This window comes from Bombina bombina, chromosome 1 (genome assembly GCF_027579735.1).
Source record: "Bombina bombina isolate aBomBom1 chromosome 1, aBomBom1.pri, whole genome shotgun sequence".
In the NCBI taxonomy this organism is placed as follows: Eukaryota; Metazoa; Chordata; class Amphibia; order Anura; family Bombinatoridae; genus Bombina; species Bombina bombina.
In genome coordinates this window covers 794107342-794179430 of record NC_069499.1, presented here as the reverse complement: position 1 = coordinate 794179430, position 72089 = coordinate 794107342, and positions in this window count along the sequence as shown.

Here is a 72089-nt window from a genome sequence, read left to right as displayed (position 1 = left end):
TACGTGTACAGTGTGGGTGCAGTTATATATGTGTGTATGTGTGTACATATGTATATGTGTACAGTGTGTGTGCCGCTATATATGTGTGTATGTATAAATGTGTATGTGTGTGTACATATGTATACATGTACAGTGTGTGTGCAGTTATATATGTGTGTATGTATAAATGTGTATGTGTGTGTACATATGTATACATGTACAGTGTGTGTGCAGCTATATATGTGTGTATGTATAAATGTGTATGTGTGTGTACATATGTATACGTTTACAGTGTGTTTGTAGCTATATATGTGTGTATGTATAAATGTCTATGTGTGTGTACATATGTATACATGTACAGTGTGTGTGCAGTTATATATGTGTGTATTTATAAATGTGTATGTGTGTACATATGTATACGTGTACAGTGTGTGTGCAGCTATATATGTGTGTATGTATAAATGTGTATGTGTGTATATATGTATACGTTTACAGTGTGTGTGTAGCTATATATGTGTGTATGTATAAATGTGTATGTGTGTACATATGTATACGTGTACAGTGTGTGTGCAGCTATATATGTGTGTATGTATAAATGTGTATGTGTGTACAAATGTATATGTTTACAGTGTGTGTGTAGCTATATATGTGTGTATGTATAAATGTGTATGTGTGTACATATGTATACGTGTACAGTGTGTGTGCAGCTATATATGTGTGTATGTATAAATGTGTATGTGTGTATATATGTATACGTTTACAGTGTGTGTGTAGCTATATATGTGTGTATGTATAAATGTGTATGTGTGTACATATGTATACGTGTACAGTGTGTGTGCAGCTATATATGTGTGTATGTATAAATGTGTATGTGTGTACATATGTATACTTGTACAGTGTATGCAGCTATATATCTGTGTATGTATAAATGTGTATGTGTGTACATATGTATAAGTGTACAGTGTGCGTGCAGCTATATATGTGTGTATGTATAAATGTGTATGTGTGTACATATGTATACGTGTACAGTGTGTGTGCAGCTATATATGTGTGTATGTATAAATGTGTATGTGTGTGTACATATGTATACGTGTACAGTGTATGCAGCTATATATGTGTGTATGTATAAATGTGTATGTGTGTACATATGTATAAGTGTACAGTGTGTTTGCAGCTATATATGTGTGTATTTATAAATATGTGTGTGTACATATATATATATATATATACGTGTACAGTGTGTGCAGCTATATATTTGTGTATGTATAAATGTGTATGTGTGTACATATGTATACGTGTACAGTGCGTGCAGCTATGTATGTGTGTATGTATAAATGTGTATGTGTGTGTACATATGTATATGTGTACAGTGTGTGTGTGCAGCTATATATGTGTGTATGCATAAATGTGTATGTGTGTGTACATATGTATGCGTGTACAGTGTGTGCAGCTATATATGTGTGTATGTATAAATGTGTATGTGTGTACATATGTATACGTTTACAGTGTGTGTGCAGCTATATATATGTGCATGTATAAATGTGTATGTGTGTGTACATATGTATACGTGTACAGTGTGGGTGCAGTTATATATGTGTGTATATGTGTACAGTGTGTGTGCCGCTATATATGTGTGTATGTATAAATGTGTATGTGTGTGTACATATGTATACATGTACAGTGTGTGTGCAGTTATATATGTGTGTATGTATAAATGTGTATGTGTGTGTACATATGTATACATGTACAGTGTGTGTGCAGCTATATATGTGTGTATGTATAAATGTGTATGTGTGTGTACATATGTATACGTTTACAGTGTGTTTGTAGCTATATATGTGTGTATGTATAAATGTCTATGTGTGTACATATGTATACGTGTACAGTGTGTGTGCAGCTATATATGTGTGTATGTATAAATGTGTATGTGTGTGTACATATGTATACGTTTACAGTGTGTTTGTAGCTATATATGTGTGTATTTATAAATGTGTATGTGTGTACATATGTATACGTGTACAGTGTGTGTGCAGCTATATATGTGTGTATGTATAAATGTGTATGTGTGTACATATGTATACGTGTACAGTGTTTGTGCATTTATATATGTGTGTATGTATAACTGTGTATGTGTGTACATATGTATATGTTTACAGTGTTTGTGCATTTATATATGTGTGTATGTATAACTGTGTATGTGTGTACATATGTATACGTTTACAGTGTTTGTGCATTTATATATGTGTGTATGTATAACTGTGTATGTGTGTACATATGTATACGTGTACAGTCTGTGCAGCTATATATGTGTGTATGTATAAATGTGTATGTGTGTGTACATATGTATACATGTACAGTGTGTGTGCAGTTATATATGTGTGTATTTATAAATGTGTATGTGTGTATACATGTACAGTGTGGGTGCAGTTATATATGTGTGTATGTATAAATGTGTATGTGTGTACATATGTATACGTGTACAGTGTATGCAGCTATATATGTGTGTATGTATAAATGTGTATGTGTGTACATATGTATAAGTGTACAGTGTGCGTGCAGCTATATATGTGTGTATGTATAAATGTGTATGTGTGTACATATGTATACGTGTACAGTGTGTGAGGAAATGTAAGGCAAATTGCCTGGAATGCACATAAGGGTTAAGGCCAAGACGGAGGAGGGGAGTGTTGTGTTGTGTGTGTGAAACAATGTTGCAGAAAGAGAGGAGGGGTTCCAGCTTACCTTTTTAAGCCCAGTACAGGAAGCACATGTCCTCTTTCTGCTGTTTTTCTCAAAGTTTTCCCCACCCTTTCCCTCCCTTTGTTTATTATTTTGCAATCAGTAGGGGGATCCGTCCTTATGGTGGTCCCCAGGGATTAGGGCTATCCGAAGGCATGATGAGGGCTAACCAGCCTATTTCTGTAAGCCCAAGGACGTTAAGTTTCAGCTCCCCAGGTATTTCAATTTGGTTTACGCACCTTTTTGATCCTGGCCCCTTACTGGTACGGAGTGGTGGTTTGCACCCTGGGCTGGCGGGTGGACAGTGTCCGGGGGCAGGATGTGATCGAGGTAGAGTGACGGCACTTCCGGCCAGGGGTGAAGTCCCCAGACGCGCGTCTGGGGTGTTCCCTGCCCGTGTGATTCCGATGCCGAGAATTCCCTGTTTTTCAGTATTGAGCTACGCTCTGCTTCTTCTCCTGCGCCCTGGTACTGCCCATCTTGTTAGCATGGGTTACTACGTTTAGCTAGTACCTGATTGCCGCCCCCCTGGTCCATGTTTATTCAGACGGTCGTTAGTTCTTGTGTTGCCACAATAAACGTGACCTGCGGGTTTTCTCTAAACATAAAAAGTTGTGTCGTTATTTATTTGTTGTCGTTATTTATTTCTACGTTTAGAAACTTGGGCCTAGATTTGGAGTTTGGCGTTAGCCGTGAAAACCAGCGTTAGAGGCTCCTAACGCTGGTTTTAGGCTACCGCCGGTATTTGGAGTCAGTGATTAAAGGGTCTAACGCTCACTTTTCAGCCGCAACTTTTCCATACCGCAGATCCCCTTACGTCAATTGCGTATCCTATCTTTTCAATGGGATCTTTCTAACGCCGGTATTTAGAGTCGTTTCTGAAGTGAGCGTTAGAGCTCTAACGACAAAACTCCAGCCGCCGGAAAAAAGCAGGAGTTAAGAGCTTTCTGGGCTAACGCCGGTTCATAAAGCTCTTAACTACTGTACCCTAAAGTACACTAACACCCATAAACTACCTATGTACCCCTAAACCGAGGTCCCCCCACATCGCCGCCACTCGCTTAAATTTTTTAACCCCTAATCTGCCGACCGCCACCTACGTTATACTTATGTACCCCTAATCTGCTGCCCCTAACACCGCCGACCCCTATATTATATTTATTAACCCCTAATCTGCCCCCCTCAACGTCGCCGACACCTGCCTACACTTATTAACCCCTAATCTGCCGAGCGGACCTGAGCGCTACTATAATAAAGTTATTAACCCCTAATCTGCCTCACTAACCCTATCATAAATAGTATTAACCCCTAATCTGCCCTCCCTAACATCGCCGACACCTAACTTCAATTATTAACCCCTAATCTGACGACCGGAGCTCACCGCTACTATAATAAATGGATTAACCCCTAAAGCTAAGTCTAACCCTAACACTAACACCCCCCTAACTTAAATATAATTTACATCTAACGAAATTAATTAACTCTTATTAAATAAATTATTCCTATTTAAAGCTAAATACTTACCTGTAAAATAAATCCTAATATAGCTACAATATAAATTATAATTACATTGTAGCTATTTTAGGATTAATATTTATTTTACAGGCAACTTTGTAATTATTTTAACCAGGTACAATAGCTATTAAATAGTTAAGAACTATTTAATAGTTACCTAGTTAAAATAATTACAAAATTACCTGTAAAATAAGTCCTAACCTAAGTTATAATTAAACCTAACACTACCCTATCAATAAATTAATTAAATAAAATACCTACAATTACCTACAATAAAACCTAACACTACACTATCAATAAATAAATTAAATACAATTTCTACAAATAACTACAATTACATAAACTAACTAAAGTACAAAAAATAAAAAAGAACTAAGTTACAAAAAATAAAAAAATATTTACAAACATAAGAAAAATATTACAACAATTTTAAACTAATTACACCTACTCTAAGCCCCCTAATAAAATAACAAAGACCCCCAAAATAAAAAATGCCCTACCCTATTCTAAATTAATAAATGTAAAAGCTCTTTTACCTTACCAGCCCTGAACAGGGCCCTTTGCGGGGCATGCCCCAAGAAAATCAGCTCTTTTGCCTGGAAAAAAAAACATACAATACCCCCCCCAACATTACAACCCACCACCCACATACCCCTAATCTAACCCAAACCCCCCTTAAATAAACCTAACACTAAGCCCCTGAAGATCTTCCTACCTTGTCTTCACCATCCAGGTATCACCGATCCGTCCTGGCATCCAGTGCTGAAGAGGTCCAGAAGAGGCTCCAAAGTCTTCCTCCTATCCGGCAAGAAGAGGACATCCGGACCGGCAAACATCTTCTCCAAGCGGCATCTTCGATCTTCTTCCATCCGGTGCGGAGCGGGTCCATCTTGAAGCAGCCGACGCGGATCCATCCTCTTCTTCCGGCGTCTCCCGACGACTGACGGTTCCTTTAAGGGACGTTATCCAAGATGGCGTCCCTCGAATTCCGATTGGCTGATAGGATTCTATCAGCCAATCGGAATTAAGGTAGGAATATTCTGATTGGCTGATGGAATCAGCCAATCAGAATCAAGTTCAATCCTATTGGCTGATCCAATCAGCCAATCAGATTGAACTTGCATTCTATTGGCTGTTCCGATCAGCCAATAGAATGCGAGCTCAATCTGATTGGCTGATTGGATCAGCCAATAGGATTGAACTTGATTCTGATTGGCTGATTCCATCAGCCAATCAGAATATTCCTACCTTAATTCCGATTGGCTGATAGAATCCTATCAGCCAATCGGAATTCAAGGGACGCCATCTTGGATGACGTCCCTTAAAGGAACCGTCATTCGTCGGGAGACGCCGGAAGAAGAGGATGGATCCGCGTCGGCTGCTTCAAGATGGACCCGCTCCGCACCGGATGGAAGAAGATCGAAGATGCCGCTTGGAGAAGATGTTTGCCGGTCCGGATGTCCTCTTCTTGCCGGATAGGAGGAAGACTTTGGAGCCTCTTCTGGACCTCTTCAGCACTGGATGCCAGGACGGATCGGTGATACCTGGATGGTGAAGACAAGGTAGGAAGATCTTCAGGGGCTTAGTGTTAGGTTTATTTAAGGGGGGTTTGGGTTAGATTAGGGGTATGTGGGTGGTGGGTTGTAATGTTGGGGGGGTATTGTATGTTTTTTTTACAGGCAAAAGAGCTGATTTTCTTGGGGCATGCCCCGCAAAGGGCCCTGTTCAGGGCTGGTAAGGTAAAAGAGCTTTTACATTTATTAATTTAGAATAGGGTAGGGAATTTTTTATTTTGGGGGTCTTTGTTATTTTATTAGGGGGCTTAGAGTAGGTGTAATTAGTTTAAAATTGTTGTAATATTTTTCTTATGTTTGTAAATATTTTTTTATTTTTTGTACTTTAGTTAGTTTATGTAATTGTAGTTATTTGTAGAAATTGTATTTAATTTATTTATTGATAGTGTAGTGTTAGGTTAATTGTAGGTAATTGTAGGTATTTTATTTAATTAATTTATTGATAGGGTAGTGTTAGGTTTAATTATAACTTAGGTTAGGATTTATTTTACAGGTAATTTTGTTATTATTTTAACTAGGTAACTATTAAATAGTTCTTAACTATTTAATAGCTATTGTACCTGGTTAAAATAATTACCAAGTTGCCTGTAAAATAAATATTAATCCTAAAATAGCTACAATATAATTATAATTTATATTGTAGCTATATTAGGGTTTATTTTACAGGTAAGTATTTAGCTTTAAATAGGAATAATTTATTTAATAAGAGTTAATTAATTTCGTTAGATTTAAATTATATTTAAGTTAGGGGGGGTGTTAGTGTTAGGGTTAGACTTAGCTTTAGGGGTTAATCCATTTATTATAGTAGCGATGAGCTCCGGTCGTCAGATTAGGGGTTAATTATTGTAAGTAGCTGGCGGCGACGTTGTGGGGGGCAGGTTAGGGGTTAATAAATATTATATAGGGGTCGGCGGTGTTAGGGGCAGCAGATTAGGGGTACATAGGGATAATGTAAGTTGCGGCGGTTTACGGAGCGGAAGATTAGGGGTTAATAATATAATGCAGGGGTCAGCGATAGCGGGGGCGGCAGATTAGGGGTTAATAAGTGTAAGGGTAGGGGTGTTTAGACTCGGGGTACATGTTAGAGTGTTAGGTGCAGACGTAGGAAGTGTTTCCCCATAGGAAACAATGGGGCTGCGTTAGGAGCTGAACGCTGCTTTTTTGCAGGTGTTAGTTTTTTTTTCAGCTCAAACAGCCCCATTGTTTCCTATGGGAGAATCGTGCATGAGCACATTTTTGAGGCTGGCCGCGTCCGTAAGCAACTCTGGTATCGAGAGTTGCATTTGCGGTAAAAATGCTCTACGCTCCTTTTTTGGAGCCTAACGCAGCATTTTTTTTGAACTCTCGATACCAGAGTTAATTTTATGGTGCGGCAGAAAAAAGCCTGCGGAGCGTTAACAGCCCATCTACCGCCAAACTCCAAATCTAGGCCTAAGTTGAGTTTATGTTAAACCAAGAATGTATATAGTTATTAAGTTATTCTTTCCACAGAGGAGGATATGGCATTTAATCCTTATGTAGCTATATATGTGTGTATGTATCAATGTGTATGTGTGTAACAATGTATATGATTTACAGTGTGTGTGGTAGCTATCTATGTGTGAATGTATAAATGTGTAGTGTGTACATATGTATATGTTTACAGTGTTTGTGTAGCTATATATGTGTGTATGTATAAATGTGTATGTGTGTACATATGTATATGTTTACAGTGTGTGAGGAAATGTAAGGCAAATTGCCTGGAATGCACATAAGGGTTAAGGCCAAGACGGAGGAGGGGAGTGTTGTGTTGTGTGTGTGAAACAATGTTGCAGAAAGAGAGGAGGGGTTCCAGCTTACCTTTTTAAGCCCAGTACAGGAAGCACATGTCCTCTTTCTGCTGTTTTTCTCAAAGTTTTCCCCACCCTTTCCCTCCCTTTGTTTATTATTTTGCAATCAGTAGGGGGATCCGTCCTTATGGTGGTCCCCCAGGGATTAGGGCTATCCGAAGGCATGATGAGGGCTAACCAGCCTATTTCTGTAAGCCCAAGGACGTTAAGTTTCAGCTCCCCAGGTATTTCAATTTGGTTTACGCACCTTTTTGATCCTGGCCCCTTACTGGTACGGAGTGGTGGTTTGCACCCTGGGCTGGCGGGTGGACAGTGTCCGGGGGCAGGATGTGATCGAGGTAGAGTGACGGCACTTCCGGCCAGGGGTGAAGTCCCCAGACGCGCGTCTGGGGTGTTCCCTGCCCGTGTGATTCCGATGCCGAGAATTCCCTGTTTTTCAGTATTGAGCTACGCTCTGCTTCTTCTCCTGCGCCCTGGTACTGCCCATCTTGTTAGCATGGGTTACTACGTTTAGCTAGTACCTGATTGCCGCCCCCCTGGTCCATGTTTATTCAGACGGTCGTTAGTTCTTGTGTTGCCACAATAAACGTGACCTGCGGGTTTTCTCTAAACATAAAAAGTTGTGTCGTTATTTATTTGTTGTCGTTATTTATTTCTACGTTTAGAAACTTGGGCCTAGATTTGGAGTTTGGCGTTAGCCGTGAAAACCAGCGTTAGAGGCTCCTAACGCTGGTTTTAGGCTACCGCCGGTATTTGGAGTCAGTGATTAAAGGGTCTAACGCTCACTTTTCAGCCGCAACTTTTCCATACCGCAGATCCCCTTACGTCAATTGCGTATCCTATCTTTTCAATGGGATCTTTCTAACGCCGGTATTTAGAGTCGTTTCTGAAGTGAGCGTTAGAGCTCTAACGACAAAACTCCAGCCGCCGGAAAAAAGCAGGAGTTAAGAGCTTTCTGGGCTAACGCCGGTTCATAAAGCTCTTAACTACTGTACCCTAAAGTACACTAACACCCATAAACTACCTATGTACCCCTAAACCGAGGTCCCCCCACATCGCCGCCACTCGCTTAAATTTTTTAACCCCTAATCTGCCGACCGCCACCTACGTTATACTTATGTACCCCTAATCTGCTGCCCCTAACACCGCCGACCCCTATATTATATTTATTAACCCCTAATCTGCCCCCCTCAACGTCGCCGACACCTGCCTACACTTATTAACCCCTAATCTGCCGAGCGGACCTGAGCGCTACTATAATAAAGTTATTAACCCCTAATCTGCCTCACTAACCCTATCATAAATAGTATTAACCCCTAATCTGCCCTCCCTAACATCGCCGACACCTAACTTCAATTATTAACCCCTAATCTGACGACCGGAGCTCACCGCTACTATAATAAATGGATTAACCCCTAAAGCTAAGTCTAACCCTAACACTAACACCCCCCTAACTTAAATATAATTTACATCTAACGAAATTAATTAACTCTTATTAAATAAATTATTCCTATTTAAAGCTAAATACTTACCTGTAAAATAAATCCTAATATAGCTACAATATAAATTATAATTACATTGTAGCTATTTTAGGATTAATATTTATTTTACAGGCAACTTTGTAATTATTTTAACCAGGTACAATAGCTATTAAATAGTTAAGAACTATTTAATAGTTACCTAGTTAAAATAATTACAAAATTACCTGTAAAATAAGTCCTAACCTAAGTTATAATTAAACCTAACACTACCCTATCAATAAATTAATTAAATAAAATACCTACAATTACCTACAATAAAACCTAACACTACACTATCAATAAATAAATTAAATACAATTTCTACAAATAACTACAATTACATAAACTAACTAAAGTACAAAAAATAAAAAAAGAACTAAGTTACAAAAAATAAAAAAATATTTACAAACATAAGAAAAATATTACAACAATTTTAAACTAATTACACCTACTCTAAGCCCCCTAATAAAATAACAAAGACCCCCAAAATAAAAAATGCCCTACCCTATTCTAAATTAATAAATGTAAAAGCTCTTTTACCTTACCAGCCCTGAACAGGGCCCTTTGCGGGGCATGCCCCAAGAAAATCAGCTCTTTTGCCTGGAAAAAAAAACATACAATACCCCCCCCAACATTACAACCCACCACCCACATACCCCTAATCTAACCCAAACCCCCCTTAAATAAACCTAACACTAAGCCCCTGAAGATCTTCCTACCTTGTCTTCACCATCCAGGTATCACCGATCCGTCCTGGCATCCAGTGCTGAAGAGGTCCAGAAGAGGCTCCAAAGTCTTCCTCCTATCCGGCAAGAAGAGGACATCCGGACCGGCAAACATCTTCTCCAAGCGGCATCTTCGATCTTCTTCCATCCGGTGCGGAGCGGGTCCATCTTGAAGCAGCCGACGCGGATCCATCCTCTTCTTCCGGCGTCTCCCGACGAATGACGGTTCCTTTAAGGGACGTTATCCAAGATGGCGTCCCTCGAATTCCGATTGGCTGATAGGATTCTATCAGCCAATCGGAATTAAGGTAGGAATATTCTGATTGGCTGATAGAATCAGCCAATCAGAATCAAGTTCAATCCTATTGGCTGATCCAATCAGCCAATCAGATTGAACTTGCATTCTATTGGCTGTTCCGATCAGCCAATAGAATGCGAGCTCAATCTGATTGGCTGATTGGATCAGCCAATAGGATTGAACTTGATTCTGATTGGCTGATTCCATCAGCCAATCAGAATATTCCTACCTTAATTCCGATTGGCTGATAGAATCCTATCAGCCAATCGGAATTCAAGGGACGCCATCTTGGATGACGTCCCTTAAAGGAACCGTCATTCGTCGGGAGACGCCGGAAGAAGAGGATGGATCCGCGTCGGCTGCTTCAAGATGGACCCGCTCCGCACCGGATGGAAGAAGATCGAAGATGCCGCTTGGAGAAGATGTTTGCCGGTCCGGATGTCCTCTTCTTGCCGGATAGGAGGAAGACTTTGGAGCCTCTTCTGGACCTCTTCAGCACTGGATGCCAGGACGGATCGGTGATACCTGGATGGTGAAGACAAGGTAGGAAGATCTTCAGGGGCTTAGTGTTAGGTTTATTTAAGGGGGGTTTGGGTTAGATTAGGGGTATGTGGGTGGTGGGTTGTAATGTTGGGGGGGTATTGTATGTTTTTTTTACAGGCAAAAGAGCTGATTTTCTTGGGGCATGCCCCGCAAAGGGCCCTGTTCAGGGCTGGTAAGGTAAAAGAGCTTTTACATTTATTAATTTAGAATAGGGTAGGGCATTTTTTATTTTGGGGGTCTTTGTTATTTTATTAGGGGGCTTAGAGTAGGTGTAATTAGTTTAAAATTGTTGTAATATTTTTCTTATGTTTGTAAATATTTTTTTATTTTTTGTACTTTAGTTAGTTTATGTAATTGTAGTTATTTGTAGAAATTGTATTTAATTTATTTATTGATAGTGTAGTGTTAGGTTAATTGTAGGTAATTGTAGGTATTTTATTTAATTAATTTATTGATAGGGTAGTGTTAGGTTTAATTATAACTTAGGTTAGGATTTATTTTACAGGTAATTTTGTTATTATTTTAACTAGGTAACTATTAAATAGTTCTTAACTATTTAATAGCTATTGTACCTGGTTAAAATAATTACCAAGTTGCCTGTAAAATAAATATTAATCCTAAAATAGCTACAATATAATTATAATTTATATTGTAGCTATATTAGGGTTTATTTTACAGGTAAGTATTTAGCTTTAAATAGGAATAATTTATTTAATAAGAGTTAATTAATTTCGTTAGATTTAAATTATATTTAAGTTAGGGGGGGTGTTAGTGTTAGGGTTAGACTTAGCTTTAGGGGTTAATCCATTTATTATAGTAGCGATGAGCTCCGGTCGTCAGATTAGGGGTTAATTATTGTAAGTAGCTGGCGGCGACGTTGTGGGGGGCAGGTTAGGGGTTAATAAATATTATATAGGGGTCGGCGGTGTTAGGGGCAGCAGATTAGGGGTACATAGGGATAATGTAAGTTGCGGCGGTTTACGGAGCGGAAGATTAGGGGTTAATAATATAATGCAGGGGTCAGCGATAGCGGGGGCGGCAGATTAGGGGTTAATAAGTGTAAGGGTAGGGGTGTTTAGACTCGGGGTACATGTTAGAGTGTTAGGTGCAGACGTAGGAAGTGTTTCCCCATAGGAAACAATGGGGCTGCGTTAGGAGCTGAACGCTGCTTTTTTGCAGGTGTTAGTTTTTTTTTCAGCTCAAACAGCCCCATTGTTTCCTATGGGAGAATCGTGCATGAGCACATTTTTGAGGCTGGCCGCGTCCGTAAGCAACTCTGGTATCGAGAGTTGCATTTGCGGTAAAAATGCTCTACGCTCCTTTTTTGGAGCCTAACGCAGCATTTTTTTGAACTCTCGATACCAGAGTTAATTTTATGGTGCGGCCAGAAAAAAGCCTGCGGAGCGTTAACAGCCCATCTACCGCCAAACTCCAAATCTAGGCCTAAGTTGAGTTTATGTTAAACCAAGAATGTATATAGTTATTAAGTTATTCTTTCCACAGAGGAGGATATGGCATTTAATCCCTTATGTAGCTATATATGTGTGTATGTATAAATGTGTATGTGTGTACATATGTATATGTTTACAGTGTGTGTGTAGCTATATATGTGTGAATGTATAAATGTGTATGTGTGTACATATGTATATGTTTACAGTGTTTGTGTAGCTATATATGTGTGTATGTATAAATGTGTATGTGTGTACATATGTATATGTTTACAGTGTGTGTGCAGTTATATATGTGTGTATTTACAAATGTGTATGTGTGTACATATATATATGTGTACAGTGTGTGTGCAGCTATACATGTGTGTATGTATAAATGTGTATGTGTGTACATATGTATATGTTTACAGTGTGTGTGTAGCTATATATGTGTGTATGTATAAATGTGTATGTGTGTACATATGTATACGTTTACAGTGTGTGTAGCTATATATGTGTGTATGTATAAATGTGTATGTGTGTACATATGTATACGTTTACAGTGTGTGTAGCTATATATGTGTGCATGTATAAATGTGTATGTGTGTTTACATATGTATACGTGTACAGTGTTTGTGCAGTTATATATGTGTGTATGTATAAATGTGTATGTGTGTACATATGTATACGTGTACAGTCTGTGCAGCTATATATGTGTGTATGTATAAATGTGTATGTGTGTGTACATATGTATACATGTACAGTGTGTGTGCAGTTATATATGTGTGTATTTATAAATGTGTATTTGTGTACATATGTATACGTTTACAGTGTGTGTGTAGCTATATATGTGTGTATGTATAAATGTGTATGTGTGTACATATGTATACGTTTACAGTGTGTGTGTAGCTATATATGTGTGTATGTATAAATGTGTATGTGTGTGTACATATGTATACGTTTACAGTGTGTGTGTAGGTATATATGTGTGTATGTATAAATGTGTATGTGTGTGTACATATGTATACGTGTACAGTGTGTGTGTAGCTATATATGTGTGTATGTATAAATGTGTATGTGTGTGTACATATGTATACGTTTACAGTGTGTGTGTAGCTATATATGTGTGTATGTATAAATGTGTATGTGTGTACATATGTATACATGTACAGTGTGTGTGTAGCTATATATGTGTGTATGTATAAATGTGTATGCGTGTACATATGTATACGTGTACAGTGTGTGTGTAGCTATATATGTGTGTATGTATAAATGTGTATGTGTGTGTACATATGTATACGTTTACAGTGTGTGTGTGTAGCTATATATGTGTGTATGTATAAATGTGTATGTGTGTGTACATATGTATACGTTTACAGTGTGTGTGTAGCTATATATGTGTGTATGTATAAATGTGTATGTGTGTGTACATATGTATACATGTACAGTGTGTGTGCAGTTATATATGTGTGTATGTATAAATGTGTATGTGTGTGTACATATGTATACATGTACAGTGTGTGTGTAGCTATATATGTGTGTATGTATAAATGTGTATGCGTGTACATATGTATACGTGTACAGTGTGTGTGTAGCTATATATGTGTGTATGTATAAATGTGTATGTGTGTGTACATATGTATACGTGTACAGTGTGTGTGTAGCTATATATGTGTTTATGTATAAATGTGTATGTGTGTGTACATATGTATACGTTTACAGTGTGTGTGTAGCTATATATGTGTGTATGTATAAATGTGTATGTGTGTGTACATATGTATACGTGTACAGTGTGTGTGCAGTGTTTTAAACATATTTCAATAGATAAATCATAGTTTAAGAATAAGTGAAGAACTCCATTATTCATCCTTCTGCTTAGTCCACCTTTGGCTTATCGCATCTATTTTTGTTGATGTTATACAATAGGAGGAATTTTCATATTTTGAGATATCTGCTTTAACTACATTCAGCAATTTCCCTACATTAGGGCTAGTTTGCGATTAAGCTACTTTTTTGATTGCTACTTCTAATTTATCTCCATTTGTGTATATTTTCTAATCACAAACAGCACATGAAGCAAAATCATATATTACAATAAATATATAATAAGTATACCATATCACAGTCACCTGGCAATTAAAGTATTATTTAACTATGTCTTAAGGCTGTTGAAATGAATACTAGAAATATTTATTTATTTCCACTGACAATAGTTACTTTTATAATTATATCTTGCTTTATTATTTCAGAACCTAAATGTTGTGGCCTTGATATATTTGAGTATGACAATACTTTTATTGATAAATAGGATTATATATATATATATATATATATATATTGTTTTTTCAGACTATAGAACTGTTTGACAACAGAGATCAATAGGTACACAGCATATTGATTATATAGGCTTACAGAAACATACGCCTAGATTTAGAGTTTTGTCGGTAAAGACCCGCTGTGCTAACGCTGCTTTTTTTTCCAGCGCACCCTTAAGACAACGCTGGTATTTAGAGTTGTCTGAGTAGCTGCGTTAGGCTCAGAAAAGGGAGCGTAGAGCATAATTTAGCTCCACTTCAACCCTCAATACCAGCGTTGCCTACGGTAGCGGTAAGCTGGAAAAACGTGCACGATATCCCCATAGGAAACAATGGGGCTGAGCTGGCTGAAAAAAACCTAACACCTGCAAAAAAGCAGCGTTCAGCTCCTAGCGCAGCCCCATTGTTTCCTATGGGAAAACACTCTCTAAGTCTACACCTAACACCCTAACATGAACCCCGAGTCTAAACACCCCTAACCTTACACTTATTAACCCCTAATCTGCCACCCCCGCTATCACTGACACCTGCATTATACTATTACCCCTAATCTGCCGCTCCGGACACCGCTGCCACCTACATTATAGCTATGAACCCCTAATCTACTGCCCCTAACATCGCCGACACCTATATTATATTTATTACTCCCTAATCTGCCCCCCCCAACATCGCCGCCACCTACCTACACTTATTAACCCCTAATCTGCCGACCGGACCTCGCCGCAACTATAATAAATTTATTAACCCCTAAACCGCCTAACTCCCGCCTCGCAAACACTATAATAAATTGTATTAACCCCTAATCTGCCCTCCCTAACATCGCCGCCACCTACCTACAATTATTAACCTCTAATCTCCCGCCCGCAACGTCGCTGCTACTATAATAAAGTTATTAACCCCTAAACCTAAGTCTAACCCTAACACCCCCCTAACATAAATATAATTTAAATAAAACAAAATAATATTCCTATAATTAAATAAATTAATCCTATTTAAAACTAAATACTTACCTAGAAAATAAACCCTAATATAGCTACAATATCTATTGGTTGATTGGAACAGCCAATAGAATGCGAGCTCAATATGATTGGCTGATTGGATCAGCCAATCGTATTGAACTTCAATCTGATTGGCTGATTGAATCAGCCAATCAGATTTTTCCTACCTTAATTCCGATTGGCTGATAGAATCCTATCAGCCAATCGGAATTGAAGGGACGCCATCTTGGATGACGTCACTTAAAGGTACCGTCATTGTGTTAGAAGACTCCGGATGAAGAGGATGGCTCCACATCGGCTCCTTGGAAGATGGCTCTGCTCCGCTCCGGATGGATGAAGATTGAAGACGCCCCCTGGATGAAGACTTCTACCGGATGAAGGACCTCCTCTGCGCACCTTGGATGAAGATTTCGGCCCGGTTGGGTGAAGACGACTCAAGGTAGGGAGATCTTCAGGGGGTTAGCGTTAGGTTTTTTTATGGGGGGTTTGGGTGGGTTAGAGTAGGGGTATGTGGGTGGTGGGTTTTAATGTTGGGGGGGTTGTATTTTTTGCAGGTAAAAGAGCTGATTACTTTGGGGCAATGCCCCACAAAAAGCCCTTTTAAGGGCTGGTAAAAGAGCTGATTACTTTTGTAATTTAGAATAGGGTAGGGCATTTTATTATTTTGGGGGGCTTTTTTATTTTATTAGGGGGCTTAGATTAGGTGTGATTAGTTTAAACTTCTTGTAATATTTTTTTATTTTCTGTAATTTAGTGGGGGTTTTTTTGTATTATAGATTAGTTTATTTAATTGTATTTTAGTTTAGCTAATTGTAGGTAATTTATTTAATTAATTTAATGATAGTGTAGTGTTAGGTGTATTTGTAACTTAGGTTAGGATTTATTTTACAGGTAATTTTGTACTTATTTTAACTAGGTAGCTATTAAATAGTTATTAACTATTTAATAGATATTGTACCTAGTTAAAATAAATACAAAGTTGCCTGTAAAATAAATATAAATCCTAAAATAGCTACAATGTAATTATTAGTTATATTGTAGCTATATTAGGGTTTATTTTCTAGGTAAGTATTTAGTTTTAAATAGTATTAATTTATTTAATTATAGGAATATTATTTCGTTTTATTTAAATTATATTTATGTTAGGGGGGTGTTAGGGTTAGACTTAGATTTAGGGGTTAATAACTTTATTATAGTAGCGGCGACATTGCGGGCGGGAGATTAGGGGTTAATAATTGTAGGTAGGTGGCGGCGATGTTAGGGAGGGCAGATTAGGGGTTAATACAATTTATTCTAGTGTTTGTGAGGCGGGAGTGCGGCAGTTATGGGGTTAATACATTTATTATAGTGGCGGCGAGGTCTGGTCGGCAGATTAGGGGTTAATAAGTGTAGGTAGGTGGCAGCGACGTTGGGGGGGGGGGCAGATTAGGGGTTAATAAATATAAAGTAGGTGTCTGCGATGTTAGGGGCAGCAGATTAGAGGTTCATAGCTATAATGTAGGTGGCGGCTGTGTCCAGTCGGCAGATTAGGGGTTAAAACATTTTATTAGAGGGTTTGCGATGTGGGGGGGCCTTGGTTTAGGGGTACATAGGTAGTTTATGGGTGTTAGTGTACTTTGTAGCACTGTAGTTAAGAGCTTTATGTTCCGGCTTTAGCCCATAAAACTCTTAACTACTGACTTTTTTTGGCGGTAGGAGTCTTGTCGGTAGAGGCTCTACCACTCATTTCTTTCAAGACTCCAAATACCAGCGTTAGGCAAATCCCATTGAAAAGATAGGATACGTAATTGACGTAAGGGGATCTGCGGTAGCCTGGAGTCGCAGAAAGAAAGTGAGCGGTAGACCCTTTCCTGTCTGACTCTAAATACCAGCGGACGTTAAAAAGCAGCGTTAGGACCCCTTAACACTGCTTTTGACGGCTAACACCAAACTCTAAATCTAGGCCATAGTTATTATTATTATCATCATCATCAGGTATTTATAAAGCACCAACAGATTACACAGCGCTATACAAGTAATAATAAAACATTACAGGGATGCATTACATACGCAAGCAAACAAGTACAGTAGGGGTACAATACAGTTGTAGGAGCAAAAATTGAGATATACAAAAGGAGAGTTGTAATCATGTAACCACCTGTGACAAGTTATATAAGTTTCTAGCTGAATTTGAACACCTTTCACACTAGGCTAATAGTGCTGCTATCACCATAAAGCTTTTAATTCAATATACATTTGTTGGATTATGGGTATTCAGGGTTATATTGTTCGTTATGTAAATTTATATACCATCCATATAAAGCATAGAAATATAAATAACTATTTACATAAACCTAACTATACTGTTATTACCATAAATTGTTAAGTTTGCATTGCATTTGTTGGGTAATGAGTATTCAAAAGATTTATAAACCATAGATCATAAACATAGTAATATAGATAATTAGATATTCAGCAAACTTTGTAATATTCTAGGTGAGTTCTCCTCTTTTCCAATATGTTGTGAGTCTAATAGGTTCAATATGTTATTTACTTGGGTTTAAGAGGAGCATATAGTACTATCCACAAGTTGTATATAGGTTATAATATGATTGCATATGCAGTGTTTTTTACGAGAGAAAAAAATTGTATTGGTATTGATGGGTGGGGGGGAATATAAAAAGGCAGTATAAGTGCTAAGCGTTGGTGGGGGAGAGATGGTAAAGAGAGCCAGTCGGGTAGAGTCATATTTAGACTGTAGCAGTAATATTTCTGAACTTTTATCATTACAAATGTTTGGGCTTAGGGGTACTTTAAATATAGTCTAGCAAGAGGGGTATTCCGGAACACGGTCAGACCCGTGCAAAAATAGTATGTATGACAAAAAAATCTGCTTCCCAATAAGACCTGGAGTGCCGTAGCTACGGCGGATCAGGCCGTGGAAATCCAAAGGGAAACACACAGTAAAGCAGGCACTACTCGGTGAGAAAAAAATAGTAAAACAATTTGTTTATTATCACAATTAAAAATGGAGTGACCCCAGACACAGAACAGACACACAAGGCAAGTCTTACGCATTTTGCTCCCCCTGGTGGCACTTAATCATAGACTATACTGAATGTACAAATTGATAAACCCCTGCCAACCCCAAAAAAATAAAAAAACATACAAAGTGAATATTTAAAAAGCAAATTTATGCAGTTCTAATAAGAAAAAGTAAAGCTAAAATTATATTGAAAGAAGTTCTCAGGAAACTGCACAGATAAAAAGGAGCTGTTACTAAAAGTAATAAAATCATTTAAGGTTGGTGGTTCATCTCCTATACTAAGCATTTTGCCAGGACTCTTTGGTAATACAACTGACATCAGAACATAAGACTGAGGAGCTGATTTATCATCGGTCTGTCCAACATGATCTGCTACAGCGGATAATGTCAGTCCGACATTTGTTAAATCTACCCCTTGGGCCTTAGTTGTGTTCCCAGTCAGAATGATTTTTGAATTTTCTGTCCCTTTAGAGTATTACAATTGTTTAAGCTCACTGGCTATAGGAGGGAAAACACTTCAATGTGGCTCTGAATATAACAAATCTGGAGAGTGTTGCACTAGAATGTAGATGTAGAGAGAATATCCTAACAATAGATGTTTATTGAAAGAAGTTGTGGCTTACAGAGCAATAAAGAGATCAAATATGGTGTTGAAACATCAAAACAAATTTAAAGGCTATGTAACATCAAGCTAACCTTCCAATCACTCTCTCTAAAAAGAGGCACCTAAGTTTAGTTGATGCCATAACTTTCCAGAGCGTGTAGATTTATAGATCATGAAGGTTCCATTTAAGAGATGGACTTTCCTACACAGCAAGGTAAAAATTCGGTTTGCAAAAGCAATGTCTTTTGATTTGTTGTGAGTTTTCTATTCACACACAGAAGCAATGTCATTTATCTAGAGGTGATATGGTATTTTTTACCTTCTACAAATCTTGGAAACTGTAGCACTGAGCCAAAAAATGAAGAGACATATTGTAAATCCATGTTGGTTCAAAGGGTGTTTTTTTTGTGCTATTTTCAGTAATATGTTAAAAAAGTAAATATTCTACTTGTGAACTTCAAAACTAATTACTTTAGAACTTTAACAAGTATGTAATTTGAAAGGCTATAATCATTATTAGATGTGAACACGTTTTTTTAGCAGCAAGAAATAATGACTTTCTGCTTTGTAGTTGAACATATACTATAATTGTCCCACACTACATTACACAGATTAACATTGAAACCAATGCACAAAGGACATTTTTTTTAAATAATATGTACATTTTAAATAGAAAATCAGCAACATTTCTTAATGCTTAGCAAATTAATGCAGAATATATAGTTTAATATTAAAAGTAATGGCAATAAAAGGCCTCCTTTATGACTGAGCCAAAGATTTACTTGGTATAGTAATAAAAGAAACACGCTGTGATCCAAAAAAGTAAGATTAGTGTGATTTGCATGATTTTTAAGTTGTTAGTTATTAGTACAAGCTCTGAATCAATATGAGAATGCAAATGGTTCCAACATGTGGCATCAGATTAAAGGAAACAATTTAAAGGGGGATTGCAGGCCAAACACTCTGAAGTTTAGATATATAGTTCATATATATTTCTTTGTTGTCTGGAGAGGATGTTAGTCCCATAAATGTGCCCCTTGAAACGAGTGCTTGCAGTGCTGAGAGAACCGTGGAGATATATGTGTGGCAGTATTCACCCTGGGATATATTCCCTCTCGCACAATTCAAATGCGGACTAAGTGAAAGACCTTGTGTGTCTGAAACAACTCTGTGTTATAACTGTAATCACAAATATTTCCCACTTCGAGTGCAATTAAATGGACACAGTAATTTGTACCTTCAGTGTAGTAATCCAAGTCGGACCTGTGTGTCTCCGTCTCCCATCAGCACACTGCCGCAGTGCAACTCTTCCGTGTATCCTACGTCTTAAGGGTAAGGGGTGTGACATCCAATGTCTTGCATCCAATCCGAGGGTACGTCAAAACAACAATGAGGGAGCGTGTTGCCGGTCACAGAGAATGCAATAAGTGGATAATGACACACTCTCAGAAAGTTCCATTAGATAAAATGTAACATTTATTTGTAACTTCTTTTAAAATATATATAACAAGCCACCAATACAAAATTCCATGAGGAGCCCAGCACAACGGCTTACGTGTTTCAGGTATTACGTAGTCATAGCCTGACCTGTGCATGTCCTAACATCCTTTAAAATCCTATACAGGTAAATTATTGGTCTAAAATGGGGGAGGAGTAAGGCTATTCTCATGAATCGCCTGTGTGTATCAGCACATCTTGTGACGTCACACACATGTTAGCCAATTAAATATATGAGAGGAGAACAAACATTTGTGAAAAGGGAAACACATATGCAAAGTGCTATAGTAGATGAAAAACAAAGACAGTTACTTGCATTTGTTCTCTATAGGCAGTACATTGTCCTGAGAGTGAAACTAGAATACATGCTTGGAATACTGCATAATTTGTAAACTCGTATTGCGATCTATTGCCATAATCAGATTCCTAAAGCCTCTGAAATATATTGTGTACAGCAAGGAACTTTCTAATATGAAAGCTAATGCAGCTTACAACTAACATACTGTAATTGTTAGGTTTTAGCATACATGGTATGTTCTAAGGTGTAAAACATGCTAGTAATTTCCCTCTATATGAAGGCATATTAACAAGAACAAGAACACACTAACTTTAACATGTAAATCCATCATTATTTGGAGAGTGTATGTTTGAAAATTCAGCACACCACCTAAACTATCTTAATATCACTTACTTAGTATCTCTGATGTTATCTGCCATATGATGCGAGTGACACTGCTACCTGATTCACCTGTTGGAGTACCAAACGTAGTTTATCAGTATATAAGACAAAACTATATAATTGTGCTCTTGCCTGTCTTTGTTTAGGCTTTCATGATAACACTGTGAGCAGAGATAAATATTTGTAAACAAGTTACATAATTACCATTCAGTAGATAGTAAGACTACTACTGAAGAACATCCTAGGATTAAAGTAGTATAAATGATATATATAATATGCGAGACCATTCGGTCACTCCCAATAATTGATTATATCATACTTGGAATTTAGGCCTTCCGGATATCTAGTCTACAGTTTGAACATCCAAAAGATTTCTCTCTTGACTAGAAGTTTATCCACATCGCCCCCTCTGTTAGATGTTCTGACTTGCTCTATGGCACATCATTTCATTGTATGCCATTATGGATTTCAGAAAAATGTCTTATCAGGGGGGTTGAGGATTTGCCTCTTCCAAGAGTAGAAAGATGTTCCCTCATCCTAGACTTGATGTCCCTAGAAGTAAGTCCAATGTACTGGATCTGACACTGTTCACATTTGATCATATAGATTACATTCTTAGACATGCGGTTCAGTAGGGTCTTTATTTGAAAAACCTCTCTAGTAACACAAGAACTAAACTCCTTCGTCCTGTCCAAGTACTCACAGGGTTTGCACTTATTGTGCCAACAACCATACATGCCTGTGCTCCTTAGCCAGGTACTATTACTGGCTGTGTCCTGCTTCAAAAGTGTTGGGTAACTATTTAGTTCTATATTCTCTTGGAATTCCTTTGTTGAAGTATCAGCAATGCACTACTGAGATCTGGCGGAACACATTTGAGTAAGCCAATGAATAGAAGCGTACATGTGTATCCACCAATCAGCAGCTAACTCCCAGTAATACATTGATGCTCCTGAGCTTACCTAGGTATGCTTTTCTATAAAGGATACTAAGAAAACAATGCAAATAATTAATAAAAGTAAAGTGAAAAGTTGTTTAAAATTGCTGTGGTTGAAAGAAGAAAAAAAGTGGTTTTCGTATCCTTTAAGGGACAGTAACTGTACCTTAAAGGGATACGAAACCCAATTTTTTTCTTTCATGATTCAGATAGAGCATGCAATTTTAAGCAACCTTCTAATTTACTCCTATTATATGTTTTTCTTCGTTCTCTTGCTATCGTTATTTAAAAACAGGAATGTAAAGCTTAGGAGCTGGCCCATTTTAAGTTCAGCCCCCTGGATAGCTCTTGCTTATTGGTGGCTACATTTAGTCACCAACAAGCAAGTGTAACCCAGGTTCTGAACAAAAAAATGGTCTGGCTCCTAAGCTTTACATTCCTGCTTTTAAATAAAGAGAGCAAGCAATCAAAGAAAAATTAATAATAGGAGTAAATGAGAAAGTAGCTTAGAATTGCATGTTCTATCTGAATCATGAAAGAAAAAAGTTGGGCGTAGTGTCCCTTTAAATTAATTATCGAGATTAAAAACAAATAGCAGATCAGTGAGCAATTAAAAAATAAATGTATTTAAGTTTATAGACAGAGAATGAGCAGTGATACCATTTTCATTAATTCATAGCATTTGGCTTTCTACAAAGAAACAAGTGCAGGCACAGATTAAATGAATGTAACAGCCCTTGATATAACGATGCTTGTTATTAGGAATGTATTCTGCCCAAACTCATAAACCTTGGAATTATTGCTCTTGCTGTGCACCACATTTGCTTTTGCATTACATGTTTTATTTGCTAAAAATGTCATACATTTATTTGAAAACCACCTCTGCTCCCTTGTTCTTGATTCTTATTGCCCTTAAAGTCATTTTCTCACAAAACCGTGCTATATAGCTGCATGTTTTATCTTGTCATTACCAACCATCAATAATGTTAAAAGGCATAATGTTAAATGAAGCACGGAGCAGATTGTATTTACCACGGACAATTATTGTAGAGGGCTGTTTCTGATGTTTATAGTTTCTGTTACAAATACAGACATATTTCATCGAAGTCATTCAAACATCTAAAACTAGAAAAGCATTTTTAATTCTAGTCACCAAGAGCTTTTGTTTTGCATTAGGTTGTTCACTTCATAGGTTAAATTGACATCACTATTATTATTTATATATATATATATATATATATATATATAAAAAAAATATTTATATATATTAAACATTTTCCTAGACATATATATCTGTCTGTCTCTCTCTCTCTATCTATCTATCTATCTATCTATCTATCTATCTATCTATCTATCTATCTATCTATCTATCTATCTATCTATCTATCATCATGAGTGTGCGTGTCTTTATTTGACTGGAGGGGAAATGGAAAACTCTTTTGGAGTCTGCCTTGTGCGGGTATCTTTTCAGATTTTTACTATATGACTGTGGATTTGGAAAATAAAATAATTAATGTGAAACTCAGATAAATGTGACTTTTGAACCATTATTTGTAAAACCAAGCTATATCTTCTCAGTTTGTAACCTGAATAAGATGTTTAATTGTGTCTTTTTAAACATTCAAGAGCTCTTAACATTTAATTAAGTGTGGTTCTTACAATGACTAATTAAATGTGGTTGTTAACAATGATTAATTAAATGTAGTTGTTAATAAAGTGTTATTTAACCCAATGACCTCCAGTAAATAGATATTCATGTGCTTGGATTTTGAGGGTGATGTATGGACTGGATTATATGTACGTATATTTAATAAATGTACCTGTATTGACAACATTTGTTGTTTGTTTTTGTGATCAGGTTCAGTGTCTCTTGATGATGTTAAGAGACAATCTTCTTTACCTGATAGGCCTGCTTGATTGATTACGTGTTGATGACTCCATATGGTGAGTTGTCATAGGTTTAGATGTTTGTTATTTCTTTGTAAAAACCTTCCTGGATTTGCTATGGGCTACTTAAATGAATGAGAACAATATTTAAGTAAAATAATAATTTATTGCATGTACAGATGAAAAGAAGACTTAGGGGCCGATTTATCATCAGTCTGTCCGACATGATCTGCTCAGTGGATCATGTCTGACAGACATTGATGAATGCTGACAGTATACACTGTGGGCATTTATCATTGCCCAAGCAGTTCTTGTGAGCTGCTTGTGCAATACCGCCCCTGCAGATTCGGGGGCAATCAGCCGCTAGCAGGGGGTGTCAATCAACCCAATCGTATTCGATCGGGTTGATTGCTGTCTGCCACTCAGAGCAGACGGACCAGTTAAAGAGTAGCAGTCTTAAGACCGCTGCTTCTTAACTGCTGTTTCTGCGAGATTAAAGGCTCACACGGAAACAGAGGCATCAGGGGTCGTTTGGTCCTTGATAATTCGGCCCCTTAAACTTCTGCCAAACATATAGAAACATATATTTCTATTTATTTAAGACAACTTGTGCAGGAGAAACACCACACAATATCTCAGCTTATTTGGTTGCAAGGCCAATTTACTCTTTACAGCAGTCATAAAATTAGTGTTGTAAACTCTAAATGCAACTTATCTTTGTACATACACTACATATACCATCCAGTATTCAATTCTCTCTTAACATGTTTCTCATCTCAGGTGCTGTAGAGTTTTACTCACATTCTCATTAACTATGGGAAAAGCATGGAGATAAAATGGTGTAAAAAAATATGGGGCACAGTGAAAATGCTATACTTTATGTTAGGTGAGAGACTTGAAATATGAGGAAAAGGAACAAAGACAAATAACAGTTAAGAAGTAAAATTAAATACAGAGAGTAATTTTGTGCTGATATTTCTAATGAAGGGAAGAGATTTAAATGCTATTTAGACACAGATGTAAAACATCTGTTTGGGAGCTTATGGGGAAGATACAAATATTATGGGCACCAACTTTGAGCTTGATTATTAAAGGCTTAGCTCCTACTTTGCATTTCAACCTAATATAACTATAATTAATTAACCTAGAAATAAAACACTGACTCATAGAGAGCTGGGTTAAAGGCCAAGCCTGGCCGCGTTTATTTATTATTATAATTAAATAAATAACTTGTCAACAAGTAACATAGGTGGCGGCATACGAGGCTAACTAAACCCCATATGACCAGAGGTCATGACCCCGTTTTTTTGAGCGTGGTCGTATCCTGCGGAATATCGCCCCTATCAGGTGGTACCAGGTGCCTAGAGGATCTTCAGCCGGCAGGCCCGTGGGGCGGGGTACTCCCAGGACATGGCCTGGGGCATCACCCGCCCATTAGCCCAACTGTCACCCCTGCGGATCCCGTACCTAAATTTTGGGCCATGACCTCTTGCCACAAGAGCATCCTCAGATAAGGTGAGCAAGACTCTTGACGCCACCCCCACTATGGGTAACCTTCAACTGAATTGCAATTTTTAATTTTTTTTTTTTAATTTGGGAAGACAGGGCCATCTTAAGGTCCGTCAAAAAGATATCCAGACCCTCGTCCGATAAGTGAACCCCATCGGGTCTGAAAAGGTATTTTTTGTCTGCTGACAGCTGGTCATGTTGAACTACGAACCCACCAGCGGCCAGCACTGCCCTACCCAGCTCTCTATTTAACTTTTTCCTGACTCAATACACAGCCTTGGGGGATGGGAAGTTCTTCCACCGCAGTCTAGGTACGATGATAGACCAACCCAACCGTAACCCCGGAAACGTAGCCCACATCCACCGTAAGTCAGATCCCATTACATTAATGAGATCTAACGCCGGAGCCGTCCCCATATCATTTCCCCCCAAATGCAGGAGTATGATCTGGGGCTTTCCCCATCTGCGCTGCGCCTCTTGAAGAAGAGCAGACATGTCGCTCCAACTCAGTCCTCTCCAACCAAGCCACCTTAGAGACGCTTGAGAAGCTGCAAAGCCCAAGTGCTGCCCCTCTGGTGTGGAAAGGGCACAGATAGCCGCCCAATGGATGTAAGAATGTCCCACTATCCAAATTCTAGTGGGCCCTCTGCCAATACCTGCAAATAGATAACAAAGAAACATATAAGTCCCCAGCCTCAAGCTGCCAAGCCACTGCAGCACCCCACGAAGCATACATAAAGCGACTTGTCCTGAACTGGAGGCCTAACATAAGTCCTGAATCTTTGAGATTTCCAACGCCCTAACTGCTTAATCATTGCCTCTGACCAACCTAACGCAGCTGCACTGGTTGCCGCCCCTATCCTAAAGGAAAGGGGGGTCAAGCGGACCTCCCTCAAACTTGCCCTCATCTTTACCCTACGCAGTACTTCTGCAAACTGGAACCTGGACAAATTCGTCCCGTCCACATGAACCAGCAACTGTTCACTACTCTGAGGTCGGAGGGACAAATATTGTCTGGCACATTGGACTGGGCATACTTCCTTATCTGCCGAAGGTGGCAGTGCAATCCAGGCCCCCTTTCCAGCCTAGTCCGTCTTGGACCGTTGGATAAACAACATAAAGGATGTGTCTGCTAACCTCACATGCCGCAATTGAATCCCTGTGCCCCTGCTGAATTTGGAGCTTGCTACCACTTCCCCCAGACGCAATGCCCCAAAGAATGCCAACATGAACGCACACCTAAACAAGGATTCCTCATACAACGAGGAACATACCCCAGCAAGGGCATCCACTAAACTGCGCAAGCAACATGGGGTTATCGGCTCCCTTGCATCAGGGCAGCCCTTCCCGGACTTGCCCCAACCCTTCACTATCTACCGAATCATGAATGCCGCTGTGTGGTTCTGAAAACCAAACAGCTTGTTGAAAAATGACAGGGCCGCCAGCCTGCTGCTCAACGCCCCTTTCTGAATCCCTTGTGTTTGCAACCCCAGAAGTCATTCCAACAGGAGGCCCTGGGGACTCGACCCCGGAGACGACTCATGTGCCCTGCAAAAACACCCCCAATCATACCAGTACTGAGTGTACACCCGCCAAGTCGAAGGAGCCACCGACGCCTGTACCATCCGAAGGATCAGCTCCCAGTTTCTGCAATCTGCCATAAAAAAGATAAACAAGGAATTCCATCAACAGAAGCCAACGGCATCAATCTCCTAAATAGCCCCCACTGAAATCTGGAAAGCGCGTCAGCTATCACATTATTCACGCCGGGGACGTGCCTAGCCTCAAAATGTATATTAAGCTGCACCTAAGCCTATCACATTCTTGGGATCCCGCCGGACCTATCAACAAGAAGTCGTCTAGGTAATGCGCCATCACCCCTCCTCCCACTGCTGTCACTACGGCCCAATGCAAAAAAGAGCTAAAAGCCTCAAAGTATGCACATGAGACCGAACAACCCATAGGGAGGCACCTGTCCACGAAGTACTGACCCTCAAATTTGCAACACATCAGCCTGAAGGACGATGGGTGAATGGAAAGCAAACGAAAAGCAGACTCAATGTCAATCTTTGCCATGAGGGCGCCCGGGCCCGCCTCCTTGAAAGACTGATACCTGACCAAGCTAACCTTGGGGGCTATTGCATCATTCACAGACATTCCCTGCGGGTAGAACATATGCTGAATGAGGCAACATTTCCCTGGCTCCTTCTTAGGCACAATCCCCAAAGGGGATATCACCATAGAAGGAATTGGCAACTCCCTGAATGGGCCCACAAACCTACCCAGGGACAGCTTCTTTGCCAGTTTCTCCCATAGAACCTCAGAGTGCTCATATGCAGACATAAGATTTCTATGGGTAGGTGACCCAACCACCTCCCTCTGAACTGGAATCCTGAACCCTTCTTGAATGCCCGTGCGCAGCAGCTCCGCTGCCTCCCCATCCAGGTAGGCCACGAGCCAGGGCTTAAGCGCGGTGAGCCTCAGCGGCGTTGGGGCCCTTTTTGCCAACAGCACTTCGTGGCTGGCCCCTGCCTGCTGCACCATCTTTCCTCCACTGACATTCAATACCTGGGTGGGGACCTCCACAGTATAAGCAAATGTGTTGAAAGGAGCAAGACGCCCCTTTATCACATTGCTTCTCGTTATATTTCCAGCACTCTCTGCCCCTTCTTTTAAGTGCCCCCACCTGCCTGGCTGCACCAGACCGTTGCGGGGGGATTGCTACTGCGGTATGCTCGTGCCCGAGCAGAGACCACAGATCCAAATCCTTGGACCCAAAAGTCAGTACCGGATTGCCCACCATCTTGCGACGAAAGTCTGAATCGTACGTCCTCCACAAGCCATCCCCAAAGTTGTGTTGCACCTGCTCTATCATGTCCCAGTATTTAAAGAGGTCTGTCGCCATCTCTGTCCTTGCCTCAGTATGGAAGGTGGCAAACACACAAAAGCATCACAGCCACTCTTCATATGTGTCTGGACGCTTTACATTTTTGGGGCATGTTCCATCCTCGCTCCTCTCCTTATCCCTATATGCCTCAGCCAACAGCTGAAAAATGTTTACATATTCTCCTTCACAAATCTTTTCCACTGTCTTAGGCTTCAAATGCCTGTGCAGAGAGTGGACAAAACACGGATAGGAATCTCCCTGCACTGCTGCCTTCCTAGCCTCCTCTGCACCCAAATCACTAGCTACCTGCCTCACAACACTACCCTGCACTTGACCTACCGCTCCCTGAGAGGATAGCCCCTGTGACTCTCTGCCTGCCAAAGGCGCTGGCGGGTGCGCCACTGGAGTTGTAGCAACTGGCATGCTTGCCCCCTGCACCGCGGGGGCCCTAACTCCCCCGCCCTGCCCCAGGTATGACACTACTCTACGCAGCATCCTATACATCTTACTTTGTCCCTTATTAGCCAGCCCTAATGCCTTACCAGCATCTGAGTCTGAATCTGAGCTGGAATCCCAAACGGGGATGTACCTGCCACTGGTGCTGGCAACGTTCCAGGTTGGGAACAACTCACTTCTTGACTGTGCCATGCTTAATCCTGATAGGCCTGCCTGTAGGGGAGACATAAAGGAGAGGGGAGTACCCAGTCCAACCATGGCCCTTCCCTCACCCACATTCAAACTAACGTCTGGGGTGGAAGTCATTCCCGGCCTACCTACCCCTTCAAGTACCAGGCCTCTCGTTGTACCACTCCCCCTTACAGACACACACCCAGAGGAAACCTGCTCCGCAATATGTGCTAGCATAGTAGCGCCAGTTCCTACTCCCTTGCTGGAGGCCTCATACCCACTGGCAGACACCCTCCCAGCATCCAGCACTCTGCCCTCTGTCACACTCACTGCCCTTGCTGCGGGCCTTTTATACTGCAATGCCCTGCTCTGCACTGCCCCTCTTAGGCCTATAAACCTCCCGGACCCTTTTGGCATTAATTGAGTTGCCCCTTTGGCCACCCCTGGCACCATACCTCTGTCACTCACTGAGGGCCCAAACGCTGACCGCCCCCGCCACACTGCCCGGGTCTGTCTAACAAATGATGCAGAGCACTGTGCAGTGGAGCCCACGGCCCTGGGTACCCATTTCTCACCTGACCAACTCGTCTTCTTCCTGGATTCACCCGCGCCGACGGACTCGCCGCTGCTGCCGCTCCTATGCTCCAACAGAAAATGACGTCATCTCCGCCGCCCGCCAGAAGTCTGCAACCGGAAGTGACATCGGCGGCCGGGGGGAACCTCCGCCTGCCCTACGCCTGCCACGTTCAGGGGTAATAGGCCACTGAAGGCCTTAAACAACCCCACAACTGCCGCCGCCACCGATGGAGCCATCCCTGAGGCTGTAAGGGCCTCAATTCTGGCCGCCAATGCTCCGTCCATGCTGGCCTGCCCCCTTTGAGACTGCCCACCAACCAGGACTCCTGGTGGGGGGAGGGATTCAGTGACAGGCCCCGACGGGGGGGGGGGGGGTAGAAGAGGGAACCCCAGGCCTAACATTAATGCCACTTATCTCCATTCCTGCAGATGTCCACGGTGCATCGTCGACTCCGCATCCCTGAACCTCTTCGGGGGAACCGACGACCGTTTTCCATGCACCATCTTCACCACAAGATTCACCAAGGTCTCCAGAAAGAAGAAAGAGGCAGGACTGTGTCCTCCCCCTTAAGTAAGGTAAGATTGACTCCTCCCCTCACCTGCAACATAGTTGCAACACACTCCTCCCCTTAGGCTTACATGGCTGCAGAGGAGCATGCCCTTAAATCCGTTACTGGAAACAGGCTCCCTGCACTCCCATTAGTTACTAATCTCAGAACCCATTGCTGTCCATGTATTCATAAACAGGTGATATTACAAATTCTAGTAAAAGAACATAAGAAAGCAATTTATGATACAATTCTCTGATTTATATTAGAGATAAGGCTATTGCTACATGGACACTACTATTTATATGTTGAATTTTGACTTACATATTTATGTATTTTTTATTTTTCATATAGGACATTTTTTTGCTCAAGAATACATAGAATTTTGTATTTTTCTGCAAAGTTTCTAAGTCTAATGCATTTTGTTTATTATAATTATTTATTAATGTTCTTAGTATAATGGAAACAGTTTTAAGACTTTGGGGCCGCATTATTAAGGGCCGAATGGCCCTGAATACCCCGGAAACAGCAGTAAAGAAGCAGCAGTCTTAAGATTGCTGCTCCTTAAATCGTCTGCTACTTCTGAGGCTGCGGACATCAATCCGCCCGATCGCATACGATCGGGTTGATTGACACTCCCTGTTAGTCCACAAATCTGCAGGGGGCAGCATTGCACAAGCAGTTCACTAGAACTGCTTGTGCAATGTTAAATGCAGACAGCATACGCTGTCGGCTTTCAGTGATGTCTGGCGGACATGATAAGCTACAGCGTATCAAGTCAACCAGACACTTATAAATCGGCCCCTTTGTCTTGAACAATGAGAGCAGCTCTTGCTTACCTTGATGTTCTGCTCTTCTTCATGATCTGGATCAAGCAGAGGCACATCCAGAGAGCCTTTGTGCTGTACCAAGTTGTAAAGGCAGCAAAAGGCTAAAAAGCATCACTAGAGTGGTCCAGGCACCACAGCCATCATTTAAAGGGACAGTCTACACCAGAATTTTTATTGTTTTAAAAGATAGATAATCCCTTTATTACCCATTTCCCAGTATTGCATAACCAACACAGTTATAATAATATACTTTTAACCTCTGTGATTTATCTTGTATCTAAGCCTCTGCAAACTGCCCCTTTTTCAAGTTCTTTTGACAGACTTGCAGTCTAGCCAATCAGTGCCTGCTCCCAGATAACTTCTCGTGCACGAGCACAGTGTTATATATATGAAATACGTGAACTAACACCCTCTAGTGGTGAAAAACTGTTAAAATGCAATCTGAAAGAGGTGGGCTTCAAGGTCTAAGAAATTAGCATATGAACCTCCTAGGTTAAGCTTTCAACTAAGAATACCAAGAGAACAAAGCAAAATTGGTGATAAAAGTAAATTGGAACATTGTTTAAAATTACATGCTCTATCTGAATCATGAAAGTTTATTTTGGCCTAGACTGTCCCTTTAAGTATAGAAAAATGTAGGTACATTTTCAGTACCAGTTCATACAATAAATGTATATTTTAACAGAAAACTAGCAGAGAAAATAACCCTTACACATATATTAAAATATTACAGCATTTTGTTAAAGATATATTTTAAGATTTGTTTTTCTTTTATATTTACATAATTGACATAAAATGACTATTATTTACTACACATATAATTCATTTATTGTTGATTTAATACACAGGTAATAAAAAATGTTTAAATTAGATTTAAACCTGCACATTTGTAGCATAACAGTCTATGCCAGTCTGCCATACTGTTAATTTTGCATCCACTACACAAAACACCACACACACATTATAACTATTAATTTACCAAGCAGTAGCCCACTCAACATGAATAATATAGGCACAAACCAAGCTAATATACCAGAGGAAATATTTCAAAGAGGGCTTAGAGATGTAGGATATCCAATGTAATCCTGGGCAAGAAGATCGCTGCAGTATATGGTGACACCATTGTTATCGTTATACAGGCACCACTATTTATAAAAGTTGAAGTAAGAAAAATGAAATCAAAATTAGTTTGTTTTTAATATTACTATTGTTAAATTAATATCAGTCAAATCATAATAACAACAATAATAGTTTTAGACTGAATGCACAATACATATCATTAAAGAGACATGCATGTCAAAATTAACACGAATCAGAAAGAATATGCAATTTAAAGATACTTTTAAATTTACTTTGTTCTGTTGGTATTCTATGATGAAAACAATACATTTATATCCTCTGCAGCAGAAAATCACTATTTGGGCTAGCTGATAATTGGTGGCTGCACATTATCTCTTATCATTGGCTTACCAATTGATCTTAGTTAGCTCCCAGTAATGCATTGTTGCTCTGGAAATGACTTTAATTATGTGTTTAATCATATTGCAGGGGCTAATCACATAGTTCTATGCAAACAACATTGCAGTTATAAAATTATCTAACACGTTATAGCATTTTTTGCAATGTTATGTCGTTTTGCTTCATGGTCAATAATCTGGTATATATACATGTAATGAAGATATTTACACATATATTAGTTGACACATTTAATTTAATGAAATAGGTGACCATGAAAAAAAATGCAATAATTAGCCATAAGTTTAACTAAGTTACAAATGCCTGATTTTTGATTGAGCTATGACAACAAATAGTAATCACTGTTCTATAATTGTCCAGAGCAGAGAAGGAAAACCTAAGTTACAATTTGGCAGCAACTATTGTTTTATAGACACTAAGGGGACAATTTAACAAATGTCGGACAGACATGATCCGCTGTAGCGGATCATGTCCCTCCGACATCGCTAAATGCAGACAGCATACGCTGTCAGTGTTTAACATTGCACAAGCATTTCTAGTGAAATACTTGTGCAATGCTGCCCCCTGCACATTCGCGGCCAATCGGCTGCTTGCACAGGGTGTCAATCATTCGCAGCATGTTAAACCGGCCCCAAAAACCTTATACTTATGTTATCAATGAAACTTTTAAAATTATCTACATGTTATTTTCACATTAATCTTTTCTTTGAATGCATCAATCTATCTATAATTTATTTAGGGCCAGATTACGAGTGGCGCGCAATAAATGTGCGCACGCGATAAGTCATTTATAGCGGGTGTTTGCACGCATCAGGTTTTCCGCTCATTTTACAATAAGCGCAATTGAAGATAACGTTCGTCTGTTTAGCGCAACCCCAGAGCTCAAAAGTCTTACAAAACACATCAAAAATACTCATAATAACACCATCTAATAAAAATATTCAAAAACAAAATTGCAATAAAAAGTTATAAAAACTCAAAGATATAAGGTCTCAGGGTGTTGCTTTAAAATTGAGATACATACATATACATGTCTAAAGATGTATATGCATGTATGTGTGTGTGTATATATATATATATATATATATATATATATATATACAGGTGAAACTTGAAAAATTAGAATATCGTGCAAAAGTTCATTTATTTCACTAATGCAACTTAAAAGGTTAAACTAATATATGAGATAGATTCATTACATGCAAAGCAAGATAGTTCAAGCCGTGATTTGTCATAATTGTGATGATTATGGCTTACAGCTCATGAAAACCCCAAATCCACAATCTCAGAAAATTAGAATATTGCATTCAATCAATAAAACAAGGATTGTACATACCTGAAGAACAATATCAGACCTCTAAAAAGTATAAGTATGCATACTGTATGTACTCAGTACTTGTTTTGGACCCCTTTTGCAGCAATTACTGCATCAATGCAGCGTGGCATGGAAGCTATCAGCTTGTGGCACTGCTGAGGTGTTATGGAAGACCAGGATGCTTCAATAGCGGCCTTCAGCTCTTGTTCGGTCTCATGTCTCTTATCTTTCTCTTGGCAATGCCCCAAAGATTCTCTATGGGGTTCAGGTCATGCGAGTTTGCTGGCCAATCAAGCACAGTAATCCCACGATCATTTAACCAGGTTTTGGTGCTTTGGCAGTGTGAGCAGGTGCCAAGTCCTGCTGGAAAATGAAGTCAGCATCCCCATAGAGCTCATCTACGCAAGGAAGCATGAAGAGCTCCAAAATCTCCTGGTAGACGGCTGCATTGACCCTGGACTTAATCAAGCACAGTTGACCAACACCAGCAGATGACATGGCTCCCCAAATAAACACAGACTGTGGAAACTTCACACTGAACTTCAAGCATCTTGCAGTGTGTGCCTCTCCATTTTTCCTCCATACTCTGGGTCCTTGGGTTCCAAATGAGATGGAAAATTTGCTCTCATCAGAAAAGAGGACTTTGGATCACTGAGCAAGAGACCAGGTCTGTTTTTCTTTAGCCCAGGTATGACGATTCTGACGTTGTTTGTTGTTCAGGAGTGGCTTGACAAGAGGAATACGACATTTGAAGCCCATGTCCAGGATCCGTCTGTGTGTGGTGGCTCTTGTGAAAGTCCCCACACTTATGAATGGCCTTTTCCTGACAATCCTCTCCAGGCTGTGGTCATCCCTGCTGCTTGTGCACCTTTTTCTTCCACACTTTTCCCTTGCACATAACTTTCTATTAATGTGCTTTGATACAGCACTTTGGGAGCATTCAACTTCTTTTGCAATTACCTTTTGAGGCTTTCCCTCCTTATGGAGGGTGTCAATGATGGTTTTCTGCACAACTGTCAGGTCAGCAGTCTTTCCCATGATTGTGATTCCTACTGAACCAGAGTGAGAGACCATTTAAAGGCTCAGGAACCCTTTGCAGGTGTTATGGCTTAATTAACTGATTAGAGTGGGACACTTTGAGCCTAAAATATTGCACCTTTTCACAATATTCTAATTTTCTGAGATTGTGGATTTGGGGTTTTCATGAGCTGTAAGCCATAATCATCACAATTATGACAAATCACGTCTTGAACTATCTTGCTTTGCATGTAATGAGTCTATCTCATATACTAGTTTCACCTTTTAAGTTGCATTAGTGAAATAAATGAATTTTTCGAGTTTCACCTGTATATATATATATATATATATATATATATATATATATATAAATATATACAGGGAGTGCAGAATTATTAGGCAAGTTGTATTTTTGAGGATTCATTTTATTATTGAACAACAACCATGTTCTCAATGAACCCAAAAAACTCATTAATATCAAAGCTGAATAGTTTTGGAAGTAGTTTTTAGTTTGTTTTTAGTTATAGCTATTTTAGGGGGATATCTGTGTGTGCAGGTGACTATTACTGTGCATAATTATTAGGCAACTTAACAAAAACAAATATATACCCATTTCAATTATTTATTTTTACCAGTGAAACCAATATAACATCTCAATATTCACAATATACATTTCTGACATTCAAAAAACAAAACAAAAACAAATCAGTGACAATATAGCCACCTTTCTTTGCAAGGACACTCAAAAGCCTGCCATCCATGGATTCTGTCAGTGTTTTGATCTGTTCACCATCAACATTGCATGCAGCAGCAACCACAGCCTCCCAGACACTGTTCAGAGAGGTGTACTGTTTTCCCTCCTTGTAAATCTCACATTTGATGATGGACCACAGGTTCTCAATGGGATTCAGATCAGGTGAACAAGGAGGCCATGTCATTAGATTTTCTTCTTTTATACCCTATCTTGCCAGCCACGCTGTGGAGTACTTGGACGCGTGTGATGGAGCATTGTCCTGCATGAAAATCATGTTTTTCTTGAAGGATGCAGATTTCTTCCTGTACCACTGCTTGAAGAAGGTGTCTTCCAGAAACTGGCAGTAGGACTGGGAGTTGAGCTTGACTCCATCCTCAACCCGAAAAGGCCCCACAAGCTCATCTTTGATGATACCAGCCCAAACCAGTACTCCACCTCCACCTTGCTGGCGTCTGAGTCGGACTGGAGCTCTCTGCCCTTTACCAATCCAGCCACGGGCCCATCCATCTGGCCCATCAAGACTCACTCTCATTTCATCAGACCATAAAACCTTAGAAAAATCAGTCTTGAGATATTTCTTGGCCCAGTCTTGACGTTTCAGCTTGTGTGTCTTGTTCAGTGGTGGTCGTCTTTCAGCCTTTCTTAACTTGGCCATGTCTCTGAGTATTGCACACCTTGTGCTTTTGGGCACTCCAGTGATGTTGCAGCTCTGAAATATGGCCAAACTGGTGGCAAGTGGCATCTTGGCAGCTGCACGCTTGACTTTTCTCAGTTCATGGGCAGTTATTTTGCGCCTTGGTTTTTCCACACGCTTCTTGCGACCCTGTTGACTATTTTGAATGAACGCAATGAAATTGTTCGATGATCACGCTTCAGAAGCTTTGCAATTGTAAGAGTGCTGCATCCCTCTGCAAGATATCTCACTATTTTTGACTTTTCTGAGCCTGTCAAGTCCTTCTTTTGACCCATTTTGCCAAAGGAAAGGAAGTTGCCTAATAATTATGCACACCTGATATACGGTGTTGATGTCATTAGACCACACCTCTTCTCATTACAGAGATGCACATCACCTAATATGCTTAATTGGAAGCAGGCTTTCGAGCCTATACAGCTTGGAGTAAGACAACATGCATAAAGAGGATGATGTGGTCAAAATACTCATTTGCCTAATAATTCTGCACACAGTGTATATATATATATATATATATATATATATATATACACTGCTCAAAAAAATAAAGGGAACACTTAAACAACACAATGTATCTCCAAGTCAATCACACTTCTGTGAAATCAAACTGTCCACTTAGGAAGCAACACTGAGTGACAATCAATTTCACATGCTGTTGTGCAAATGGGATAGACAACAGGTGGAAATTATAGGCAATTAGCAAGACACCCCCAATAAAGGAGTGGTTCTGCAGGTGGTGACCACAGACCACTTCTCAGTTCCTATGCTTTCTGGCTGATGTTATGGTCACTTTTGAATGCTGGTGGTGCTTGCACTCTAGTGGTAGCATGAGACGGAGTCTACAACCCACACAAGTGGCTCAGGTAGTGCAGCTCATCCAGGATGGCACATCAGTGCGAGCTGTGGCAAGAAGGATTGCTGTGTCTGTCAGCGTAGTGTCCAGAGCATGGAGGCGCTACCAGCAGACAGGCCAGTACATCAGGAGACGTGGAGGAGGCCGTAGGAGGGCAACAACCCAGCAGCAGGACCGCTACCTCCGCCTTTGTGCAAGGAGGAACAGGAGGAGCACTGCCAGAGCCCTGCAAAATGACCTCCAGCAGGCCACAAATGTGCATGTGTCTGCTCAAACGGTCAGAAACAGACTCCATGAGGGTGGTATGAGGACCCAACGTCAACAGGTGGGGGTTGTGCTTACAGTCCAACACCGTGCAGGACGTTTGACATTTGCCAGAGAACACCAAGATTGGCAAATTCGCCACTGGCGCCCTGTGCTCTTCACAGATGAAAGCAGGGGCACACTGAGCACATTTGACAGACGTGACAGTCTGGAGACGCCGTGGAGAACGTTCTGCTGCCTGCAACATCCTCCAGCATGGCCAGTTTGGCAGTGGGTCAGTAATGGTGTGGGGTGGCATTTCTTTGAGGGGCCGAACAGCCCTCCATGTGCTCGCCAGAGGTAGCCTGACTGCCATTAGGTATCAAGATGAGATCCTCAGACCCCTTGTGAGACCATATGCTGGTGCGGTTGGCCCTGGGTTCCTCCTAATGCAAGACAATGCTAGACCTCATGTGGCTGGAGTGTGTCAGCAGTTCCTGCAAGACGAAGGCATTGATCCTATGGACTGGCCCTCCCGTTCCCCAGACCTGAATCCAATTGAGCACATCTGGGACATCATGTCTTGATCCATCCACCAACTTCACTTTGCACCACAGACTGTCCAGGAGTTGGTGGATGCTTTAGTCCAGGTCTGGGAGGAGATCCCTCAGGAGACCATCCGCCACCTCATCAGGAGCATGCACAGGCGTTGTAGGGAGGTCATACAGGCACTTGGAGGCCACAAACACTACTGAGCCTCATTTTGACTTGTTTTAAGGACATTACATCAAAGTTGGATCTGCCTGTAGTGTGTTTTTCCACTTTAATTTTGAGTGTGACTCCAAATCCAGACCTCCATGGGTTGAAAATTTTGATTTCCATTTTTTTAATTTTTGTGTGATTTTGTTGTCAGCACATTCAACTATGTAAAGAACAAAGTATTTAATAAGAATATTTTATTCATTCAGATCTAGGATGTGTTATTTTAGTGTTCCCTTTATTTTTTTTGAGCAGTGTATATATATATTTACTATATATATAATATATATATATATATATATGATATATATATATATGTGTGTGTGTGTGTATTTATGTGTACATCTGTTTCTATGTATTTATATGTCTATATATGTATTTACAGACATATATACACATATAAACACAGAAATACATATACACACACATGCAGTATATATGTGTATACATATATATATATATATATATATATATATATGTTATACATACATATATATATATATATATTATATATATATATATATATATATATATATATATGTGCATTAGAGCCCTTTGTAGTTAAGTAGATTGAAAGCATGTAAAAACATATTTATGCAATATTTATAAGTAATAAAGTCTTATACTGTGTATTTACTATAAAGATTTCACATTCCCAATGTTCTGCATAGCAGAATATGTTCTAAGTATTTGTAAATACATATTCATGTATATATATATATATATATATATATATTATGTATATATGTATACCTCAATATAATTATGTGTGTGTATGAATATATAAATATTTATATACCTATATATATATGTGTATTTACTATAAAGATTTCACATTCCAATGTTCTGCATAGCAGAATATGTTCTAAGTATTTGTAAATACATATTCATGTATATATATATATATATATATATATTATATATATATATATATAATATATATATATATATATAATATATATTATGTATATATGTTACCTCAATATAATTATGTGTGTGTATGAATATATAAATATTTATATACCTATATATAATATAGATATATATATATATATATATATATATATATATATATATATATATAAATCCATATGGTTGGGCACATCTTACAATATTATTTTTATTACTAGGGTTGGAGCCAACAAAACCAAATAATTACACAAAATAGAATATTGCCGCACATATACTCATATATTAAAATTGGGATCTTAGTTACATAATATGGCCATATTTTGCTTAAGACAGTCACCAAATTACAAGGTGTCCCAACGTTGACTGGTCCTAACACTGCAATGCGCTGCCTTTTTGGGCTGAAACATTCCTGATTTAACTATGCATTTAAGAATGAACCTCTCTGGCTTTATACACACTTTTAATGTACTATCATGAGAGCACCTGAGTAACTGGATGGGGTGCTATAGACCAAGAAGATGGTTAGTCTTCCTTTAAATACAAATCCATATGGTTCAGCACACCTTACAACATTATGAACATATTCTTGTATGTGAAGAACATTGGAATGTGAAATATTCCTATCTTCATGTCGGGTTAGCACACATGAGAATATGCGATTGTATTTGTACAGGGGGAGTAGTTTATTGTGTGTGTCGGGTTAGCGCGCAAACGAAAACAGTTTACTTTCAACTCATAATACGAGAGTGTTAACCCCAGTTAACGCTTGAGCAGGAGTGTTAAATAGCCCTTAGTGTTTAATTTCCCTTTAAATCCATCAGCAACCTATTTATTTATTTATTTATAAAATATTTTACCAGGAAGGATACATTGAGATTTCTCTCGTTTTCAAGTATGTCCTGGGATCACAAAACATTGCATTGATACAATAGGGTACAATAAAATACAAAAAACAATAATAATAATACACAATATATGCAAACATTTAACATAGAGCAGGTACGAAATATTTAATCAACCATGACAGGAGCATTCTGTTTTGAGATATGTATAGAGGGATCTCTTAAGGGATTTTAGGCTTGGGGAAGTTTTTAAAGTGTGAGGGAGGTCATTCCATAATTGTGGCGCTCTGTAGGAAAAGGAGGATCGAGCTGCTTTCTTTTTGAATTGAGGCAAGCTAAATAATGTGCTGTTATTGGATCGGAGGTTATAGGAGGTGGGAATAGCAGGGGAGAGCATTCTGCTCAGGTAGGGTGGGAGCTTTTCCTTTACTGTAGGGCTGAGGCAAGATTTGTTTCTGTACAGGGCACCTAGTTTTGGATAAAGTTTAGAGGCAAGTTTTTCTATGTGGAGTCCAAAAGATAGATTGGGGTCTAACAACATACATAAGTATTTAAAAGAGTGGACTGTGGTCAGCGTGCAATTGGATTTTGGTTTGATGTGAAGATGGGAATTTTGTAATTTTTGTATTTTAGGTCCCGTTCCAAAGATCATTGTGACCGTTTTGTCGGTGTTTAGGAAGAGTTTGTTTTTCGAGATCCACTTTTCTACCTCTGTCAACTGGTCTTGGAGCACTGCTTCAAGCTGCGGCAGATCAGATTTGTTTGCATAGATTACCGTGTCGTCTGCGTACATGTGTACAGTTGAGGATTTGCAGACATTAGGCAAATCATTTATAAATAATGTGAATAGTAGGGGGCCGAGAATGGAACCTTGGGGAACACCACACATGACTGGGAGAGGGAGTCACTGTTAGAGACAGAGACATATTGTGATTGATCCGATACATATGATTTAAACCAGGTTAATGGGCGATCAGCAATACCAGAGTTTTTTAGTTTGAGAAGTAGTAGGTCATGGTCCACTGTGTCAAAAGCCTTTGCAAAATCAAGGAAAATAGCTCCAGTTAGGTCTCCTTATTCCATGCCAGTTTGGATGTTGTTGCAAACTTTTAGGAGGGCAGTTGTAGTGGAGTGATTCGGTCTGAAACCTGATTGATCAGGGGTCAGATAGTTTGAAAGTTGATAATATTGGCATAATTGCGTATGGACGCATTTTTCTAAGATTTTTGACAATACAGGGAGCAATGATATAGGACGATAGTTAGAAACCAAGGTTAACTCCCCACTTTTATGAATAGGCACTACTCTTGCAGTTTTCCAGAGTTTGGGTATGTATCCAGACACCAAGGATTCGTTAATTAGGGTTTCGACAGGTTTAGCAATTGGCGGCGCACTGAGTTTCAACAGCATTGCTGGGATTTGATCAGGTCCTGACTGGTTTTTCATTTTTAGATTATTGAGGTGTTTCTTAATGACATTGAAGGGTACAGGTCTAAAATTGAACTTTTCTATATTGGGTCTTTGCTGTTTTAGTTGGGCCTGATCCACATTTGTAGCTTCAGGACGAGTGCCATTTATTAGTTTGTCAATCAGGGTGATGGAGCATCCTACAAAATAATTCTTAAAGACATTTGCTACTTCTAAGGGGAGTTGCAGGTTTTGGTTATCCACATTGACAGTGGAGGGTTGGGAGTGGATTGGTGGATTTTGTAGGTTATTTATGAGTTTCCAAAACTTTCTAGGGTTACATATATTATTGTTCAGATTTTCACAGAAATATTGCGCCTTAGCCAATTTTGTTTGTTTAGTACATATATTTCGCCATTGTCTATATACACAGTAATCATTCATAGAGCAAGTATGCTTGAACTTTGACCACAATGAATCCCGAAATTGGTACATTTGAATGAGGTCAGCTGTGATCCAATTCAAGTGTGCTCCTTTTACTCTCACCTTACACAGCGGTGCATGTAAATTCCAAACTTGTAGGAGTTCAGACTGAAAGAATTTAACTGCAGAGTCTAGATCTGGGATTAGGTTTAATCAGTGCCAGGGGAGGTTCTTGATGTCATTTAGAAATGATTGCAGATTAAATTTTTTGAAGGACCTGGTGATTTTAACCTTGGCAGAGGATTTAGTAGCCTTTATTTTGCGCACACAGTACACTAAGCAGTGGTCACTGAAATTGTTAGGGAGAGAATCTTTGAGACGGCACCTTTAACTATTTAATATACATCAGAGATTCCAAACATTCCCCTATCTGCAAAACTGTGTGAAAATTGCCTTTAAATAAGTTAACATATAAATGTATTTTACTTAAAGCAATTATTCAAAGACTTTAAATGTATTTACTAGATTAGACTGAATAGTGTTTTTTTTTTTATGGCTTTACTGTTCTTGTTCCAGATTACAGGTTGTAAAGGTTTACCTTTTGGGAATCTTCCTAAAACCAAAATTGAATGTATATTTTGAAGGTATATCTGCTTTGATACACAATTATTGATAGCTGATAGTACAGTTGATCTCAATTGATGTCTATGGTGTGAGTTTTTTTTAATTATGTGAATTTAATTTATATAGTTGTTAACAGTTCCATAATTTGAAAAAATAATCTCTGTAATATCAATAATTTGATCTGTCTTTATCATAGCTTCTAATACAAAATTATTATAAAACACTGTTATATTTATTTAAAATTAAACTAAGATGGGGGGACCTCCGGGCAGCGGCCATCTTAGGTCGCAATATTTGGTGCTGCTTCAGCTTTTCAAAATTCCTACTAAATAACGTTGCTATACAGAACTTCTTTGCATCTATACATACAGATCCTGATTTATGAGATGTTCCTAAACTGTTTGAGCTAAGCATTGTGGAAAAAAGCAGTCTTAATATCCCGGAGAATATTACAGCATAAAGACTTTGCTGTATTCAACACAATATAGACCATGGAGGAGATCTAGCATTCCCTCCGGACATTGATGGAGGACTTTGAAAAACAATTCTTTGATAGGATCAATAAATTAATTCTAACCATGCAGCCCATGAGTGAGGCAAAGATGGCGATGCGTGAAAAGCCTGCTGAATCGGGGGCTGACCTGAGGCAGAGGGATTTGCTCATGGTGCTGAGCATAGAGGACGGAGTAACGCAGGAACCACCTACTCTCCCTAAAACACTACTTTTGAATGGCAACCCTTGGACACAGCTTGCTATGGAAGGTAACAGGACCTTAGATAAACAACAACCCCTGAGTGGGGACATCACTGGGACCAAATATGGGAATCAGCAAAACCTTGCAGATGGTTAGAGATGGGCGACTGTGGGAGGGAGAGCGGCCGGCTTCCTGGCACACGCTCTAATGTGTATAGCTATCTGGAGGTGAACCGTCAGAAGCTTTTGCCGAAGGCCAAGAGAGTGCTTTGTCCACCATGAAGAGCTAGAGAGTGCGGATCTCCAAGAACAGGAGTGGACTAACAGAGATTTTTACAAGGTGCTCGCAATCCTGCCCTATTATACTAGGTCAGCACTGGTGAGTATTTAAACTGCTTATTTACTTCAGTGGATCTACCCTGGTTACAGCCTGATCTCCATGCTGACTTACCTTCCTTATGACGATCAGTGGATCTTCCCTGATGTTTACTCCACTTTAATGTTGTCACTCAATTGGACATTTGTTTGCTACAGAGGACTATGCTTAGAGGTGTCACGGTCTGACAATTAGTGATGTCCCGAACTGTTCGCCCGCGAACGGTTCACAGTGAACATGGCTTGTTCGCGTTCGCGTTTGTGTCATCATTGTGGAAACTTTGACCCTTTATGTCACAGCCGCCTGACACATTAGAGCCAATCAACATCAGACACTCCCTCACAGACACTCCCAGCTACTCGGAATCCGCCATTTTAGACTCATAACGACCTTTCTTTTTTATTGAGAGGACGTGTTGTGTTTTTGCTCCTGACATTAATAGGAAAAACATAGCTAGGCTAGTGTATTTACAGTCCAGAAGGACTCCACTCATCTCTGCTGCAAGCACAGCACCCCAAAAAGCCCTTTTTAGGGCTATATTTCGTGCCATTATTTTTTTTTCTTTTATTAGCATTTGCCTGGCTTTCAGCTGTGTGTTTAAGGCTCACAGCATATGCTGTGACTACTGCCACCACTGATATCTCCGTAACAACATTAGTTTAAATTTAACTAACCCAAAAATATAATTATTTTTCTAGTGTAATTTTTTTTCATTTTCTATCAGGCCAGTGTCACACAGCATATACTCTGGTTCATTGCTCTGTGCCAGCCAGCAGCCACCAGTGTTAATATCCATTTATAACATTATTTTAAAAAAAAAAAAAATATTTTGCTAGTGTAATCTAATTACATTTACTATCATGCCTGTGTCTGTCAGGCTCACTCAGCATTAATATACCTCTTTTTTTTTCAGTCTTTTGGTTAATTGGTCTGTGCCAGGCATCCACCCAGCACTCATATCTATTCTCCTTCACCTTAATTTTAATATATAAAAAAAAAAAGTTTAAATTTGTTTGTTAGTGTAATCTAATATAATTTTCTATCCGGCCTGTGTGTTTTGCTGACATAGAGAGCCTACTGTGTTTACTTGCTGCCCTTCCTAGTCTATGAGCCACGACTCATATGTGTTTAACCTTTTTTTAATTCCCCCCCCCCCAAAATATAATTTCAATAATTTTTCTAGTGTAATCTAATAGTATTTTCTATCAGGCGTGTGTGTATCCAACTTACAGAGCCTACTGTTTTTAATAGCTGCCCTTCCAAGGCTATCAGCCACGACTCATATGTATGTGCTTAACCTTTTTCTTAAAATTTCCAAAAAAAAGTCTTTAAATCATTATGCAAGTGTAATCTAATTGTATTTTCTATCAGGCCTGTGTCTAACTGTCTATCTGACTTATACAGCATACTGTTGTTATAATTGCTGCCCTACGTAGCAGCCAGCCAGTGCGACCACTCATAGATTCATATGTGCATTGCACTTCTTAACATAATTTTAATATTAAAATCTAAAATTTTCAAATATTTTGCTAGTGTAATGTAACTTAATTTTCTATCAGTCCTGTGTTTTTGTCACTTACACAGCATACTGTGTTAAATTGCTGCCCTACCTACCATCCACGACTCATATCTGCCAGCCTGTCTGCCAGGCCCAAGTAGCCAATTAGTGGCACCAATCACAATTCTTGTAACAGTAATTAAAAAAAAAATCATAATTTTTTGGACTGCAAATATTCAGTCTCCTAGTGCCATTGAATTTCATTTACCTCCTGCCTGCCACTGCCAGCCTTTTGTGCCAGGCCGTCTAGCCAACTATTTACACCAATCATAATTGTTGTCACAGACAGTATAGTTATTAATTTAAATAAAAAATTGAGTGTTGATCTTAATCCTCAGTTTGCTCGTGCCTTTGAATTGCACTTTTCTACAGCCTTCCAAGCCTGTGTGTCAGGCCTACTTAAAAAATATTTACACCAATCATATTTGTTGTGACAGTATTCTAATAATTAAAAATTAAAATTTTTGGTAATAGTTGCTGTGATTTGAATCCTCAGTTTGCTGGTGCCATTGAATAGCACTTTCCTCCTTCCTTGCAGCCTGTTGTGAGCCAGGCCCACCTAGCCAATTGTTGTCAGCAATCATATTTCTGTTAACAGTATTGCAAAAATTGTCAATCATCACTGTTTAGACTGTCAGTAATCAGTCTCCTAGTGTCCTTGAATTGCATCTACCTGCTGCCTGCCATCCTTTTGTGCCAGGCCATCTTGCCAACTATTTACACCAATCCTAATTTTTTGTCACAGTATAGTTACTAATTACAATTAAAAAAATCTTTATTGTTGATGATGTTAATCCTCACTTTGCTCGTGCCTTTGAATTGCACTTTTATACAGCCTTCCAAGCCTGTGTGCCAGGCCTACTTAAAAAATATTTACACCAATCATATTTGTTGTGACAGTATTCTAATAATTAAAAATTAAAATTTTTGGTAATAGTTGCTGTGATTTGAATCCTCAGTTTGCTGGTGCCATTGAATAGCACTTTCCTCCTGCCTTGCAGCCTGGGTGTTAGTGCAAAACCGCTTGGCTTTTTTTTGGCTTTGGGTGCGGCTATTCATGCAGGCCATATAGAGCTGACAACATTCGGTGTCGTATCAGCTATTAAACTAATAAGAACAGTACTACCAAAATACAGCCAATGAAGGGCCTTAGGAAGACTGAGCCAAGGTTGGATTGTAGTATTTGGTTAGGCTAATCATGATGGCCATGTATACCACCACCACCGAGAGTCCTGGAAGTAACAGGGATGATGAGATGAAAGTGCTAAGAATAGTACTACTTGAAACAACAGAGTTAGCCATGGGTGTTAATCCAAGACCGCTTGGATTTATTTTTGTATTGGGTGCGGCTAATCATGCAGGCCATATAGAGCTGCCACCATTCAGTGTTGTATCAGCTATAAAAATAATAAGAACTGTACTATCAAAATACAGACAATGAAGGGCCTATGAAGACTGAGCAAAGGTTGGATTGTAGTATTTTGTTCGGCTAATCATGATGGCCATGTAGACCACCCATAACAGGGATGAAAGTGCTAAGAATAGTACTAATTGAAACAACCGAGTTAGCCATGGGTGTTAGTCTAAGACCACTCGGCTTTTTTTGGGGTTTGGGTGCATCTAATCATGAAGGCCAGATAGACCTGCCACCATTTGGTGTTGTAACAGGTATGAAAATGCAAAGAACAGTACTACTTAACACAACCTACATACCATGGGTCTCAGAGCATATGTTTGGTTGTTATATTTTGTAAGGGTAATCATGCAGGCCATATAGACCTCCACCGATAGGGTGAGTATGAGTAACAGCTATTAAAATGCGAAGGACATTACTAATTAACACAACATAGTTACCATGGGTCGCAGACCAAGAGCAGATTACAGGGATTAAAGTGCTAAGAAAAGTACTAATTAACACAAGCTAGTTGGGTCCAAGAATGCATGTTTGATTATTAGAATTTATTAGGGTAATTATATATCTAACAAATCTATCTATTTCTCTTCTATCGATTCTATCTAACTATCAATCTATGTATATCTATCTATCCTATCTATCAATCAATCTTCTGTCCGGGATGTTTTGAGACAGCCACTTTGGGAATGTTAGTTGATTTAGACCCATTATGGCTTAAAAGCAGACTCTGCATCAACTATGTAATTTTCCATGGGAGTTTTGCCAGGGATTCCCCTCCAGCAAACAACAGTCCAGGTGTTAGTACCCTTGAAACAACTTTTCCATCACTATTGTGGCCAGAAAGAGTCCTTGTAGGTTTTAAAGTTCGCCTGCCTATTGAATTCAATGGCGGTTCACAGCGGTTCGCGCCGGTTCGCGAACAATACCGGAGAAGTTCGAGTCCGCCGTTGCGAACCGAAAATTTTAGGTTCGCGACATCACTACTGACAATGTCTTACAGTTCAGAATAAGACCTCGGTTAATTTGATTAGGATTGCTTTTTATAGCTTAATGTACAATTATAGCATATCCAGTGTCCGCTTTTGAGCAAAATATACGGCTAGATTTAGAGTTCTGCGGCCCAAAGGGGTGCATTAGCTACGCTGGCTTTTTTTCTCCCGCACCTTTTAAATACCGCTGGTATTTAGAGTTCACAGAAGGGCTGTGTTAGGCTCCAAAAAGGGAGCGTAGAGCATATTTACCGCCACTGCAACTCTAAATTCCAGCGGTTGCTTACGGACGCGGCCAGCTTCAAAAACGTGCTCATGCACGATTTCCCCATAGGAAACAATGGGGCTGTTTGAGCTGAAAAAAACCTAACACCTGCAAAAAAAGCAGCGTTCAGCTCCTAACGCAGCTACATTGTTTCCTATGGGGAAACACTTCCTATGTCTGCACCTAAAACTCTAACATGTACCCCGAGTCTAAACACCCCTAACCTTACACTTATTAACCCTAATCTGCTGCCCCTGCTATCGCTGACCCCTGCATATTATTATTAACCCCTAATCTGCCGCTACGTACACCGCCGCAACCTACGTTATCCCTATGTACCCCCTAATCTGCTGCCCCTAACCACCGCCGACCCCTATATTATATTTATTAACCCCTAATATGCCGGCCCCAACGTCGCCGCTACCTACCTACACTTATTAACCCCCTAATCTGCCAGACCAGACCTCACCGCTACTATAATAAATGTATTAACCCCTAATCCGCCTCACTCCCGCCTCAATAACCCTATAATAAATAGTATTAACCCCCCTAATATGCCTCTCCCTAACATAGCCGACACCTAACTTCAAGTATTAACAAAATGAGGAAGAAGGAGAGCTGAGTCCAGGTGTCAGGAAAAAGTTTTATTGCAAGGTAGGCTTTCTGGATACAAGGTGAACTCCCGTATTAACCCCTAATCTGCCGACCGGAGCTCACCGCTACTCTAATAAATTTTTAACCCCTAAAGCTAATTCTAACCCTAACCCTAACACCCCCCTAAATTAAATATAATTTTATTCTAATTAAATAAATTAACTCTTATTAAATAAATTATTCCTATTTAAATCTAAATACTTACCTGTAAAATAAACCCTAATATAGCTACAATATAAATAATAATTATATTGTAGCTATTTTAGGATTAATATTTATTTTACAGGCACCTTTGTATTTATTTTAACCAGGTACAATAGCTATTAAATATGTTAATAACTATTTAATAGCTAAAATAGTTAAAATAATACAAAATTACTGTAAATAAATCCTAACCTAAGTTACAATTAAACCTAACACTACACTATCAATAAATAAATTAAATAAACTACCTACTATTATCTACAATTAAACCTAACACTACACTATCAATAAATTAATTAAATACAATATCTACAAATAAATACAATGAAATAAACTAACTAAAGTACAAAAAAATAAAAAAAGAACTAAGTTACAAAAAATAAAAAAATATTTACAAACATTAGAAAAATATTACAACAATTTAAACTAATTACACCTACTCTAAGCCCCCTAATAAAATAACAAAGCCCCCCCCAAATAAAAAAATGCCCTACCCTATTCTAAAATTAAAATAGAAAAGCTCTTTTACCTTACCAGCCCTGAAAAGGGCCCTTTGCGGGGCATGCCCCAAAGAATTCAGCTCTTTTGCCTGTGAAAAAAAAAACATACAATACCCCCCCAACATTACAACCCACCACCCACATACCCCTAATCTAACCCAAACCCTACTTAAATAAACCTAACACTAAGCCCCTGAAGATCTCCCTACCTTGTCTTCACTACACCGGGTCCCGATCTGTCCAGAAGAGCCTCCAAAATCTTCATCCAAGCCCAAGCGGGGGCTGAAGAGTGACATCCATCCTCCGTCTGAAGTCTGGATCCAAGCGGCGGCTGAAGAAATCCATCATCGGGCTGAAGTCTTGATCCAAGCGGGCGCTGAAGAAGTCCATCATCGGGATGAAGTCTTCTATGAAGAGGCGTCTTCAATCTTCTTTCTTCCGGAGCCATCATCTTCCAGCCGACACGGATCCAAGCTTGGGCTTGGATGAAGATTTCGGAGGCTCTTCTGGACAGATCGGGATCTGGTGTGGTGAAGACAAGGTAGGGAGATCTTCAGGGGCTTAGTGTTAGGTTTATTTAAGGGGGGTTTGGGTTAGATTAGGGGTATGCGGGTGGTGGGTTGTAATGTTGGGGGGGGTATTGTATGTTTTTTTTACAGGCAAAAGAGCTGAATTCTTTGGGGCATGCCCCGCAAAGGGCCCTTTTCAGGGCTGGTAAGGTAAAAGAGCTTTTCTATTTTAATTTTAGAATAGGGTAGGGCATTTTTTTATTTTGGGGGGCTTTGTTATTTTATTAGGGGGCTTAGAGTAGGTGTAATTAGTTGTAATTAGTTAGTTGTAAAATTGTTGTAATATTTTTCTAATGTTTGTAAATATTTTTTTATTTTTTGTAACTTAGTTCTTTTTTATTTTTTGTACTTTAGTTAGTTTATTTCATTGTATTTATTTGTAGGTATTGTATTTAATTAATTTATTGATAGTGTAGTGTTAGGTTTAATTGTAGATAATTGTAGGTAGTTTTTTAATTTATTTATTGATAGTGTAGTGTTAGGTTTAATTGTTACTTAGGTTAGGATTTATTTTACAGGTAAGTTTGTAATTATTTTAACTCGGTAACTATTAATTAATTAAAATAAATATTAATCCTAAAATAGCTACAATATAATTATTATTTATATTGTAGCTATATTAGGGTTTATTTTACAGGTAAGTATTTAGATTTAAATAGGAATAATTTATTTAATAAGAGTTAATTTATTTCGTTAGAATAAAATTATATTTAACTTAGGTGGGTGTTAGGGTAAGGGTTAGAATTAGCTTTAGGGGTTAAAAAATTTATTAGAGTAGCGGTGAGCTCTGGTCGGCAGATTAGGGGTTAATACTTGAAGTTAGGTGTCGGCGATGTTAGGGAGAGCAGATTAGGGGTTAATACTATTTATTATAGGGTTATTGAGGCGGGAGTGATGCGGATTAGGGGTTAATACATTTATTTTAGTAGCGGTGCGGTCCGGTCACCAGATTAGGTGTTAATAAGTGTAGGTAGGTAGCGGCGACGTTGGGGGCGGCATATTCGGGGTTCATAGGGATAACGTAGGTGGCAGCGGTGTGCGGTCGGCAGATTAGGGGTTAAAAATTTTTAATAGAGTGGCGGCGATGTGGGGAGAACTCGGTTTAGGGGTGCATAGGTAGTTTATGGGTGTTAGTGTACTTTAGAGCACAGTAGTTAAGAGCTTTATAAACCGGCGTTAGCCCAGAAAGCTCTTAACTACTGACTTTTTTCTGTGGCTGGAGTTTTGTCGTTAGATTTCTAACGCTCACTTCAGCCAAGACTCTAAATACCAGCATTAGAAAGATCCCATTGAAAAGATAAGATACGCAAATGGCATAGGGGGATCTGCGGCATGGAAAAGTCGTGGCTGGAAAGTGAGCGTTTCCTGACTGACTCCAAATACCAGCGGGCGGTAAAAACCAGCGTTAGGAGCCTCTAACGCTGGTTTTGACGGCTACCGCCAAACTCTAAATCTAGGCCATAGTTTTTCACTGATTCCTTAGCCTAGCTTTGCGGGGAACTAATATTATATGTGATGCCATATAAAATATATATTAGAGATGGTAATGTTCTAAGTTAACGTTAACCTCCATATAACCTGTTACCAAGGATCCATGCTCTTATGGCCGGGTGCATGTTAGTTTTCGGAGCAATTTCTTTTTCCCATGTCTATCTAGATAATTCTTTAGTCCTCTATTATCTTTATACACCCTCCACGTGACCTTTTACATCCCCTAATGTTAGTTTTACATTAGTAATAAGGCCCAAACAGGTCCAGTACTATCATAGAGGGAAGTTCATAAATACTTATATAGCTGTCACAAAGTTTTTTAGGTTTGAAAATGTTTAACCAGTTTGTAAATATATACTATTAGATCAGAGCATACTCATGTTTATAAAACTATACCTTCTTAGTGGGTCCAAAAGTGGCCCTATATTGTCAGATACCCTTCTATAGCTGTCATGATATATATAGGATTTAAGGCCCAAGAGTGGCTGTAGTTTGTTTAAGGAGGTGAAAGTTTTGGTGAAGTTTATTAAACAAACTAACGTATTCCTACCAGTTAGTTATGAACAAACATTATATGGTTTAACAGATTTCTATATATGTGTTTTCAAAAGTGACCTGTGCAACTGAAATAATTACTGTCTTACGCAGTGCAAAGAGAGGCTTCTATTTTTCATTTGGGGAATACTCATTTCTTTATTTAAATGCTTATGTTCATTGAACTTGGAAGATGTTTTTCTAAATGAGTAATTTATTATGCAACTATATATAACAGGTTTATTTTTATATTCCTAGAGACCCAAAAGTGGCTTGTGTATTTTAAATAAAATCCCCCCTACTGACTAGAGTTTAAACATATAATTCCTATAACCCCATAGAGTGCCCTTTATATTAAACCTCAATACATGAGGTTCATGAGAAAACCATTATATATTATTTGGGCTAAATGTCCTATGTTAAGAGCTATTTAAAGTTATAGGGTTCGGGCGGAGCCAAGGACCTGGCCATGATCAGAACGCATACTATGAAGCTCCTGGTTTCTTTGGTCTAATTTATTGCATCCCTTCTCTCATATTTTAATATCCAGCATTGAAAATACTTTCCCAGCTACTATAATATTAGCGGATCATAAGGATATCAAGATCATAATATAGGTTACACCAGGAGCGGACTTAACTAAGCTGAAGGCGGACTGAGGCCCTATCTCCGGATCGCAACTTTCTTCTAAGACCTTTGGGGTAATTCATTGTGTCCCACTAAAGTGATCAACGGCTATATTACCTACAACCACCACACGTTCCCGGATCAACACCCTCCTAAGATGGATGATGAAATTTTGAATGCACTAGCTGCGTTTGGGAACCGGATGGATGCCCACTTCACTTCACTAGGCCACTACATCGCCTTAGACAGGGAAGACTCTACAGCCATCTTGGAGCTTGAGCCGGAGCCTTCGCATAGTATAATTCCCAGCTTGCAGGAGGTCTCTATCTACACTTACCTCTCAACCGATAGTCCTGAGATGGAGGTGCGCCCTAGGTATGCAGACCCCCTACGATGGGTGTCCTTCCTGCACCTCTGGTCTACCCCTGCCTTTTCTCCGGACATCGCTGCATAGCTTGGGACTCCGCTTTGAAGCGGCAGATCGGAGTGGAGCCTGGAGCCGACATACTTGCTGCAATATTCCCAGGCAGTGTCACGTCAGTATATTCCCTTTATGGAACTGCCAGCTTGACACTATCCCCTGTTACTACATCGAGACGCAGAGCTCATCCTGGACAGAAGGTGGCCCTCATGCAGGATCTAGATCACAGAAGCACCAGTACCGCTTCCTTCCCTACAGAGAACAGATCAAGGCTTCCATACCCTGTGCCTTGTTGGTTCCAAGAAGAACTTTTATCAGATCATTCTGGCAAGCATTTGAGAAAATCCGGTATTGGTTAAATTTTAACATCCTAACAAAGCTTTATGTTCATAGTTAGGGTTATGAGAGACTGTTTGCACAATCACCGTTTCACTCGCTTTTACCTCAAGCTGTTGCCCCTTGGAACATTCTACATGCATGTACCATAGACAGAGACATAAGACTAGAAAATGTCTCCCTCTTTTCTTCTCTTAGTTATTTAACATGAACATATTTGGCATTCCAAATCCTGGACTTGGATGAACTATAACCTTCAGTGTGACTCCAGCCAATCTACCGACAAAATTTATGAAAGTTGATGCATAATAGTACAGTTTTGTTACCCTCACTAGCTTCTTTTTGGTATATATTATTGCCCATAGGTGTGTATGAGTATGTACAGACAATTAGTAGTCATTTGTTTTCCATTCTTGCACTATTATCCAACCTATCTCATGGGCAACTTTTAATTGGGGATACCAGGTATTCAATTACTCCAACTTCCATTTACCATTGCCAATTTACAGGAGATGCTTTCTCATATATACATTGGAAGCGGAAACTCTTGATAGCTAGAGCCATATCTATCCCAGGCACTATGGGAGGCACCGGAGCAGGTTTTAAAAGTCCAACCTATATAGACATCCGTGTCACCTGAGTGCAGATTTACTGACAGTAAGGTTATTGTCTCTGTTCATATACCTCAAGTTAACTAGAGTACCAGATGTGCGAAGTTTATATTTGCCTTATGATTCTGTAATAGTACTGTACTGCACAAGCTTAGCTTATTTATAGTTATTTCATGCATGTCAATGTCTTAGTCCTATGTCTAAAGTTGTGTATGTGTGTTTAGTTTTGGTAGTACATATATGGGGAACATCCCTTATAAGGCTCACACTATATCCACATGATTCCTGGACCTCCACCTAAAACCAATGAGTCAAAACCTAATTGTTCTCACCCCCCTCTAGTTCTCCAGATAGTTTGAGGTCACCATAGATCTTATTCCTAGACTGGGAAAGTGGATAAGACGCCCCTATACTAATACACTTGCTTTATATTATTTGCTTATCTTTTCCCACACAGTCTCCACTATTGTATACTTTGAATGCTTCACTTCTCCTCCTACCTCTCCCTCAGTTGCCTTTGATATGACTACCTATGCGCCTCAAGTATTCTTAGCTAACAAAGTACTTACTGTGGCCCCTCTATTTTAGTATTGTTACGTCTGTATTTATAGCATACATAATATATATTTAGAAGCTCATCCTACAGCTCTATTATAGATGGCTCACCCTCCTTCCCTCATCCCACCCTCCCCTCTTTCCCATAATTCGAGTGGCTCTTGCCCCACTGCATTACCCTTTCCTTCCCCACTTTTCTTGGCCCAACTGTGGTCTTTATAAAAGCCAACTCTCCACATCTTGACAGCCACAAATAAAAATCTATTACTCATTCCCCTCTATAGGGTGTGGAGACCAGGATCTAATTACTAAATTACTAAATTACAAAATGAAGTCCTATCTCAGCAAGCCCAAATCTATTTCCGACACCCCTCCAGACATGACATTTGATCTTATCTGCTTTGGTTGACTTTTTACCTTAAATACTGTTATGATTAACTTTGCAAGCTCCAACATTAATGTCTCAAATTGATGCTTAGAACTGTTACCCTCCTTCTAGTTGCATAAGATAATTATTTTTATATGTAACAAAAATGTGTGTCACATTATGAGGTTAATAATACAAATGGGCATGTTTTTGTATTTTGTATTTAAACAAAACTTCAATAAAAAAATTTAAAAAAAAGTTATAAGGGTCTCCTAGAGTGTTACTAAAACTTATATTGAAAATTAAAAAATGAGGCTTGTCATTTGTGACCCAAACGTGGTCTCATGTGTTAAAGTTGACTTCCTATAGCATGACCTTATAAAACTGAGGCCCAAAAGCAACCATATGTGCCATCACTGAGGCATAATGAAAATTAGGCATACTAGTTGCATACCATGTCTATGTATCTCCTTTCTGGAATCTATATTGTATATTGGAAATATTTGGTAATATTATGTATTTATCTTATTATCATCCAGTTCTGCTGTTTCATATTATGTGTATGCCTTGCAACAAACCTCAAGTAAAAATTAAACTAAGTTGTTGCTTGTAGTCCAAGCTTGGAATTTGTTTTCAAACATTATAAAAACTGCAGGTCAGACATTTTTTATGGGAAAATTATAAAACGTTGCCTAATATCTTTGACATTTTGGTATATATTATATAATGGGAAAATAGTTTTGGGCACAAAGACTGATACATCTTATATGTTTGTTCAAAGTGATTGACAGGCCCTTCTCAAACACTACTGGTTATGTGGGACATCTTTGCACAAGGAAGTCCTCTTCCCATTTGCTGCAAAGACAGATGGACAGCTTTCTTATTTGGGCCCCAATTGTTCTAATATATTTTTTGGTTATAAAATATATATATTATACCAATCTTCAGACCGACCCACCAGTTGCCAACTGCCTGGGTGCAAAAATACAGAGCTATATCCAATCAAATAATTGCACTCGCAAGACTTTATCACATCATCAAGTTACTTTATTGGAACGTTTTTGAGGATACAATCCCCTTCATCAGCATGATGAAGGGGATTGTGTCCTCGAAAACTTTTTACCTCTGTGATTACCTTGTATCTAAGCCTTTCTTGACAGCCCCCTGATTAAATGGCTATTTATTTATTTATTTATTATATATTGACTTACATTTTAGTCAATTAGTGCAGTGTCATGCACAACTCCACGGGAGAGAGCACATTGTTATCTATATGGCCCACATGAGTTAGCACCGTCTATTGTTGTTAAAAGCTAATAAAAAGCATGTGATAAGAGGCTGTCTGTAGTGGGTTAGAAACAGGCAGAAATGTAGAGGTTTAAATGTTATAAACTATATTTATATAACAATGTTGGTTGTGCAAAGCTGGGGAATGGGTAGAAAAGGTGTTCTTTTTAAACAATAACATTTTTGATGTTTACTGTCCCTTTAACATTTACTTGTGAAATATTTCCATAAAAGAGGTTTACACAGAATATAAGGTGACCAAACTATAAACAGACATGGTGACCATATTACACCAGGCCCAGATGGGGATTACCTAAGGTGATTCTGAAGCATGCACATCTCAATATATAGCTTACTATAATTAAGGTGACTGCACATCACAGATTTTCAAGGACAGTCCCATATGTGGGGACTCATTATTGATGTTGGATAATGTAAGTGGCATACTTTGTAAATTCAGGACAAAGTAGACATAATAGTGAGAGTTAATTTCCCCCAACCCTTCATTGTATGTGCTTATGAGCCGGTCCACCCTTTGCCGGTCCTTCCAGTGCTGTGATGAGTGTCAGAGTTTTGTGTTGTGGGTGTAGAGCAAGCATAGAAGCTAGAAGATGTGTGGTATGGTCTACTGGTCCTGAGGACAGGGTGGAGCCCAGAAGATGTGAAGCCTCTGAAAACTGCAGCAAGGGGGCATCCTTTTCCAGTAATGGTCTAGACAGCATACAGAGTTACATTAAAGGGACAGTAAACACCAGAATTGTTGTTGTTTAAAAAGGTAGATAATCCCTTTATTACCCATTCCCCAATTTTGCATAACCAGCACAGTTTAATAATACACTTTTTACCACTGTGATTACCTTGTATCTATGGCTCTGCAAACTGCCCCCTTATTTCAGTTCTTTGACTTGCATTTTTAGCCAAACGGTGCTTGCTCCTAGGAGCTTCACGTGCCTGAGCTCAATGTTATCTGTATGAAACACATGAACTAATGCCCTCTAGTGGTGATAAACTGTCAAAATGCTTTCAGATTAGAGGTGGCCTTCAATGTCTAAGAAATTAGCATATATACCTCCTAGATTTAGCTTTCAACTAAGAATACCAAGAGAACAAATCAAAATTGGTAATACAAGTCAATCAGAAAGTTGTTTAAAATTACATGCCCTATTTAAATCATGAACATTTTTTTATACTTGACAGTCCCTTTAACAGTAAAAATAATACTTCTTAAAGGGACATGAAACCCAATTTTTTTCTTTCTTGGTTTAGAAAGAGCATAAAATTATAAACAACTTTGTAATTTACTTCTATTATCTATGTTGCTTCATTCTCTTGATATTCTTTGCTGAAAAGCATAGCTAGATATTCTTAGTAGCTGCTGATTGGTAGCTGCACATAGATGCCTCCTGTGATTGGTTCACTGTGTGCATTGCTATTTCTTCATTAAAGTATATCTAAAGAATGAAGCAAATTAGGTAATAGAAGTAAATTGGAATGTTATTTAAAATTGTTTTGTCTACCTTAATCATGAAAGAAAATGTTTGGGTATAGTGTCCCTTTAATTATCCCTTGGCACAAAAAAGGCAGGCTGTGCTGAAAGTATGGAGTTGATTAGGTTATATAATGGAATTGGCTAAGGGTTGCAATTATGGTATTATTATAATGTAGCATACGTTTGCTAATCACTGATTTATCACAACAATTGTTTAATTATTTCTAATCACCTGTTCTAATCATTTTCATTATTTGTTTGCTATTTGTAATAAATTGTATTTTTACATATAATTCATGATTGGCATTATCTTGTTCAAATTATACTTTGGGGGCACATGCAAATAAACTTGGTAAGACTTTTATCCAGAGTGCTGTATCACATAGAATTCCATTATCGCCTAATCCAAAATGAATCTAGGGAGATGGCACATGTGCTATGACCATCTGCAGAGGTATAGTGCTTTCCCACAATGTTGCATTATTTACCAGTAAGTTATCATTTGCAAGGTGAAGCTGAGGCTGGTTATTCTGTATCCTACAGTTTCAGCCTTTTTAATATTGGGTATTAAAATACACATTCATATACAGCATATTTTTTAATATAAACAAAACAACTATTGTCTTTTTTTTAGAGCATGCCTATATTCTTACTTCAGTTAAGCAGCTCATTAAAATAAAGGAAAATCGATAAGGTAAACAAATATTCATTTGACCTGTAGGATAGTGGCATTTTATAAAAACTAACTAATGTAGCAATAAAATGTGTGTGTGTGTGTGAGAGAGAGTGTGCAGCTCTTCTTAATATTAACATAAAAATCCCAAATCTTGACGTCTTCTTGATTGTGTTACTCCATATAGAGGAAAGGAGAAAAAAAACACAATTGTTTGATATTCAAAACACATATAAGAAAGTGTAGAAAGTGCCAAATCCGCACTCACATGAGGCAGATCACCACTTGCTCTGCTTTATAAGCTTATCGTATCACTACAGACTCATACGTAGCCAATCATCGACATACTAGAAATGACAGCCAGGACTGGATACTTGAATATATAAAATGTATTACAATTAAAACATTGCATAAATTATTTAAAAACCAAATAAAATAATATAAGGGACTAAAGTTCTCAATGCTTTTAATATAGATTAACCTGAATCGGTAATGCCCAAGACCGTTTCAGCTTCGTACTCCAAACATTATAACCGGACTCCAAATAACAGGTCAATACAAGACTATTGCATGATGCTAATTTCCCAAAAGAAGACACATGTTTCACCAGTCAGCTTTGTTAAGGATAACATTAATATAAGGACAACAATAGTTTTATTTTAGCAATAGTTTTTAATATTGGCTTTCATTGTAGGTAAACTATTTTCCCATGCCTGTATATATTAAACATTTTTCAACAGTTTTCTCACCACCTACTCAACATTTATGAGGTTTCCCGAATTTGGGTCTGGAAAATCTGGTCACCATACTATAACTGATATGTTACTTCACAAATTTTCAATTGAGATTTGTGTGCCAATACAAATAGTATTTTTTAATCTATAGGTATATTATACCTGCCTTATGATAATATTTAGCATATATAACAAAACAGATATAATTTTTTATGCCTGAGGAAACCTGTTTTTTAGCGAAGAAACTCGTTGCATTTTATAGGGGCTCTGAATGAATGTTTCAACCCCTTTTGTTTTAATCATGTTATGGTTTTATATTAAACAATGGATTTTCATACATATGTATCTGATTTGTATGAACCGAATTCCACCTGTTTGATCCTGTGGAGGAAGCTGTCTAACCTTTGCTCAGTACGCTAGAGCACTGTGGGGCCCATTTATCAAGCTCCCGATGGAGTTTGAGGGCCCATGTTTCTGGCGAGCCGCTGCTCCATAACCTGTCCGCCTGCTCTGAGCAGGCGGACAGACATTGCTACAATTCAACCCTATCTAGTAAGATCGGGTTGATTGACAACCCCCTGCTGGCAGCCGATTGGCCGCAAATCTGCAGGGGGCAGTGTTGCACCATCCGCACTGCCAGACCTTTGATAAATATCCCCCTGTGAGTCTCCAGAATGCCTCTACCAGCACAACAGAGTGCTGCAACATATTGTGAGTACCCTGCACTACTATTATTCACACTAGTTGATTAACTACTTATATGCACATGAAGCGCCCTCTGATTTATTCATCTAGGATCTCTATTACTCTTTTGGGAAGTAAGAGAGGAACTACATCTGGATTGTGCATTTTACCAAGGAGTAAAAAGGAAAAAAGGATATAAGAACTTGGTTCATCCTATTTTACAAAGTACATTCAATCCAGTACTTATACTGTGACTCTGTTTAATAGGACTATGTGACCTGAGATAAGTTTATTCTGTTTGTTTGAGTATTTTGGTTATATTTATACATATATTTATATTCTCTGTATTCTATGTGCATACACATTCTGTGATGCTCATCCCAAATTACAAATCTTATTTACATTATATATATTCGCACTTTATGATATAGTGTCCCCTAGAGAGACCGAGTGCTCTTTTTGTTTATCATATAACAAAATTTGTTTAGACATTTTTAAACTTTTATAATCAGTTTACTGTATAACCTGACCTCTAGCAATTATTCTATATCCTTGGTCTGTTACAGGAAGTAGATTATGACTTCATAAAAATGTTAGAAAATATAAAAAGGCAAAATATCGAAGTAATACACACACATTTCCTGTAAGAAAGTGTTTTATCATATATGATATTTCACAAAACTGCTATAAACGTCCAAGAAAGGGAACATAAAAACACTTAAAGTGATTCAGAGATGAAATAAAAAGAAACTTTTCTAGCCCCTGTTTTAGTGGTGGTAAAAGCCGGTGTCATGAAGACAATTCGTTATCTAGCGATTCAGCAATGGATAGCATTTGTGTGCGCCTATATATGTACTGAATAAGCACTGCAGGTAGAATAGTTTTTGTATCTACGACTATCTCAATCAAATATTTCCTCTAATTTCTACGCTTACCTCCACATATATAACATTCTGTCCCCCCTTATACAGTGTATAAATAGAGCATGTACTGCTTAGAATTAACTTGAAATCATGAAGTAAGCGAGATTTGGATATGATGCTAAAGGAACGATGTTTCAATTTCCGATTATTTAGAATAAACTAAGTTCATTTGGCACTTATTTTTAAACATCTATATTTAGAGCTCCAGGTAAAAAGCTGTTATGAAGCACATTTCTGGGCAGGTTTGTCTGGAATATAAGAAGCGCTGGTCATCCGATTTTGAGAAAACTTTACCTGCATATCACTGGAAAGATAAATGGCAGAGGTAAACATGTTTAAAGAACATAATAAAGACTGTATGAGAAGCTCAGAAAAATCACGCAAATGTCTTGCTTATTTCACACACAAAAAAAAATTAAATTTGTAAGATACACAAAAGTATATAACTATGATCTTAATGTGTTAGTTACACAGAAACATTCAAAGCATAATCAGAATTTGTAAAATCACAATATAATACACTGCTGCATACAAGATATATTAAAATACAAAAACAGAAAGAGCAAACCAATCTTCAATGTAATACAACTTACAAAACAAAATCAGAAAGTAAATTAAAATACAAGTGGAAATACAACAGAACTCTCATGTCACAGCAAAATTTACCTTTGTAGAAAGTCATGAAGCCAAATAGTGCTCATCACACATGTACACTGCTGAGCCTGTTCTGTCATGGAACAAAGTTATTTTTCAACAAATGATTCCAAGAGAAGAAGTACATCTATACTATAATTGTGTTTGTAATATCTGTCGCCGTCGGCAGTTGCACACTCATCCTCAAAGGAATGTTGGCAGCGCGAGGCAGCCAACAGAATGTTGGCTGCACGCACAGCCAAAAGAATCCCGAAAATGGCAGGGTGCACCCTGCCATTTTTGGAATCAACCGGGATGTAGCGAAGGCAAACCGAGCATTACAAAAGAAAAAAAAAAACTGCCCGCATTAAGTATGAAGAAACACCTAACCGCACGCAATAAGTATTTAAAAAAAAAAAAAAAAAACGCCCGCAATAAGTATTGAAAAAGAAACGTAGCGCCCGCAATAAGTATTTAAAAAAACAACAAACCTAACTGCCCATATAGTATTAAGAAAAAAATTAATTAACTGCCCGCACAAAGTATTAAGAAAAAAACAACTACCTAATAAAATTATTAACCCCTAAACCGCCAACCCCCACAACATATTAAACCTAATTAACCTATTAACTCCTACCTCCGCCAACCCCCACAATGCAAAAACTATTTTATTAACTAAGCCCCCTAACCTAACATCCCCTAAATTGACCCCTTAATTACAATAAAAATAAACTACATTACAATAAAAAAATACAAAACAAAAATTACATTAGATTAATCTAATTACAAAAAATAAAAAGGCTAACATTTCAAAAAATAATAAACACATTATCCAAAATAAAAAAATTAAACCTAATCCCTATAAAAATAAAAATGACCCCCCCAAAATCAAAACACCCCCTAATCTAATGCTAAACTGCCAATAGTTCTTAAAAGGGCTTTTTCTAAGGCATTGCCCTAAGTTAAACAGCTCTTTTACATTAAAAATAAACAAAGTCCCCCCTAACAGTAAAACAGTAAAAATCTGCAGGTGGCAGCATTGCATATGCTGTCGGCATTTATCGATGTGCGGCGGACATGATACGCTACTTCATATCATGTCCGCTCGCACATTGATAAATATTCCCCTCATTCTCCATTTTTCTTGAAGGCCAAACCTTTACTGTTTATAAAACCTAGAAAATTGTAATAAACTTGCTTTACATGTCTGTGAAGTAATTACTGTAAATGCAGATACAGTATAATATGTGTTGCTTATGTAATTTCTGAAAATTGTTTTGGATAATAGAATTGGACTGAATATGATGAGGGGGCCCAATATGTTCTAGGATGAAGAGATTTTTCGTTTGTAATATTTACAATAAAATGGAGAATGACATGTATTGAACACAGATAAAGTATCATGAATAGAGTGATGGTTTAGAGATACAGAGACTCCCAGTGCTTTGAGATAAAAGAATAGTAAAATATAGTTGAAAAACTTCTAAGATAGGAAAGGTTATTTAATTTTATGTTGATTTAGGCTGTATGCAGAGCAGTGGTTGCATTTCCTGTTTAGCCTATGGGATGAGTAGTATATCATCTTACTGGGTCCACTGGCCTCATTTAAAAAAAAAAAAAAAAACATTGCCCTAAGGTGCTGGTGTTTTGGGCCAACATAGAACATGGACGGGATCTATAGTGTGCTCTGCAAAGTTTTTAAAGCATTGGGCAAACATTCGGCTAGATTACGAGTTTTGCGGTAAGCTGAAAAAGCAGCGTTAACAGGTCCTAACGCTGTTTTTTCACTACCGCTGCTATAACAAATCTTGCAGGTTTAGGGGCCCCGCACACTTTTTTGGCCTTACCGCAAACCGACTTATGTAAACTTCGTAAACCCTTTTTTTTATGGGACTTGCAGAGCGCCGGTATTACGAGTCTGTCCTGGGAGGCCAAAAAGTGAGCGGTACACCCTCTACCTCCAAGATTCCTAACACATTCTAAAGTCAGTAGTTAAGAGTTTTATCATACAACGCCGTAACATAAAACTCATAACTAAAGTGCTAAAAAGTACACTAACACCCATAAACTAACTATTAACCCCTAAACCGAGGCCCTGCCACATTGCAAGCACTATAATAAATTTTTTACCCCTAATCTGCTGCTCCGGACATCGCCACTACTAGAATAAACATATTAACCCCTAAACCGCCGCACTCCCGCCTCGCAAACATAAGTTAAATATTATTAACCCCTAATCTGCCACCCCTAACATCGCCGCCACCTACATTATACTTATTAACCCCTAATCTTCCATCCCCAACGTCGCCGCCACTATATTAAATGTATTAACCCCTAAATCTAAGTCTAGCCCTAACACCCCCTAACTTAAATATAATTTAAATAAATCTAAAGAAAATTACTATAACTAAATTATTCCTATTTAAAACTAAATACTTACCTATAAAAAAAACCTAAGCTAGCTACTATATAACTAATAGTTACATTGTAGCTAGTTTAGGGTTTATTTTTATTTTACAGGCAAGTTTGTATTTATTTTAACTAGGTAGAATAGTTATTAAATAGTTAATTATTTTTTAACTATTTAATAACTACCTAGCTAAAATAAATACAAGTTTACCTGTAAAATAAAACCTAACCTAAGTTACACTAACACCTAACACTACACTATAATTAAATAAATTCCCTACATTAAATAAAATTAAATAAATTAAATTAAATTAGCTAGATTACAAAAAAAACACTAAATTACACAAATAAAAAACAAATTACAGATCTTTAAACTAATTACACCTAATCTAATAGCCCTATCAAAATAAAAAAGCCCCCCCCCAAATAAAAAAAATCCCTAGCCTAATCTAAAGTATTAATAGCCCTTAAAAGGGCCTTTTGCTGGGAATTGCCCCAAAGTAATCAGCTCTTTTACCTGTAAAAAAAAATACGACCCCCCCAACAGTAAAACCCACCACCCACACAACCAACCCCCCAAATAAAATACTAACTAAAAAAACCTAAGCTTCCCATTGCCCTGAAAAGGGCATTTGAATGGGCATTTCCCTTAAAAGGGCATTTAGCTCTTTTGCAGGCCCAAAGCCATAACCTAAAAAATAAACCCATCAATACACCCTTAAAAAAATCCTAACACTAACCCCCGAAGATTCACTTACCGGGAGAAGTCTTCATCCAAGCAGCAAGATGTCCTCAACGAAGCCGGCAGAAGTGGTCCTCCAGACAGGCAGAAGTCTTCATCCAGATGGCATCTTCTATCTTCATCCTTCTGGCACGGAGCGGGTCCATCTTCAAGACATCCGACGCGGAGCATCCTCTTCAAACGATGGCTTCTTCGTAATGAATATCTCTTTAAGTGACGTCATCCAAGATGGCGTCCCTTAAATTCTGATTGGCTGATAGAATTATATCAGCCAATCGGAATTAAGGTAGAAAAAATCATATTGGCTGATGCAATCAGCCAATAGGATTGAGCTGGCATTCTATTGGCTGTTCCAATCAGCCAATAGAATGCAAGCTCAATCATATTGGCTGATTGGATCAGCCAATAGAATTGAAGTTCAATCCTATTGGCTGATCCAATCAGCCAATAGTATTTTTTGTACCTTAATTCCGATTGGCTGATAGAATTCTATCAGCCAATTGGAATCTAAGGGATGCCATCTTGGATGATGTCCCTTAAAGAGATATTCATTACGAAGAAGACGTCGTTTGAAGAGGATGCTCCGCATCGGATGTGTTGAAGATGGACCCGCTCTGCGCCAGAAGGATGAAGATAGAAGATGCCATCTGGATGAAGACTTCTGCCCGTCTGGAGGACCACTTCTGCCAGCTTTGTTGAGGACATCTTGCCACTTGGATGAAGACTTCTCCTGGTAAGTGAATCTTCAGGGGTTAGTGTTTGGATTTTTTTAAGGGTTTATTGCGTGGGTTTATTTTTTAGGTTAGCACTTTGGGCCTGCAAAAGAGCTAAATGCCTTTTTAAGGGCAACGCCCATCCAAATACCCTTTTCAGGGCAATGGGGAGCTTAGGTTTTTTTTAGTTAGTATTTTATATGGGGGGGTTGGTTGTGTGGGTGGTGGGTGTTACTGTTGGGGGGTTGTTTGTATTTTTTTTTTACAGGTAAAAGAGCTGATTACTTTGGGGCAATGCCCCGCAAAAGGCCCTTTTAAGGACTATTGATAGTTTAGTTTAGGCTAGGGTTTTTTTTTTTGGGGGGGGGGGGGCTTTTTTAATTTTTATAGTGCTATTAGATTAGGTGTAATTAGTTTAAAGATCTGTAATTTGTTTTTTATTTTCTGTAATTTAGTGTTTTTTTTGTGATTTAGCTAATTTAATTTATTTAATTGTATTTAATGTAGGGAATTTATTTAATTATAGTGTAGTGTTAGGTGTTAGTGTAACTTAGGTTAGGTTTTATTTTACAGGTAAATGTGTATTTATTTTAGCTAGGAAGTTATTAAATAGTTAATCACTATTAAGTAACTATTCTACCTAGTTAAAATAAATACAAACTTGCCTGTAAAATAAAAATAAACCCTAAGCTAGCTGCAATGTAACTATTAGTTATATTGTAGCTAGCTTAGGGTTTATTTTATAGGTGAGTATTTAGTTTTAAATAGGAATAATTTAGTTAATTATAGTAATTTTATTTAGATTTATTCAAATTATATTTAAGTTAGGGGGTGTTAGGGTTAGACTTAGATTTAGGGGCTAATATATTTAATATAGTGGCGGCGACATTGGGGGCGGCAGATTAGGGGTTAATAAGTATAGGTAGGTTGCGGCGACATTGGGGGCGGCAGATTAGGGGTTAATAAATATAATGTAGGTGGCGGCGATGTTGGGGGCAGCAGATTAGGGTTTAATAAGTATAATGTAGGTGGCGGCGGTGTCCGGAGCAGCAGATTAGGGGTTAATAAGAATAATGTAGGTGGCGGCGATGTTGGGGGCAGAAGATTAGGGGTTAATAAGTGCAAGGTTAGGGGTGTTTAGACTCGGGGTTCATGTTAGGGTGTTAGGTGTTTCCCCATAGGAATTAATGGGGCTGCGTTACTGAGTTTTACGCTGCTTTTTGGCAGGTGTTAGACTTTTTCTCAGCCGGCTCTCCCCATTGATGTCTATGGGGAAATCGTGCACGAGCACGTACGACCAGCTCACTGCTGACTTAAGCAGCGCTGGTATTGGAGTGTGATATGGAGCAAAATTTACGCTCACTTCTTGCCTTTTAACGCTGGGTTTGTAAAAACCTGTAATACCAGCGCTGCAGGTAAGTGAGCGGTGAGAAAAAACTGCTCATTAGCACCGCATAGCTCTTAACGCAAAACTCATAATCTCGCCGATTGTAAGCTCAATGTCCCTTTAATTGTGTTACACCTACATAAACCTCATAAATGTAATGTTTCTTTTAAAGGAACAGTCTAGTCAAAATTAAACATTCAGGATTCAGGAGGCATCTGCCTGATGAAACAGTGTGGTAAAGCACTGAGAAACGCGTTGCATATTTGAAGGAGGGTAGCTAGCAACCCCTGCCTTCTGGTTCCATTCTTTTATATTGTTATCTGTATTTTTTGTATTTTTTATTTATAATAAATCCATTTTACATTTTGTTCATTATACATTGGAACCCATGCCTTTCCCTACCTACCTGTTACTCCTTAGGGAGCTATAGGTTGCATTTTTTGCAAGTCTATTCTACAGTTTTAGTTTATAGTCTCTATCCTTTGAGACTCTTCTATATACTTTTGGAGTACCTGTTGTCTCCTGTGTCCCTGTGTTCCAGTGCCTGTGTTACCATCATATCAGTAAGCTGGTTTGCTGCTAAATAATCCAGCTTGTGCCTATAGCACTGTCCTGAGTGCTCTTCTTCACAAATGTGAGTATCCTGAAATGAGAATCTACACTGACATCTTTTTCAGTTTATTACTGGTACACACAGGCGCCCTGTTTTGTCTTATCTTCTCAGATTTGATGTCATTTTGTTCCTGTAATCAGTGAGCTGGGTTGCTGTCAAACATCCAGCCTGCTTCCAATAGCACTGTCTGAGTGCTCTTTGCAAATGTGAGTACCCTGATTAGGGCTCTTTGAAATTATCATTTGGTTATCTACCTGGTACACACAGGACGTCTCTCTTGTTTCTTTCGTCTTACAGATTCTTTGACATCCATATGTGAAAAGAGTGCTGCATTACTGTATCATCACCATCAGATCAAAACAATTGTCTTCACCAATTGTCTCACCTATCCTTGGTTGAACTACACAGATCTTATTGGACTTGTTGCTTGTAAATGGATTTGTCCATATATAGCATTGGAATATTATATGTATATGTCTATTGTACCTAGAATTTTGGGGTGTTAACATATACTACTACTGGCACTCACCATATAACTGTTTTTGTGTGTGTGTATAGTGTGCATGCACATTAGTTTAAAATTGTTGTAATTTTTTTCTAATGTTTGTATAATATTTTTTTATTTTTTTTGTAACTTAGTTCTTTTTTATTTTTTGTACTTTAGTTAGTTTATTTAATTGTATTTATTTGTAGGAATTGTATTTAATTTATTTATTGAAAGTGTAGTGTTAGAGTTTAATTGTAGATAATGTAGGTAGTTTATTTAATTTATTTATTGATAGTGGTAGTTGTTAGGTTTAATTGTAACTTAGGTTAGGATTATTTTACAGGTAATTTTGTAATTATTTTAACTATTTTAGCTTTTAAATAGTTCTTAACTATTTAATAGCTATTGTACCTGGTTAAAATAAATACAAAGTTATCTGTAAAATAAATATTAAATCCTAAAATAGCTATAATACTAATTACTAATTTATATTGTAGCTATATTAGGATTTATTTTACAGGTAAGTATTTAGCTTTAAATAGGATTAATCTTATTTAATATGAGTAATTTATTTCGTTAGATTTAAATTTATATTCTAACTTAGGGGGTGTTAGTGTTAGGGTTAGACTTAGCTTTAGGGGTTAATACATTTATTAGAATAGGACGTAGGAAGTGTTTCCCCATAGCAAACAATGGGGCTGCGTTAGGAGCTGAACGCGGCTTATTTGCAGGTGTTAGATTTTTTTCAGCTCAAACAGCCCCATTGTTTTCTATGGGGGAATCGTGCACGTGCACGTTTTTTAAGCTGGCCGCGTCCGTAAGCACCGCTGGTATTGAGAGTTGAAGTTGCGTTAAATATGCTCTACGCTCCTTTTTTGGAGCCTAACGCAGCCATTCTGTGAACTCTCAATACCAGAGGTATTTAAAAGGTGCGGCCAGAAAAAAGCATGCGTAGCTAACGCACCCCTTTGGCCGCAAAACTCTAAATCTAGGCCTGGGTTTTTCAAGACAGGAACAGATGGTTCTAAAAAAAAAATCTTAAAATATCTTCTTTAAAATTAAAAACTGTTTTGTGCATTTTTTTTTAAAAACTATTTGTTTATTAGATGGTGTTATTATGAGTGTGACTGTACTTTGTAATGCATTTTTAATGTGTTTTGTGACATTTTTTGTTTTGGAAAACAGTTAACAGCAGCTGAGATCGCAGTAAGGATTTAGCTCAACTTGTAATATCAGCACAATTAAAACTGCTTGTGAAAAGACGATATTGCTAGCGCAAAACCATTTGTGCCTCACTTGTAATCTAGTCCATAGTTGGATAGTTATACTCAAGGCATATGATTTAAAATAGATTTCTTTTTAAAACATACTCATGAAATGTGGTGTCATGTGACATAATAAAGAAGAGAAAGAAGTATTTTCCTATAAAAATTTGATTAATGCAATTTGATTTTTTTTAATTAATTTTAAAATATATTTTTGAAATTAAGACATAATTACATGAACAGAGACCCTTTTTCTTTTTAATAGGTATAAAATCTGATTTAAAAAGGTATTTATAGACATGTAAAATAAAAATGAGTTTAAATTAAACATAATATTCATGCATTAAAACAGATGTCTGATTTTGTTCAAAAAATTTTTTTTTATGATTAGCTTGGATGGGGGAAATCTGAACATATTCATAATTATTAAATTAAACTTAATTGTTTGGAAGTTTTTAGATGTAAGGCATCTTAAGCAGATATTATATTTGACATGCTTGTTATTGCTCTGGGCTTTAAATGTACTGTAGTTATTCTCTATAGCAGGGAAGTAAACAACACATCAATGGCTTTCTGTATCTTTTCTACATCCCTTAAAATCACATGAAGCGAGTTTGCTGCCTTCCTTATAGAGCTATTATAAACAACTTTATATTTCTGTGAGTTGGAGTATAAACTTGTTTTTTGTTAAATTTTAGTTGTAAAATGTTGCTATATAGTTGCATTTTAAAATACTGTCTTTGTATAAAAAAAAAGCTATAAGGTATTTGCCAACAAAATACAATATTTCCAAAAAAGAAAGAGAGAAGAGAGAAAACAAAGAAAATAAGAAAGAAATAAAAAGAAGGAAGGAATTATTGACTTCCCTTTGTCTAAGGCAAATCATGTCACTGCTTCTGTAAGAGATCTTACAGACATCAAAATTCAAGTTATTTGTGAACTCCCCAGTTAGAAAACAATGTTTACATAGATCTATAGAGTTGTAGATGTCTACATAAGGGGTATTTCTAGAACATACAAATTTGAGGTGGAAAAAGTTGATCACAGAACTATCAGTGGTAAATGTGGGGATTATCATTATCTATTACTGTCAGGAACTTACCTCCAAATGATCCCGCGACAGGCTCCTGCCTTGGTGTCCACGTAGAGGAATGCCAAGGTCTGTCCTCTTTATCGGCAGCTGCTCTTCCCAGATTGCACTAATTTAAATGGGCCACGCACATTTACAGGAACTCCCACCTAAATGGCTACAGGTGTGGGACTTCCAATATAAATCCACTCAGCCTATCAATTTGGGCTGGGCTATTGAGAGATGCACCTGATCCTTACCTGCTCTCTTGTATCCTGTGGTGTACAAGCTGTTACACACCTTGTTTCTGTGCCTGCTGAGTCTCAAGCTCTTACTTACCTTGTTCCTGTGCCTGGTGAGTCTCCTGTACTTGCTGTACAAGTGGCAACTTACTTGAATCCTGTTGTGCTCACTGCACCTTCCTGGTATACTGTGACAACCTCACCAACAGTACCCGCTTGGTATCATGTGCCTGCTGAGTCTCCTGTAACTGCAATACCAGTGGCAGCTTACTTGAATCCTGCTGTACCCACTACAACGACCTGGCATCCTGTGAAAGCCTCAGCAACAATACCTGCTGGGTGTCCTCTGCCTGCTGAGACTCCCTTATCCTGCTGTACCAGTGACATCTACCTGGTATCCTATGACAGCCTCACCAACAGTACTCTTTAGGTATCCTGTGCCTGCTGAGTCTCCTGTATCCTGCTGTACCAGTGGCAATTTTTCTGTATCCCGCTGTACCTGCTGCACCCACAGAGTATCCTGTGACAGCTTCCTCAACACTTTCTGTTGGATATCCTGTGCCTGCTGAGTTTCCTATGCTTTCTGTATCTGTTCAGCCTAACTGCATCCTCTTTTCTCTACTGCATCTGTCCGGTATCCTGTGCCAGTCTGTGCACCTAAACCAGCTGGACATTGCTCCTTCCTTGATACCTAGTAGTGTAGACCAATCTTACGGTTACCTGACCTTAGGTCTGTTTCCTTGACTCTGCTTTTGTTTTTCCCTTTGATATTGATCTATTCTAAGTTTTTGTTTCTTTTGCTTTATTAACGCCCTTGTAAAATACTTTTGGGTTTCTTGTACATCTATTCCTACATATTGAGTTCCACTCACCCTAACCCTTACAGTTACCCTAGTTTTTTATTGTGTTCATATCTCCTTAGTCTTTAGCAGGTAAACAGTTGTGAACTTGTTATTTTAGGGCAGTTGGCCATTTTGCTGTTTTACAATAATATGGGGGGCGTAGCATAATCCAGGACTCCCCTATAACTGCCACATTCCACATTTTAGTTTGTTCCTACAAACTAGGTAAAATAAATGAATAATGCATACAACTGTTTTTAAATGATCAAGTATTTTAAGGGGGGTTAGGTTCTGTCACTTATAGACCAATATGCTTCCAACGAATTAGGTTGCTATCTGATATTTCTGCAGAAAAAAAAGATGTCTTACTATGAATGGAAACAAACTATAATGAATTGTGCCAACCTAAAGAGAATCTTAGTTTTGTAACAAGCCAGAAAACTGTTTTATAAAATTATACTACTTCTGGTATATTTTGTTGATGATTCAATAAAAATGCAGTAAACAGGTTAGATATTAGTGACAGTTATTCCCATATATCTGTGGCGTAAAGAACAGATGAATTCAGTATCCAATGCAATGGATACTGATGGAGGCAGGTACAATTTTAGAAATGTAAATTTGATAAGTTAAAACTGCCAAATGATATACTCAGTTGCAGGTGGATTAAACCTATTTATGCCTATTGGAGCCCCAGATAACCTTTGTAAACTAGAATTTATGCATCTACTATAGTGTTTTGTCAGTAATATGTGTAGAGATTGGATAAACTGTGCAAACAGCGGGCAATACTATAATCTTGATGAGCTCTTCTTTAACAAGAGGAAATAGCAGATGTGAATTTCAGCAGACAAACAGATGTTGCTTTTTCTAATAAAATCAGGAACTTGTAGATTGTTCAGTGTGTTTTTTGGAAATTAAAAGCTTACATATTAGGCTTCCAATTTTGCTATTTGAAATAAACTACTACTGAGAACTTGATATGTTAGGTCTTCTAACCATATTTCATAACAAAATAACTTCATATTAATACAAATCTTGAAATATCTCAATCATTGAAAAACCATCTAGAATAGCTTGATAGTTAATTTCTGATACTCCCACCACAATCCTGATTGGTTGATTATTTCTGCAGTGTGGTCATAAATGGCTGAAGATAGTCATTTTTTGAAAGAAAAAAAAGATAAAGGCTAGCCAAAATAGGTATTTTTCATTGGTGAGTGTTTATTTTAGGGGATCCTTTAGGTTCTGTGCATTTCTTTGACAAGGATGGCCCTTGGTTGTTTTGGGTGCTTTCTTAGGTGTGAAAGTGGTTTTAACAGCAGGTATTGGCTGAATGGAGGTTGCA